The 70,551-nt window shown below is 55.7% G+C and overlaps 1 protein-coding gene across 1 annotated transcript; it reads left to right on the forward strand.

The window, feature by feature from the left end:
- Positions 1 to 34,703: 34,703 nt before the first annotated feature.
- Positions 34,704 to 36,496, forward strand: ADRA2C (adrenoceptor alpha 2C; the record flags this gene model as incomplete). Its single annotated transcript, XM_079712811.1, has 1 exon — positions 34,704 to 36,496. The coding sequence occupies one exon, from the start codon at positions 34,704 to 34,706 to the stop codon at positions 36,060 to 36,062; it is 1,359 nt and encodes a 452-aa protein (XP_079568937.1). The 3' UTR covers positions 36,063 to 36,496.
- Positions 36,497 to 70,551: the final 34,055 nt, after the last annotated feature.

Here is a 70,551-nt window from a genome sequence, read left to right on the forward strand (position 1 = left end):
TCAACCCAGAAGGAGGGTCTCTGGGGCGTGGACTATGCTCAGATCTGCAAGGGAGCCTTGTGCCAGGATGCCTGTGGCTTGTCCCCTGTGAGGTCACCTCTGCCTGCTCTCCAGACTCACCCAGTAAGGGACCCTGGGGCCCTGGCAGCAGGGTCAGCCACTGGTCCACGTGTTGGGCACATGGCCCTCCAGCCCCCTCAGGACAGCTGGAGGTGTCCCATCGTCCCCGAAGATGGTGGGGCGCCAAGCCACCGGAGACCCCCGAGGGAGCAGGCCATCTCTCGGCTGGTCTCAGGGACCTCACCTCTCCCGTATTTACACTTTTCGCCATGTAATTCAAGCCCAGACGTGGCTTTTCAGTCCACTCGTGGCCTGAGGACATTGACCGGGGGCAGGATGACCTGCAGGAGCCTCGTGCCCTCCTACCCAGCTCATGCCCCAGGAGAGACCCCGCCTCTTCCACGTCCACGGCCATAGCTGCACAGGTGGGTGGAGCGCAGGTGATTTTGATGTTCATTGCCTTTTCTTACGTTTTCCCAGATCTCTGCAGTGGGAACGGCTTGTTTTTGTAATTAGAAAAGGAACAAGCCAAGGGCTTCCCTGGTGGCGCAGTGGTTGAGAGTCCACCTGCCGATGCAGGGGACATGGGTTCGTGCCCTGGTCTGGGAGGATCCCACATGCTGTGGAGCGGCTGGGCCCGTGAGCCATGGCCCCTGGGCCTGCGCGTCCGGAGCCTGTGCTCCACAACGGGAGAGGCCACAACAGTGAGAGGCCCACGTACCGCAAAAAAAAAAAAAAAAAAAAGAAAAGGGACAAGTCAGATGTGGCATCCTGCTTGCCCCCAGCCCCGCAGAGGCTGACAGAGATCCATGCACGTTTCCTGCAGCCTGGAGCCGGTTACCAGTGGCCCAAGGCTCCTCTCGCTAGCCGTGGTCTCAGGGCCCAGCCCCTGTGTGGGGATGACCCCCAGCCCAGGCGGAGCAGCCTCTCCTCTCCTCCCACCCATGGGGGCCACCCCTCCCGGCCCAGCTCCAGCTCCCTGACAAGTCAGGGGGCAGGGGGCGGCCCTGCGGGCTACGTCCCCCACCTGCTGCAGCCAGAGTGCCGAGCTCTCCCCTTTCCTCCGACAGGTTTATGGTACAAGCCTGGTCGTCCTCCTAGTACCGCCGTGATGCCCGGGGTGCACACGGTGCGTGCTGGCCTTGCAATGCCGCCCCAAGCCTCGCTCTCCTCCTGGGGCCCTGCCTGCCCTGCGCAGTGGACCACAGCATCCTGCCTTTGAGTTAGCCCAGGTGTGGTGTTCAGCCTCTTGCAGGTGCTCCCTCGCTCCCTAGAGGAGGGCCCTGCAGCTCACGGGGGCCTCACAACAGTCAGACTTCAAGGCCAGCGTCAGCGGTGAACTTGGAAGTCGTTTCCCTCACTCTCCCTGCCTCTGCCCCAGCATTGGCACCTGGTTTGCGCCTCACCTGGTATTCCTGCCCCCAGGCAGAGAGTGGGAATTCATGAAAATATGGGAAAAGTTTTGTGATTCCCCCCAAAAGAACCCGTCTGGGCAGACTCCTCCCTCTACTGCTCGAGAATTTGGCTGGCTCCTCTGCCTTTCGTTTTGTGCGGGGCTTCCCCCGCTGGACTGAGCTTCTCGAGGGCAGGACCGTGCCTGTCTCTGGTCTGCGTAGACAGAGCCGAGGTGTTCTTGACCCTTGTCATCCCCCGGATGCCTGGGCCAGGGTAGGAGTCAGGACGTAGAACCGGGGCGTGCTTCTCCCCAGCAGGTCTTGGACCCCCGGAGATGATCCGGATGGTCGCATTGGCCCACCTGGAAGAGCTTTGGCATCACTGGCTCTTCAGTTCATGCCTCTGAGGCAGGCAAAGCAAGCATTATCACGCCAGCGATGGAGGTTAACAGGCTCGCTTCTTACACACCCACTCATTCATCCCTTCACTCGCGTGTGCTCACAGCCACTCACTAGCATTTACTGCCATTCCCCTGTGTCAGGGATTGATGAGTAAACATGGGTCCTGCTCTCTCCTAAGGCCATAGAACCATCTATGGTTCCCAGTTCTCTGACACCTCTCCCCCTTCTCCCTCAGTCAATTCCAGACAAAGCCTGTGGTTTGCTGGTTGACCCCATCTCTGGCATTTCAGTAGCTATGTAACCTTACCTAAAGCTTTGGCTTTGGTGAAATTGATTTCAAAAGAGAAGGAAATAATATTCCATTAAAGTCCCTGATTCATTGATCATCCAATTTCTGCGAGATCTCAGAGGTGAAGGTGCCAACGATGTTTTGGACTGAATTTCCGTCTTTGTTGCTCAAGTTTTAGTGTCCATCCCCAGCTAACAGCTGCTACGGGTCGCCACAGGACAGGAGGTCGGGGGGCATGGAGCAGGCCAGGGAATATTTGAAGCTTTGGGATCCCTGTGTGCACCGCCTTTCGTTCCCAACGTGGCTGAGCCAACACACCTCTTGCTGAATGCCTCCTTGTAAAGCAAAAAGCTCAGTCACTGATGCCCTGAAAGCACAGCTCACACTGGTCCCGGCCTCCTGGAAGCTGGGAGGGCCTCGGAGCGATCCAGGGGAGCGGCCTCGGGCCTCATCTCAGCCCCCAAGGCCACGCGCTTTCCCTCTCCTCCCACCTCCCACTTCCTTTCACGCTGCTACTCCTGCTAACATTGCAGTTCTTCCCCCACCTCCAAGTCAGGTGCTGTGACCCCACCCTCCCGCTGTTGTGGTCCCCAAAGACCAGCAGGCAGACAGGCGCTCCTCCCGCCAAGAAACAAATGCAGCTGGTCGGGGGTCCTGGTTCTTGTGGGTCTTGGGCCACTTCAGCTCCCTGGCTCTGGGGTGGTCCTGGGGGCTGGTCCCGGGGGCTGGTCCCACTCTCCTGCATTCCCGAGGGGGGTCTCACAGGACACGCTGCCCCCGTGCATCCTCAGCCCAGATCCTTCAGGGCGGCTAGGGCTTGAGGGCACCATGAAGAATCCGAGACCCCCCGTTGGTCCTCTGTCTCGGCTTCTTGGGGTTTGGGAGAAAGTCAGTCGATTTTCCATTTCTATCCGCACTGATGTGGAGACATAGGCCAGAGAATTTACAAAGCGTACCCCCTGGCGTGGATGCTGATCTTGGGGGAGGTAGTATATGGGAAATGTCTGTGCTCATTTTGCTGTGAGCCTAAAACTGCTCTAGGCAAAGATGTGTGTGCACATGCACCAGTGGGTGGCGTGCCCCAGCCTCAGCCCTGCGGCAGCTGGGTTTCCACCTCTGTCCCCTTCACCGTGGCATTTTCCTCCATAGCCACGCAGCAGAGAGGGTGTCACACGCTTTGGGCCACACCCACCTAAAGCAGAACCCCCGGGGCTGCCCCTGCCCCTGCCCACACCGAGGGCATCCACAGCGCAGCCTCTGGGGCAGGGGTGCCGGGCGGGGGGGAGTGGGGAGGGCTGAGGGTGCACAGTCGCTTCAGCTGGAAGAAAGTGAGCCTTGGGGGCAAGTGGCTGGCGGGGCGCCCATGGGCGTCTCAGGAGCAGGGTGGAGGCCGGCTCTCCCTGCACTGAGCCTTCCCAGGCGGCTGCACCGTGGTCCTGGTCCTCAGTGAGAAGCTGGAGCTCACGAGGTTGCCAGCACCATCTGGGGGGTCCCCGGGCTTTCTCCTCCCCCCTCCACTGTGCCCTGCCTTACAAGGTCTGATTAACTAGCCGGCTCACTCAGCCAGGTTTCGACCTTCCACTTTGGGGGAAAAAGGCAATTACAATTAAGAAATCAAATCCTCGTGCGGAACTGCTTTCATGGTGCCCGTCCAACCCCTGTGACCGCCCAGCCTTGACAAGGATGGGGACAGAGGCTCTCGGAGAAGCAGGGGGTCAGCAGAGCAACCCCCGCGAGAAGCAAGTTCTCTGCTAGGAGGGTGACCTAGCCGGGCGCCACCTCCCTTGCAGGCTCAGCCCTGCCGGGAGCCCAGCCTTGATTGTCTCAGGAGAACTCAGGCAGGGATAGCCACGGTCCCCAGCCCACGAGCTGACTCTGGTTCCTTCGGGCAGTCGGCAATGAGCCGTGACCTGGGGCTCACGTTCCCTCATCCCCTCTCTGTGATTCTCTGCTGGATGGTCATCTCTCTGCGAGAAACGGGCCCTGGATCCCGCCAGCACCCGTTCCCGGGATCCTGCGTAATTTTCTGGGGACAGTGCTCAGGATTAGTTTCTTGTTTTACAGAAAGAGGGGAGGCTGTGGGCTCCTGCAAACAGCCCTGTGTCCTGCTCCTTGCTGAGCTGTGACCAGCCTCATGCAGGGGCTCAAACCCAACACCTCATGCGCAGCCCCTGGGGTGGGCAGGCCTGGGCACCGGGATCCATGGAGGCCCCGATGGAGGCTGTGCGCCTCCAGGACGGGAGAAGAGCTGCTGTCATTTCCAAGGGAACTTGGCGGGCACTTCCCCAGACAGCACTGGCTGTTCACCATCGTGTCTCCTCCCTGGGCTCTCTGAGGACAGAGAGGCAGCAAAACGGAGAATCAAGAAGAGTGTGTTTCCAGACGCTGGCCTGCTCACCAGCTCAGCAAATCGGGTGCCGCGGTTTCAGGGCTGGGTGGGCTGTCTGCCTGGTGGGGAGCCACCCCTGGTCCAAGGGAACAGGGAGGTTCAGACACTGTGGGAGCCTGGGTCCCCTCCAAAGGGCACATGGCCTGGGCTGAGAGTGCAATTCCCAGTTTAGCCAGCACAGTCGAGACTGTGAGCCAGGAGGCAGACTGTGGGTAAAAGGTATAAAGGTCGGCTCTGCCACTTCCTCGCTGTGTGTCTCCAGGCAAGTTTCTGAACCTCTCTGGGCCTCTGCTCCTCATCTGTGAAATCGGGATGACCACAGTATCTACCCCAGAGGGCTGGTTTGAAGGCCAAATGAGTTAATGGATGTACACGACATCCCCTGGTTTAGAATAAATTCTCAATAGAGATTAACCTGGTGTTAAATGAGACAGTTACCGCCCCTGGGGAGGGTTAAACGTGGGGAGGCTTACAAAGAACCTCCCTGGTGCACGTGCACAGTAGGTGTTCCCCTGCCCTCCTGGCTGATACCTGCCCCCCTGGGAGGGTCTCTTGGCAGGATGTCTGGGCAGAGGTGGTTTTGAACCCTGGGGATGGCAGGATGGGCCTCCTGAGTAGTCTGGAATGGAGTTCAAGGGAGCAGGGCCCCACCTTGGGTGAGGACTTGTCTGAGCAGGGCTGGCCAGTGGGCCCTGTCCTGGGAAAGGAGAGGCTGAAGCCGGGGCCAGAGCAGCCTGACACCTGCAGCCCTCACCCACCTGCCAGGGGGCGGGGCTCTGGGTACGTATACAGCGTGCTCAGGACTGGCTCGGCACAGGAGAGGGACCACAGAGATCCTTCAGAAACCAGAGCCGGGCCAGGCCTGTCCTGGGGTTAGCAGTGGGGGCAGGTCAAGGGCCACCCAAACGCCCCTCCCGCCTCCTCCCCGTCTCCCGCCCCGTCCCCCAAATCTTGCTTCAGACTCAGCACTGACATGTGTCTCAGGACCTCTGGGTGGGCGCCTTTCCGCGGGGGAGCCCCCAGGCCCGAGAGAAGGGCTGCCGCATCCTCCCCAGACAGCCCTGCATCCCCAACTTCTTCACTAAAGAACGTAAAGGCATTCACATTTAAAAAAAGGAAGATGTTTGCTCCTTCTAAAAGGTCCAAAGGTATAACTCTGGGGAAGAAATTTGGCAGTTCAAGCATTTCATTTGCCTCTGGAGGGATCTGGCCAAGTAATGAACAGCAGTCAGGAGCCTGGAACAGAGGACTGTGGCTGGGACAGAAGCAGCAGGGCTGCAAGTGACCGGAGTGGTTCAAAAGCCATCGATCCGGACGCAGCTCTAACCAGAGCCAGCAGGGCCTTCAGGACACCTCACACGTCTCATCACCCAATATCCAGAGGAACATCAGTCCAGTTTGCGGCCTCGCAGGTGGATGTCAGAGACAAACCCACTGGTAGAGAGGCAGCTGGAGAAAAGCGATCTGGGTTCAAATCCGGCTGAGCCTGTAAGGCGAGTTCCTCACCTGCCGGAGGCCAAGGGGAGGGGCTGTGCCCATCCTGAGGGGCTTTAGGAATTAGATAAGATGAGGTGTTTCTGGCTTGGCCACAGAGCAGGCCCCCACGAGGTGACCGCCATCCTGGCCTGTGGCCACAGCCAAGATCTCTCGTGGGCAGTGCTGCAATTCCCCCGGTGCAGACTTTCGAGTGGCAGTGGGGGACCATGGGGTGACCACGCCCATCATTTATCCAGCGTGTGCCAGGCTTTGCTTGGCACCCACCACAGACAGGGACCCGAAGACCTGTATCATCACAGCTGGAGTGTAAGGGGCTCTTGTGAAGGGTGGGGATGAGGTGTGTTCCCCCCAGAGAGGGGTGTCCCCCAGCGCATACCCACCAGGACCTCTCGGCTACGAACTCTGAGGCCAAACACAGCCTGAGGTTTTACAGGCCCGTGTCACTGAGGATCTGGGGACAGGACAGACGCGGGCACAGCAGGACCCTCTCTGTCCCAATGCAGCTGCTGTCCACTTGGGTCACCCCAAGTGCTGGTCACCCCAGCTCAGCAGCACCGTGGCTCTGGAAAGATGCCCTGGGAAGATTCGGTTGACTGCACTCAACTCAGGGCAATCACCTTGCGGGGGCGGGGAGTAAAATGCAGGCCACGTGACCACCCAGAGACCTTGGGGCCGTGGGGATCAGCCGTCTCCAAAACTAGGAAAACAGAGGTTGATGACCAGAAAAGAGAGCAAAGACCACAAACAAGATGTCCATTCAAGGCTCCCCAGGTGGCAATGGGGGCCACTCCTGGAGGCACAGCCATGTTGGGGGATGCAAAACTTCACCCCGTTCTAGACTAGAGGTGTTGGGATTTCACCCAGTTGTTTTCATAAAACTTGGCTCAAAAACTGGGCCCCAATTCCCCCTCAATTAAGGCAAAGTGTAGGGCTTGGAAAGACGATTTCACCAGGTTCTCAGTGGACAAACCCAACTTACTAGAAACTAACGAGTTGGCCGATGGCTTTAGAGCACCGCTTGCTTGCCAGGCACTTCCCTGAGCTCTTAGAAGCCACGAGTCCGGTCTGGTGCCCTTGGGGAGGCCCCAGTCCCCCTAGAGGAGAAGGTCCAGCCATGGGCAGATGACAAAGGTGAGGCAGTTGGGAAGGGGATAAGGGGAGGCTCACGAGGGGAGGTGTGAGGTGCACCTGAAGCAGGGAGCCCAGCGGTGGGCTTTGGCCGGGGCTTGACTTGGCATCTGGCCTTGTGGTTGTGACCAGCTCCCCCCAGGTGACCCGGTGGCCGCTGTGCTTGTCCTGTCCTGTCACCCATGAATAGCGGCCAAGCACCCATCTGGCCCCAGACTCCGTATGAGGGCCCAGGAAAGAGGGAACCAGGGCTCCTCAGTGGGGCTTGTGTTCCAGTGGAGAGACAGACAGAAGCCCAAAGACAAGTGGACAAGATGAACAAAATCACTGTAAACTGGTGTCCCTGTTCCCTGTGCCCCTTCTGTCAGCAACACTATTTATTTTTATGTCGTCAAAGCGGTTGACATTCACACCCAACATGTGACCACACCTGACCCTAGGTTGGCTTGGAAATGTGAAAATCAGTGAAGAACATTTAGATTGTTCTGATGGTGTAAACACTCTTTGGAGCTGGCCTGGGCCAGTGCTGAGATGATGACACCTTTCCACAGGTCCCTTGTCACAGGCCTTGAATTTCCAAGACTTCCCGTGATCCCAGGGCAAATGCATTCTTTCTACTCATAATCCACAAGTGCTCAAGGTCACGTCTCTTAATCGTTCCCCAACCCTCTAGTACAGCTTTCTTGTTTTCCTGGAGTTTTCAATGGCATTTATTTTTAGGTATGTGCTTTATTATGTCATCATTTCCTCCCTCAAATTGGTTGCTTCTGCATTATAACAGCCATTCTGCAAGTCACCTTTTCCGGAGACTTCTGTCTCTGCTCCAGTGTGGACCAGAGGCTGGCCAGGCCTGTTCCCGGTGCTGCCCTGGGCCTTCCCTCACCTCCGCACAGAGCTGGGCTCGCTGATTCTCAGTTTCCACATCTTCCTCCATCTTGGTCTTACACCCTGCTTTCGCTGGATTACATCTTTGAGAAACTTCCTCACACCAGATGCATGAAAACTAAGCAGTGTGCTCTTGCAATTCTGAAAATGTTTTGGGCTCCTTCAATAGTCTGTTTCCCTGGGGTCAATTTTTCCTTTGTAGGCTGTTGGTCCACCTGCCTGTGGATCCTGGCAATGTCTTCCTGTTTAGGAGTGAGCACCGGAGTGGTTGGTGTCAGGTTCCTCTGCCGTTGTCTCAGTAGCTGTTTTTCCTCTGGGTCAGATGAGCCATGTCTTCTGGAGGCTTGGCTTTAGCAGAATGACAAGAAACCACTTTCAGGACCGGCGGTCCCAAGAGCTGGAGTGTGAAAGGCTTTTTGGGGGACCACTAGCGTCTACTGAAGGTTCGTTTTTGTTGTTAGGACATCTCCCCCAGGTAGTATTTTATCACCTGGGCGTGCAAGCAGCCTGCCCTCTAAGTGAGGAAATGGGTGCGGCTGGGGGCAGTGGTCCTCTCCCACCTCTCCCTGCCGTGGACTCTTGCGCCCAGGGCCGTCGTGCACTCCTGTTGGGCAGGTGGGCTTCCCCCTCCTCTGTGGCTCCTCCTGGAGATTTTAGGCTCTAGATGTCCCTTCTGTAGCATCCATCAACCTACTCGCATCCTTTTCATGGTCCAGATGTTTATTGAAACTTCCCATGGTTGGTGACCTGTGTCCTCCTAAGCTCTTTCCTCCTGAGGGCTTGTTATTGTCACTGTAGTTCTGTGGGGTCCCAGGGGGAGATAGGAGGCAAGCACAGGCCTTGGTCTGCCATCTGGAGCAGGACGTCTCCTGGGGTTTGACAAGCAGGGGAGGGCGTGATGAGGCTCGTATTTTAGGCCAGCAAAGTCCCTTGGAGGCCCCTCAGAGAATGGTCTGGATAAGGAGACACTCAGTGGGAGGAGGGCAGGGGGGCTACCCAAGTGTCCAGGGGCACGAGGGTGAAGCTGACCGTGGGCTTGAGAGGGGATCTCAACATGTCAGGTGCTAAGGATGGACCAAGGCTGAACATCCTCACTTTCCCCGTGTCTGGGGCGAGGCTGGGCATAGGCAGGCAAAGAAGTGAAGGACAAGGGAGTACGGGGTCCCCAGGTGGAGGCTCCAGGTGGACCCTCTGCAGAAAGGATGGTGAGAGCCAGGGTTAGGGTAGGGGGCCCACACCAGCAGGTGATGGGGAGGGTGAAGTCAAAGGAAACTAGCCGTGGACAGTGAGGCCCCTGGGGCTTGCAGCAGGGGAACCAGGATCACCCAGGCCTGAAGAGCCCAGGAAGGAGTGTGGCCAGACCCCAGAGGGAGGGCTGTGGCTGAGAGACAGGGCTGACCCGGAAAAGCTGCAGCCTTGGCTACCCGGCCTGGCAGGCAGTGAGCCAGGGAGTAAACCCCAGTCTCTCTCATCCCATCCTGTTCTCTCCGTGGGCTTCCTACTGGCCACACACAAAGAGAAGCTGGAGGCAAGGGGCCTCTTGAAGTGGCCACACCAGTCAGAGGGCAGGGACCGGAGGGGGAAGGGGTGGCCAGGCGGGGAGCAACCAGCTCGCATATGAAGCCCTGTTCCTTGGCCCACAGCAGTCAGCTCAACAAGAAATGTGCACAGCCCACGTGAAAGAAACCATAAAACACTCTTGTGAGACACGAAGAAGACCCAACATAGAAAGGTTAAGACATTCCAACATCATCAAGATGTCAGTTCTCCCTAATTTAGGGCATAAATTGAATGGGCTCCTAATAAAAATTCCAAGGAGCATTTTTTCACAAAGCTAGGGTTCATATTAACAATCGTCTGGAAAAATAAACAGGCAAGAATAGCTAAGAGGAGGGACTGAGGGGTGGGCGTGATGACACGCTGGGCGGCCCTCTCCTGAAGGCAGTGCGGTGCTGACACAGGCGCAGACCCACGAGCCACGGAGCCACGGAGGCAGACTGCGGCAGGGGAGTCTGGCATGTGATGAAGGATGTCTTTCAATTCCCCACAGCAATCATGATCCGTCAAGTAAAATGGTGCCAGGACAAGCAGATCCTTGTTTGGAAAAAGAGAACATTAGATCCATTTCTCACACCAGGCAGAAAAATAAACTCACAAGATCAGAGCTCTAGATGTACGAAGCTTCAATATACAAATACCAGAAGCAAACACAGGTGAATCCTCCTGTAAGCAAAGTGTAGAGAAAGGCTTTCTAGCTGTGAGTGAAAACCCAGCTCCAATAAAGAAACTAGTGATACATTTGTCTGCCAGAAAAACCACTTTTGCATGAAAAAATAAGCAAATTAAAAGACAAAGTAGGAGAAAACATCTGGAACTTCATAGATAAAAGGTGAATGGCTCTAATAAACAAAGAACTTTTAAAAGTTGAGAGACAGAAGCACAAAAATGCAGAAAAAAGAGCAAACTACAAGAAAAACAGTTCCCCAAAAAGGGATAAAAAAATGGCCCTTGGAAAAACAAAAAGGCATTCAACTTCTCCATATAAGAGAGATACAGACTGAAGCCAGGCCGAGGTGCCATTTCTCATCCATCCAGTTGGCAAGAACACAGAAGTTTGACAACGCGCCCTGCTGGTGAAGCTGCTGGGAAACAGGCAGGCTCAGACACTGTTGGTGACGACGCAAACTGGTGTCCCCTTTGTGGGTGGACAACATCTCACAAATCTACGTGTGCTTTTACTCTTTGACCCGGCAAACCCACTTCTAAGAGTTCACCCTGAAGCTGTGCCTCTGACAACACACAATACAGAGGCATGAGGTATTCATTACAGCATTATTTGTCACTGCAAAACAGTGAAAGCTACAGGTGCAAGGGGAGGACAGGGGACCAAGCGTCACACACTCATAGCGGGGTGGGGCTAGGACACCAGTGAAAGTGGTCTCCTCCAAGCACTTTGGAGTGATTTCTAGGATGTATTATTAAGTGAAAAACATCTAAGTGCAAAACTGCACAAAAGTGTGCTACCTTGTGTGTCATAAAGAAAGGGAACAGGATAAATGTATGCAGACTGCCTGTCTTTACAAGAAGACACTCAGGGAACATAAACAAGGCAACAATGAGATTTGTCCCCTTCCAGGGGAGTGGGTCAGGGATCACTCTTCGGACGACACCTTCTGTGCAGTTTGCCTTTGGAAGCAGGTTCATGTTTGACACATTCAACTCAATTCAGTTAACGAGGAGGAGAAAGGGGAAGATAAAACTGAAAGCAAACTGGTAAAAATCAAACTCCATTGTATTTCACATAAAGAACAGAGGCACACTGAAAACCAAAAAGAAAATAAAAACAAATCCAGGTGACTTTTGAACAGAGTGCTGGTCTAGATGCCCTGCGTCTTGGGTGAGTCTGGGGGCAGGGCAGGGAAAGCAGGAGCAAATCAGAACAGCCTTTTATGCAGCTGCTGAGAAGGGGACCAGGCAGCTCTGGGGATGCTGAGGGCACATCCCCCAGGGACACTGCTGTCAGAAGAAGAGACACAACCGTGGAATGGGGAGGGCGTGGTCCAGGTTATCAGTGTGAACTCACCATCTCTAATGGTGTCCATGGAGTGCATTTGCACGTGTGTGTGTGCCTACTTGTCTGCCGTGTACGTACACAGGTGCACCTGTGCACACGGTTCCTATGTCTGTCTTTTGACAGGTCTGAGTCTGTATCCGTGACCCCTGGCACCCAGACCTTGGTTTGTAAGACATCTTCCACTGAAAGGAAGTAAGCTTCTCAGAGAAATGACTGATTTTAGGGCTGGGGCAGGAAAACCACACAATGAGCCTGGAACCTCTTGTTCTGCAAGAAAGTAAGGAGGTGCTAAAAAAAAAAAAAGGTGGGATGTCACAGAGACCCAGGAGCTGGTTAGATGGGACGCTCAGTTGGCCAGAGTTTGGAGTGATTTGAGCATCAAAATAATGAAGGACCCCAATGAATTATAGATGTTCATACTGATAATAGATAGATACCTACGTACCTGCCTACATACGTGATATATAGATGGATAAATAGGTAGATGGTGAGAAAGATCCATCCATCCACACATACATACCTACAAACCTGCATACCTACATACATACATGATAGATAGATGATCTATAGATGGACAGACAGGTGGATAGCTGGATGGATGACAGATAGACGAGACAGAAGAGCTGTCGCTTTCCTAGGACGCTGGATGCCAACTCTTAAATGTGCAGGAAGTGCTGGGTCGGAAAATCGACATTTGCCAATCTAAGATTGGATGAGCAAGTCATTAATGGATGCTAAATCTGGGGGGAGGTTTTGATGAGAAGCAGATCACTTCCACGGTCTTAAAGTGTCTCCTTCCCAGACTGTGTATTAGTTGCAAGGAGATAAAGAGTATTTATACAGCAGGTAAATCAGACAATTCCTTGACCAGCTCATCAAAACACCACCGGTGAGAGGCAGGTGGATGTGCTCTAGTTTTGGAATCTGGGAAGACACATCATCTATGTGGTACTGCGGCGAGAATCTAATCATGAGGGAACATCAGACAAACCCTAAGGGGCACCGTTCTATTTAAAACAAAACTGGAGTCTTCAAAAATGTCAGTGACATAAAAGACAAAGAAAGATTATGGAAATGTACCAGATGAAAGGGAACTAAAGAGACAGACAAATAAATGCAATTCCTAATCCTGGAGTGATCCTGGGCTAGGGAGAGAGGGCGAGAAAGGACTTTATTGGGTCAATTGGCAAACTGGGAATTTGAGTAGCAGATTAGATAAAGGTATCAGAGCAGTGTTGATCATTTCACTGACCTTATACAAGAGAACATCTTCTCTCAAGGGTGAAGGGCTGTGATGCCTGCAGCTAGGTCTCCAACAGTTAGAGAAAAATCACACATTCTCATGGGGAGAGAGAAGGGGGTGGGGAGAAAAAAGGAGGAGGGAGAGGAGGAGGAAACAACAGATGAAATAAATGGGTAACACATTAGCAATAATGGAATCCAGGTCAATGGTAGGTGGGGTTCTGTGCTACTTTTATTCTCATAACTTTTCTGCAGTTTGAGATTATTTCCAAATGAAATTTTAAAAAAAGCAACAAACTGCTCTCTACCAGTATCTAAGTGAGGTGTCTAGATACTGCTTATGTGTAAATCTCTGCCGTTTGCAGCCAACCACGCTCCCACCCAGCAGCCCCTTCTAGGAACCCTTCAGATAAACGATGCCAGAACACCCCGCCATAATAATAGTACAACGTATCTAGTAAAAACAGTAATAATCTACTATAATAATAAACCCCTCTGTGCGTACAGCACTTAACAGTTTATAAAGCACTTACCAGACCCTATATGATCTTCACAGCAGTTCTGAGATACACTTACAATAGCTAAGATTTGTGTTATATAAATTATGCTTCAAAAAAGTTGTTGTAGAACAATTTTTAAAAGGGAGGGTTCATAACATTTCTTTTGCTGGGCTGTGGTAAAGATGAAGCGGAATCACAACTGTAAGCCTTGGGGATTCTAAAGCAGTTTCTCCAACTGTGGTCCCTCAGTCCACTTGCGATCAGCCAGGGAACTTGTGAAATGCAGATTCCTGGGTGCCATCCTTGGATCTCAGGACTGGGGACTGGGGTCTCCATGTTAGCAGGCTTCCCAGAGAAAGCTGGTTCAGAGCAGAGTTGTGGGAAAGACAGCGACCGGGTGCCCCTGCTTCCCCCAGCTGGAGCCTGACCAGTCCCCTGGTTGCCTGGGCTGGAGCTCGGAGCACAGCCCAGGAGCAGGGCTACACACCCTGCATTCCACTCCCGCGAGAGGCCGGGTGCTGCTTCCTTCTGTTATTACCAGATTTCTCCACTGAGAAGGTGCAGTCGGCCAGCTGGGGCCCCGCACACCTGTCTGCCAGCTCAGCAGGGCCCTGCTGCAGGGGCCACCCCCCAGAGTCTAGGACCCCTGGCAGCCCTGGTGGAGGCCGGTTGTCAGAGAGGACGTTCATGCCACTTCTCACCTGAGATGCAGGGGGCCTTTCCCTTGTATTTTACTTTTTATTTTTAATTGTGGTAAAATACACATAACATAAAATGGACCATTTAAGCCATTTTTAAGTGTATGGGTCACCTTGTTTTGCATCATCTCCAGGACTTTGCCCTCTTCCCAGTCTTTGGGGTTTAGTTTTGGCGGCCCCAGCAACTGACATAGTCTTCTAGGAAGCGGGGTCCCTCCACACAGACGAGGAGGCACGGGATCGCCAAACCATCGGTGTGGCTGAGGAGTGAGAGAGGCAAAGGACAAAGATGGGAGGCCAGTGGGAGGGAGGGTGTGATCACGCAGGGCTTGCGTGCCATCGAGGAGGTGGAGAAAGACCAGCCACACCAGAGAAATGGTGACTGTGAGATCTCGTGGCTGGGACAAAACAGGAACAAGAGTACAAAGTCATCGGTGTCTCATTAGAGAGAGCGGACCCAAACTTTTGGAGAGAAAACTCTTCCTTGGTCCTGAATTATGCGTCCTCCTTAGGCCAAAAGGATGGACCCGAACCGGTGGGCATGCGTGTCCAGTGTGTCCCCTGTCCCACTTCATCCTTCACCTCTTCTGTTCAGCATTGATGGAATTTTTTTTAAATCGAAGTACAGCTGATTTACCATGTTGCGTTAGTTTTAAGTGTACAGCTCGGGGATTCAGTTACATATCATGGCTGCAGTGCCTTCTCTCACCCCTCCGACAGCGTCTGTCTAACTTGGAAGGTCTATTCTGACTGTTCCATAGCTCCGTTCTCAGGGGGAGTTTGTTAGTTCTAGTTCATGACCTCGCCTTCCTTCAAAAGCCTCCTGATTCTTGGCCCTGCTGCCCTCTGCCTTGGCCGTTCTAATTCCCATGGTGACGTCTAGCTCTGTCTTCACTGCCTGCTCCACGGAGGGCTGAGAGCCGTACCCGTGGCTGCACATCTCAGAGTTTTGGTGAGACTGAGGGACAGACTGGGTATCCCGGTGTCCGGGGCTCCTAGGCAGAGGCTGGCCTTCTGAACGTGAGTGTTCCTTGTCTCTCCTCTGAGCCCCTCTTGGTCTCAGGCTCCGGACTCATCCCGCCCACCTGGAAGCACGACCTGCCCTCACAGCTGCGTGGCCCTGGCGAGGAGGAGGGGGGACAGCCGGTCGGGGTGCCTGGCTATTCCTGAAACGTCCCACGAGGCCAAGCACCTGGCTCCTGGCTTCCCACACCTGGCAGGACAAGGACTTCCTTTGTCCTTTGTGGCAAACCCCCCAGAAGTGCTGTGTGCTGGGGCTCCCTCTCCAATCCAATCCTGTCACCTTCCCCTCTCAGAGCACCTGGTCCTTGCTGCCAAGCATGGAATGTGTTCACTTGGCTGATACAGCTTTGCCATTATCTGTTGGAATTGGAGCAGGAGGTAGCGGGGTGTATGCAGCCTGCATCTCGAAACAGAAGGCCCTGGATGCCAAAGGGAGGGAGTCAGGGTAGAGGTACCTTTGTGTGGGTCATCCTGTTCCAGCCCTGGCTTTCTTAGTTTAAAAAACCCCACAGGGCTTCCCTGGTGGCGCAGTGGTTGAGAGTCCGCCTGCCGATGCAGGGGACACGGGTTCGTGCCCCGGTCCGGGAAGATCCCACATGCCCCGGAGCGGCTGGGCCTGTGAGCCATGGCCGCTGAGCCTGCGCGTCCGGAGCCTGTGCTCCGCAACAGGAGAGGCCACAACAGTGAGAGGCCCGCGTACCACAAAAAAACAAAAAACATACAAACAAAAACCCCCACAAAACAGATGTCCACACAGCAGTCCTTAGATGTCGTTATTTTTATTCCTACTTGGCCCACCATGACACTGAGCGGGGAGAGCCTGTTACCACAGGGAAGAGTCAGGATTTGAACCTGGGTCTCACAGCATGACAGGGGTGCCATCTGAGCCCCAATACATGGTCTAGTCTGCATGGCTTCGGGGAGCTGGTTTGGGGAGAGCCCTGGCCTGTCCCGTCCCTCTTCCCAGCCACCCCCCATGGACGTGACTTTATTTCTTCACTGCCCGATTCGATTCAGCTTTCTTCACCTTGACGAGCACGTCTCCTGTGCCCTTTTCTTGTGCCCCATCATTGAAGGCAGGTGAACACAGGCTGGACCTCACCGGGAGTGGCGCATTCACGGTTGGGTAGGGGATTGGGCTCCGTGCCCTGGCAGCTCCTCCCAGGCCAGAGGGATGGGCTGAAGGCAAGTGGACACGTGCCCGCCTCTGAGAAACGTTGGAGCCTCCGTATTTCTCTGCTTTCCCTTTGGGGTCACCCTGATTCTACCCTTTTATGACCTGATTTGTCTTTCCTCAAACTGGTGGTTTTTGAACCATCCCTCGAAAGGGCAGCTCAGAACTGGGGTGCACAGGCGGTGCATAGACCCCAGAGGCAGGGAGAGAAGGCCCTGGCTGTACACACAGGAGTGTTCGCACCCATCTCTCTAACTACGTGTCTGTCCCGGTGAGTTGCTTTTGTCCCAAGCAACAACGCCGGTGGTGAAAGAGCAGGAGGTGAATGAATAATGAGACACAAGTGATTTTGTTCCCAAGCTGAGCAGCCAGCCCTTCACGGAGGCTCAGAACAGCTGCTGCTGGGTGGGGACCTGGCCAGGTAGAAGGTTGGGGTCTAGCTAGGAGCCACCCGCCTCTGGTGCTGTGGGCATAGCTCCCCGGGCACCCAGAGAGATGCAAACCATGCGCACGCACACGCACACGCACACGGGAGGGACCCCTGCTCAGGCCTTTGTATGAAATGAGGTGCGCCTGCACTGTGCTGGGGGCGTCCGCACACCCCCGTACAGTGAGGACATCGGGGCTTTGGGCGGTGAAGCAGCAGAGCCAGGACTCAGACTCTGCCCTGTGACCCCAAATTCTGCTCCGAGGGCCGCCAAGACCGCCTTCAAATAAATGAAGGGAACATGCCCAGGACCTTGCACCTTCTACCGCCAAAGATGCCTTCCCACAAGAGACCCCCAATTCTGGAGGATTTTATGCACCAAACACCACTTGCCAGCTGGTAAGTAGCAACAGTTAAAACGAATGTATTTTCCTTTTACAAAATGTAACCTCGGACCAAGGTCCAGTGCAGAGAGCCCCTGGTCACTGGAAACGGGGCACAGCTGGAAAGGGGGCACCCCTCACCTGTCACACAAAGCGTACCTGGGGGGAACCAGAAACCAAACGACTGGTAGACGACCTGCTTCCTATGAAGCAGAGCAGCTCCCGCACCAGGGAGGGCGACTGAGAGCCAGCCCTCAGGGGGCACAGGTGCACACATACAGATATACACAGATGCACACACGCATGCACACCCATGTACAGTACACCCACAGACATACATACACGCACGCACACACATGCGTGCACGTGCACACGCACACTCCAGCAGCATCTGAACAGCACCTGGGAAGCAGCGAGTTCCCCTGGGAGCACAGCCTGGCACTGGGCACAGCTCAGGCCTCCAGGGGGCCTCGCAATCTGGTAAAAGATGGAATTTTCAGAGAAGTTTCTGATGACCGGTCCCAGCCCCTGACCCCCACCTGAGCCCCAGGCTGGGATCCCACAGGACATTCCGTTCAAAAATGCAGCCACAAATGCAGAATTGCACGCGGGCATAAAGTCCGGAAAGTGCGGACGGGGTGACATGCGCCCCTGGCCTTCATGTGCCACTGGGAGAAGCATGTCCCGGGGCTGCAGCAGGGCTCCCCTGGGTCCTCATCTAGCACCGGCAGAACTCCTTCCCTGTGCCAGGCTGTGCCAGGCCCTGGACATGCTCCGCCCCATTGCCCCCGCCACCAGCAGCTTGAGGAGGTCCGGCCATGGTCTTAATGCTTGTCCCCCAGAATTCACAGGTTGAAATCCTAGCCCCCAGTGTGATGGTATTTGTGGCAGGGCCTGGGAGGTGCTCTAACTCACTACTTGTGGATGGGATTAGTGTCCTTGTAGAAGAGGCCCACAAAGCCCCCTCACTCCTTCCATCTCTTGAGCACTCAGTGAGAAGACGCCGGCTATGACCCAGGAAGAGGGTCCTCACCAGGACGTGACCTCATATGCTGACACCTGGTCCCGGGCTTCCAGCCTCCAGAACTGTGAGCAATAAATGTCTGTGGTTCATAAGCCACCGGGTCTGTGGGATTTTGTTGCAGCTGCCTGGACAGACCAAGACAGGTACTGTGAATAGGCCCAATGAAGGATGACCCACAGGCCATGGGCAGGTCACTCGACTGTTCAAGGCCACTCGGCCATCGTGTCCAGGCTGTGGGAGTGGGTTTCCCTGCCCCCCATGGGATCATCTGGGGTTCACGTTCAGCCTCTGGGCTTGTGGAGGAGGCCCCACTCCCCTGAACCTTCGTTTGCTCCATACAATGGGGGTGACGGTGACTAGATCGTGTGGTTGAAAGGTCCAGGCCTAGATGTGTCCTCCCCAAATTGACTCAGTCCCCCAGGAGCCCCCAGGCTGGTCATGGCAGGAAGCCAAGGTCTCCCTAGCACCCCGCACCCTGCTAATTGAATAAATATTCATCTGTGTCGAGTACCCAAGTACAGTGGTTTCCATGGAGACCTGATCCTAATGGCTTAATTAGACAAGGGCACTGGTTTTTCAAGGCCTGCACGAACTCCAGTGCTGATGCGAGCATCCCCATCCCACGGGGCGGTCCCTGCCGACTTCTGTCTAGAAACGTCAGAGAGGGGAGGGGGGGAGTCTGCGAGTCCTGGAGCGGAGATGAAACACAGAGAAATCGGTCCCCACCATATGTCGCCTTGGTAATGTTTCCGTTGGACCGGACCCCAGCACCCTGAGTCACTGGGACCCAGCACCTGTGCCTTCCTGGACGCTACCTGTCCTGCCTCCCTTCCCCCTGCAGTTGGTTTCCACCATGAGCCCAGCATGTCACATGCTGGGAGCGGGGGACCCAGAACCCAGGCCTCCTGCTGCCACTGCCCCAGCCGCCCCCAGAGCCATGGTGTTTGGGCGGGGTGGGTAGGACCTGCCCCCTCCAGGCCTCTGGGCAGTATCTGAGGGGTCATCGCCCCACACTGTCCAGTCCTGTTCTGACCTGCGTCCTTGGCCCACCCTGGCTTCTCATGCTGGCCAGTCTTGGATTCTCTCTGTCTGTCTCCCAGCTGACACCAGAACAAGCAGCGTGAATTTGATGGTCAGTGTCAGGGGCTGCAGGAAAGCCCAGGTGCTGGCCGCCGCTGGCATCACCAGGGAGGTGGAACCAAGGACCTGTCCGGTCCAAACAAACCTGAGAGCCTGCCCGCCTCTGCCCAGGGAGCAGAGCTGAGCCACGCCCCCACCCTCCAGACCTCATCTGAGTACTTGCCCTCGGCAGGAGCCGATCAGAGACCAGCTGGGAAGGGTGTACGTCTGGGGAGTGGAGGGGAGAGAAGAAAGAATTTTGTGCTGAGGTGCCCACGGACCTTCTCACCCTTGACCCAGGACTGCCCTGGACCTCCGTTTGCCCCTCAGGAAATGAGGGGTGGGAGATCGAGGGTCCTGCCAGCGTGGACGGCCCCTGGGCCAAGTGGGTCTCTTTGTCTGTCTGGAGCAGGTGGGTTGCACTGGCCAGGAGCCTAGCTCAGCTGCCGGTGAGGCCTGCGTGCAGCTAGCAGGCCGGGCAGGTGCCACTGAGTCGGCGAGTGCAGGTGCGGGGAGATGGCACCCCAATCCTTGACCTCTCCCCACAGGCCGGCCCCTGGCAGCGCTGGCTTCCTCATACACATTCAAGTGCATTTACTGTTTTCACTTAAACAGCGTGGGGCTCAAGCCAGGATGGCCGGTGAGCAGGCCAGTCATCCGGAAAGCGTCCGCCACCAGGGAAGCTTCCGCAGCAGAATTTATGTTAAACTAAAGAGACAATGGAGAGAGGTTGGTGCAGCCTCCGAATCCGAGCAGGACATTCAGGCGGCCGGGGATCTACCTCGTGGACCTTGTCTTATCCTCACAGGAGCCTGCAAAACAGGCATCAGAGACTCAAGTTCACAGGTCAAGTGCAAGCCCCACGGGCCTGGGAACCGGTGCCCTTGTGTCTCCAGAAAGCCTGGAAGGCCCTATCGGCCACATCATACATGTTAGGGGTGGATTTAGCTAAATGGGCATTCTTAGCCCAGGCTAGCATGGGTCAGCAAGCAGACAGGACACTCGGGGGCGGAGGGGGGGAGGTGTGGTCACAGGGAGAGGGCGATTGTGCAGAGGGAGGGTCAGCGATGGTGGGGCGGCACCCAGCCTGGGCTGGGAGGGCCGGATCTGGAGACACACACGTGGGTGGGTTTTTCCTGTGTTCCTCACTAGCTCGCTCACTCACGTATCCATGCAACAGTCGTTCTGAAGGATTCCACCCTGTAACGGACCCGGGATGCTGCAGGTGAAGCGCCCGGGTTCCTGCCCCCAAGAGCCCTGAGTGTACGAAGGGGCACCCAGGAGAGTGAGATAACGAGCTCTCATGATGGGACCTTGGCAGCCCTCGGGTGTCCTGAGGAGCCCTGGGAGGGCTTCCTGGAGGAGGTGGCTGAGCTAATTTTGATGGATGAGGAAGAGAGAGCTGTGAAGGCCATGTTGGGAAGGTTTCTCTGGGCAGGGGGTGGTCCCACTCATGAAGGTGTGGAGGTGGGGAAGCACGGGGGCCTTCAGGGAAGAGCAGAGCAGTCGGCATTCCTGGAGCAAAGTGTGTGAGGCCAGGACGGATGATGGAGGCGCCAGGGCCCAACCACGCTGCCAGGTGAGTTCTGGGTACCAGCTCGGACTTCCTCCTGCCCTCGAGGCAGCAGGGAGGGTGTGCTCAGAGTTCCATCTGGAAGGCTCCCTCTGGGGCAGCGGGGAAGCTGGAGGCCAGCCTGCAAATCTGGTCTGGGCTCAGGGCAGCTCCCATGGACGGTTGATGGAGGGTAGGGTGAGAATCGATGGCCAGGCCATCACTGGGGGCTGAGGATGACAACCCAGTCTAAGGCTTGAGACCCACTAATTCTCCTTCTGTCCCCCCAAAGCTCCAAGCGCTGGGACAGGTCCGGAGGGGCAGGGCCTTGAATGTCGCCCCCTCCTGGACACCAGCCTGCCTTGCAACCACACCAAGTGATGATGCTTTCAATGTCCAAAATGCACCTGATTTCCTTATCTCCTCCAAAGCAAAGGGCCGGAGCCACCGAACCCCCAGGGCCACACGCCGGGCTTCCTTTATTGTGCGGCTGTTCTACCTCAGGAAGGGTGCCTTCTCAGGAATGAAAAGGAGGTATTTGCTTCCTCCAGGGATTCGTATATTTTTTTCTGCTGTAATTGAAACAATATCTGGAATGAGGCATCTAATTACTCCTCTTTCCTCGAAGTTGAACGATAACGTGTCCTGTAGATACAAAACTTTTGTGAAAGTCACACACGGTTTCCCAGGGCAATTCCGGTGAACACTGCAGTAAAAAGTATTTGGGTTTTAAATAATTTCTCTAGGTTTAATACCAGAGCCTGACGCTATCTACTTCATCTTTTGTTCTGCTCCATTTTTAAAAGTATCTTTGTACTCATATGTTCCTGCATAGCAATAGCTCACAATTAGAGCCTGGAGAGGATCCTGCCTAATTAGAATTTTTAGAGCTGGGAGGGCCTTGAGGAAATCAGAGCTTAGCCACTCATTCAGAAGGGTAAAGTGAGCTGCAGGGTGTGGTGAGACACCAAAAGTTACAGAGCATTCGATCAAGGTAAGACCCGGGCGCTCAGTGGTCGGACCAAGGGAGCTGTGGAGAGACACAGGCTGGTTTCTGTGAGCCGGGGAAGCCACAGCGATGGGCCTGGGTTCAAATCCCAGCTACGCCTGCCTTAACCCCACCTCAGCCCACGCCATCCCTGACCCCCACCTGAACCGAATCCTACTCTTGATCCAAACCGCAGCTTAAATACTGGATCTAACCTCAAAATTAACCCGAACCCACCCCAACACAAATTCGATTTATAAACTTAACCCCAACCGAATCCCAGCTAAACTCCAATCTAAATGCTTAACTTTATACTCACTTTAAACCCTAACTAAATCTTAGCTCCAGCCATAATTCCAACCCTAACCCTAGCCCTGACCCCAGCCCAACCACCTTCAAAGCAGAGAAAGCTCACCATCACTGCAGAGCTTTGCACTTTTTCGAGTACTCTCAGGTCCTTCATAGTTTTCTGTGTCCCCTGGTCCCAGATGGGGCCAGACACACCGTGATCCCTGAATTGGTATTTGCCAGTCACCCGAGTGAACCAGCATGGCATCAACGGCCACTAGATGCGCACACCCACTCAGCAGCACCCATGCGGGCAGGCCTTGTTCTATCCCCAGGAAAACTGATTCTCCCCTTTTGCTAGATGAGGAAACTGAGGATCTGAGAAGACCCAGCAGCACTGCACATAGGCTGCAGCAAAGCAGGAGGGAACTCCGACTATATGTTCTCAACACCAGTCCTGCTCCCGGCCAGGATCTGGGGGGTGACAGGCTTGGACTGTGGTGGTTTGTGACTGGACTCGTCTGTCTGGCCTGTCTCGCTGTCTCAGTGACCCCAGGTGCAAGGGTCTGACAGCTTTGCATCCACTTTGTGCAGCTGGGATCAAATGACACGCTGACGTCAGACCCACAGACCAGCCCATCAGGCTGGGGGTGTGGGCAGGGGGCTCTAGGAAGCCCTCCAGCCCAGAGATGCAGACAGGCGTTGGCCCACTGTATTAGGTCCCCGCAGCTGCAGCACAAAGTACCACAAGCTGGACGGCTCAAAGCAAGAGAAATTTAGTCTTGCAGTTCTGGAGGCTGGAGGTCAGATCAAGGTGTTGGCAGGGCTGCCTCCCTCTGGAGGCTTTAGGGGAAGGTCCTTCCAGCCTCTTCCAGCTTTTGGGGCCTCCAGGCATTCCTTGACTTGTGGCCTCATCACCCCAATCTCTGCCTCTGTCTTAGGTGGCCTCTTCATGTGTCTCTTCTTGTAAGGACACCAGCCCTGTCGAATCAGGGCCCATCCTGGTCCAGTACGATGTCATTGAACTTGATTGCCTCTTCAAAGACCCTATCTCCAAATAAGATCACCTTCATAGGTTCCAGGAGTTAGGATTTGAACATGTCTTTTTTTTGGGCGGGGACATAATTCAATTCATAATGACCATACAGCTTCTTTCATTTTTTAATTAGGTGTCATCAGTAAGCAATTAGGATATTTCACATGAAAAACTGGACTTTTCCAGCATGACACTGGCAGAGTGGAACCCAGAGGTAGCTGTCCCCTCCTGATGGGGCTCTCCCCAGCCCAACCCAGCCCTCCTCCTGCCTGCGTGCTGTGAACACTAGAGACTGGAACCCTTGATCTGTCCCAGTGGTTCTCAACTAGGAGTGATTTTGCCCCTGGGGACATCTGACAATGTCTGAGGACATTTTTGGTTGTTGCAACTGGGGGATGCTACTGCCATTGGTGGGTAGAGGCCAGGGATGCTGCTAAACATCCTGCAATTCACAGGACAGCCCCCATGACAAAGAAGTACCCAGCCCCAAATGTCAGTGATGCCCAGGTTGGAAAACCCTCAATACGTTCATCTTGGCTCATGGCTGCCCTGTTAAAGACTACATTTCCTAGCCTCCCTTGCTGTAGGTAAGGCCATGTGACCACATTCTAAACAATGGGATGTCAGCGTAAGTGTTACGTGCAAAATCCAGTTGAGGATGCCTTGTGATTGGCAGACCATGTGCCCTCCCACCCCACTGACCGAACCGTGGATGTGATGGCAATGGCTGGAGCTAGAGTAGCCAAATGAGAACTCAAGGTGGGAGCTGCCTGCTTGGGATGGCCAAGGAAAGGTGTAAGGCACCAAGATCCTGGACCCCATCAGGCTGCCTGCTGGCCCTGCCCAGACCTCTGTGTGGAGAGAAACCAACCCCTCTCTTGTTCAAGGCACTGTGTTTTGGGGTCACCTTGTTACAGCAGCATCACCTGTACCCTGACTTACTCACAATCCTAAATCACAGGCCAGTTCCGTTCCCTCCCGTGACAAACTTCTGGTTTCAATCAGAGCCTTTCTGGGAAGGAAAAACTTGAGAAGAAAACATAGCTGATCTTGTTGAGTTTGAGCCCGCAGTCCAGGCTCCAGCACAAACATTCCAGTACTCCGGGCAGTGGTAAGGATTGCCGGGTCTGCCCCCTCCTTCTAGAAATACTTGGGAGTCAGGGTCAACACAGGAGGCTGGAGCAGCTTCACAGGGTCAGGGTGGATGTGAGCATTTCTTAGCTTATTTTCCCAAACATGTCAAGGGTTCTTCTACAGTTTCCTATCTGAGAAAAATCAAAGCCAAACAAAACGAAAAACTCTCCGAACCCCCTCCAGCTCTGGGGCATGTATCCATGGTCAGATTCACAAATCGTGGGCATGGGATTGCTTTCATTTGTCTAATCTTTCCCGCCAGGCATGTTCCCCAGATTCTAAGAGGGGGCACTGCAGTAGGAGGTCTCAGGCCTCAGGATGGTGAGGACAGCCCCTTAGTGAACACAGGGATGCTGGACACGGTACCCGGATGCTCCTGGGCAGCCCAGCCTGCGCTTTCCCCTCACGCAGGAGAGCGGGCAGCATCCCAGGTTCCCGTCACCTCTGGTTACCGTTAAGGACAGGATTTGTGTCATTCTCTCTCCCCCTCTGAGCCCAGCATGTTTTTGGTGCTTGGCAAACGGGAAGCAGCAAAGCAGAGGGGAAAGGACGTGGCTTTAATTGAGAAGTGAGGCTCGCAGTCTCTGGGCCTGGAGCGTCTCAACCATGAAGCAGGAACAAAAGAGCCTTCCTTGAACAGGGGTCTACGGAAGTCCCATTCATTCATTCATTCATTCATTCATCACCGTTCCAGGTGCTGGGATTAAGGGTTGTTTAGCACCGGGGTGCCGGTCCTAAACAGGCAACAGGGAGACAGCAGCCTCCAGCAGTGGGACAGAAGTGGTTAACTGGGAGTCCCCAGAAAGGCTACTTTGGGGAGAGAAGCCCCCCAATGGAGCCAGACCCCCAGGGGGTCTCTATTGGAGTGGGTGGTCACCACGGAGGCGTCCACAGTGGGCAGTGAGGCCGGATGGCGTAGGGGCCTGAGGCCGAGCCCCAGTCCTCCAGGACGCTCCTTGGGGACCTGGGTTGCCACGTCTGCCCCCAGAAGCCTCCGTTTTCTCATCTATCTGCAAAGTGGGGGTGTTGATGGCCCCCAACTCTTAGAGGTCCCATGGAGAGTAAGATAAAATGTGAGGCTTTAAATCTACTGAATATCCTGACATCTCCTTGGAGGCCTCCAGAGAAGAGAGCCCTGGATGGGGGGACCTGGTGGTGGCCTGGCCACTGCAGGAGACCCAGTGCCAACTCTGGGGTCATGCTGGGAGCTGGGAGCATCCTGGCTGAGGTGGGGCAGTGGGGAGAGCTGCGCGGAAGCAATCTGCTTGTTGGAGGAAGTCTCCCCTCTCCTGTCAAGGGCAGGTGCAGATGCCCCCTCTTCAGGGAGCCCCCTCCACTGCTCAGCCCCTCCAGTGAACAAGCACCTCCCTCAACAGCAGGCACAAGGCTGATTTCCCTGCATCCCCAAGGCCAGCATGGAGGGGCACCGGGACCACGTGCTCAACGTTGAAAATAATCAGAGCTACCCTAGGATGAACTGGGCTGTTCAGTAGTGAGTTCCCTGTTGTCGGGGTGTGCAAGCAGAGGCTGGGGGCGGGCCTGAAGGGACATCGCAAAGCGGACTCATTCAGCTGAGATACAAGATAAGAGTGATCATCATGATGATTACATCAATTATAATGTACTGAGAGCTTGCTAAGCGCCAGCAACGGGAAGATCTTCGTTCTCTTTTGTTAGATTTTTTTTATTTGCCAAAGTAACTCAAGCTCTCAGAACAAGTTAAACAATACAGAGATATATAAAGAAAAATCTAACATCAGCCCTCCTCCGAGGCCTCCTTCCCTCCCACAAGCCAGGTACCCCAGGCTGACAGGCGAAGGTGTTATCTTTCTAGGCACCCAACATAGAGAATCCCATTTAATTCTTCAGATGCTTTTAGGAGGCTCAGAGAGAGGAAGCCATTTGCCCAAAGCCCCCCAGCTGCTTAGAGGTTGCAGACCAAGCAGGTTTAAGTTGCATCTCCAAGCTCTCCTAGGCGCCCTGAGGTCCCCAGCTCAGCCTGGCTCTGCTCTCCTCTCCTCTCCTCTCCTGGTGGCACCTGCCGGCCTGCAGGAGACACAGACCCGCCCCCCAAGATGCCCTGAGACTCCTGGACCAGCCCAGCCAAGCCACAGCTGACCAACCCATGTGCCCACAGACCAGCCCCCACCTTCCAACTTGGCTTTGGCAGGGCTGGCATTTTGATCTCCTTCTATTGGACTCCCTGGTTCCAAAAGGGCCCTCCGAGATTCAGGGTGCCTGCAAGGGCCCAATGAGACCACTGAGTCCTGTCCCTCAACTCACAGGCAGGGCAACTGAGGCTCAGGAAGGGCAGGGGACTTCTAACATCACATGAGGACTCGATGGTTGAGACAGGGCTGAGGTGATGGCAATCCCTTTTGTTTAACTGGATAATTTACGAAGTTCCATTGTATCTACTGCACTCATACACTCATTCATTCATTCATTCATTCATCCCCAAACACCCATGGGGTCTGTATTCATTTCCCGTTGTTGCTCTAACAAAGGATCACAAACTTAAGAGCTTATAACAACAAATTTATTATCTTACAGTTCTGGAGTCCACAAGGGTAAAATGGCCTGGCAGGGCTGGTTCCCTTTGGAGTCTCTGGGGAGAATCTGTTTCCTTGTCTTTTCCAGCTTCTAGAGGCGCCCGCATTTCTGAGCTTGTGGCCCCTTCTCACATCACTCTGCTCTCTGCTTCTGTTATCACCTATCCTCTAACTTTGACCGCCTTGCCTCTCTCTTTCACTTAGAAGGACCCTCGTGATTATGTGATTACATGTAGGGTTCACTCAGATAATCTAGGGTAATCCCCCATCTCAAAGTCCTTAGCTTAATCTCATCAGCAAAATCCCTTCTGCCATGTAAGGTCACTTAGCCACAGGTCCTGGAGATTAGGGTGTGGATGTCTTTGGGTGTGTTATCTTACCTACTGCAGACTTACACGGTGATTCTCAAAGGAGGCAGGATAGGGCTGTGGACAGCAAATCGGCTAGGATGTGTTCAGTTGCAAGTTATAGAATCCTCCTCCCAAAGGGCCTTAAACAGTGAGGCCACTTAGTGTCTCCCTTGGCAGGAAATCTGGCCAAAGGCTGGCTCCATGGTGGATTCATTTGGAGGCTCAAGAACAACAGCATTAGGGACAGACTCTTTGCTACTGTTACTGTCATCTTCATCATCAGCTCCTCCTGGTCCCAAGAGAGCTGCTGCAGCTCCGGGCGTCATATCCTCACGCTTGCATGACAGAACAGGAAGGAAGGCAGTGAGTCTTCTTGTACATTTCTCACTTGTCATCAGGGAGGTCTTATTGGCTGAGACTGGGTCATGTGACCTCTCTCCTCCAGCCACAGGGGAAATGGAAATGGGTCTGTCGAAACAGGCTTAGTGGTCTCACCATTTCCCCCCAGAATGGGGAAGGGGGGTCCCCCTTTCCTGGGCACATCACTGTTCCTCCACCAGAACAAACTAGGTATGCAGGTGTATTAGTTATCTAGGCTGTGAAACAAAGTACAACAAATTTACCAGCTTAAAACAACACATTTATTACCTCAGTTTCCATGGGCCAGGAGTCCTGGTGTAGGATAGCTGACTCTCCTGCTCATGGTCTGGAAGCTGAAATTAAGGTGTCAGCTAAGGCCATGTTCTCAGCTGAGGCCCAGGGACCCCCCTCCAAGCTCACACGGCTGTTGGGAGAATTCAGTTCCCTGAGGTTGAGTGGCTGGGGTGCGTTTTCTTGCTGTTTGCCAGGGACCACTTGACCCCTAAAGGCCATATTCATGTCCTCGCCCCGGGGCTGCCTCTCACATCATTGCTTCATCTTTGTGGCCAGCAGGAGAGCACCTTTCCTGCTTCATCACCTTGTAAAGGCTTCACCTGATCAGGTCAGGCCCAGCCAGGAGAATCTGCTTTGATTAACTCAAAGTCAACCGGCTAGGGGCTTAGTCAGGGCAGTGATGTCCTCCCAGGACCTCACAGGCCTGGGTCCCTGGGGGCCATCTGAGAAGCCTGCGCACCTCAGGGGAGAGGAGGGAGTGACTGCTCCTTCCAGAAAGTCCTCCCTGATCCCCCCGGCAGCCCCCCTCGGGCCCCACCAGGTGTTTCTTGGTCTCCCGGCACCTCCCTGGAGGTCGGGGTCTGCGCCTCGTGCCTTCGGCTGGGCCTGAGGGGTGCCGTACTCTCCACAGACAATGGGCACTGGCCACACCTGACACAGAGCGGGTGCTCAGTAGATGCCCGCTGGATGAACGTGGAGTCTTCACGTTGCTGGGAGAACCCTGAAGCTTGGAAACGATGGGGGTCAGGCCTAGAATTCTGGGTCCAGGAGGGCAGAGAAGGTCCTCCAGAGGGGTGGACGGGGCCATCAGGCCCTCCAACGCTCCCCCTTTGGGCCTCTGCTTAACGGTCACTCCCAAGAGCCCTTCCAAGGCCCCCCACTGACTGAAGCCAGAGGCTGGGGAGACGGGAGGCAAAGGCGAGAGGATGGCAGGCAGCGTGGCAACAGTGGGATGGGGACCACACTGCCCCAGGCTCATTCCCACACATGATCTCGAGCAACCTGGGCCTCCACCCTCATCTGCAGAATAGGATGGCCACACAGCACACACCCTGAAGGGACGCCAAGAGGGTGAGGTGGGCCCACCTCCCACGGACTGCTCAGGACGGGACACGGCCTAAGGGTGGCTCCCATGAGCACTGCTGATGGGCAGGGGCCAAGGGACAGGAGGGCTTCAATCCGGAGTGGAAGCTGCATCGTGACGCTTCCCGGGGAAGTGACTTCAGGAGATGCTAAGGGCTCCCGTGGCTGCTGAAGACCGTGGAACCCTGTGGGGGCATTCCTAGGAGGAGCCCGGTGCCAAGGGGCATGGAGCTGTGTCTCCCACCTGCTCAGGTGGGTGGCAGGCAGAGGCAGGAGCAGGTTTTTTAGGCCCAGAGGTGGGAGAATGCCTGGGCACACAGGGCTGCAAGCTCTGCGCACAGCATTCCGGAGAACCTGCACATCTGCCGTACGGGAGGGGCTCTGTCATCCCCATTCACGGGCTCGGATAGGGAAGGTCATGTAGGGACACCTGATTGGTCTGAGCCCAGAGTCCAGGGTTGAGGCCAGGCTTAGGAGGGCCTCGAATGCCAGGCTCAGGCAACTGGGCAGTAGCAAGGCCCCGGAGGGAGGACAGGTCCGGCTTGGAACGGCCGGCAGAGGGGAGCCCTGAGGAGGCCACATGGCAGCCAGGACGGGTGATGGGTGGGTGCAAGCTTGAACCCCAACCGGCTCCGGGCTGAGCGAGGTACACAGCTGGTGCTCAGAAAGACAGGCTGACCCGCTGCTTCAATCCATTACGCCCATTGCAAGCCAAAGACGGTCCCCAAAGCAATTCTTTCCCCAGAGTTCCTCCGGCTCGGGAAGAACTCAGCAGTGCCAAGTCCATCAGCGTGATCAATATTGCAGTGGAATTAGTACACGGAGAGCCAGGCTCCACGGGCGGATCCCAGCCATCTTCTGACAAGACCAAGCGGTTCTGGAATTCTTCAGGGAGGGACAGGGAGAGAAGCAAGCCTCCTTTTTTCCTGCCTCAGCTTTAAAAATGAAATTTCAAATAAAGTGGGGAAAAAATATCCTCAGCCCAGTTGAGAAAACAAGTCCCTGGGTCTGAGACTGGGCGCCAGTTCTCCTCTGTTCCACACCAGCCAGATGAGTGCAAGGCTCTTCCCCTTCCCCGCAGGTACCCACCGAGGGCAAAGACAGCAGGCAGACACATCGCCAGCCCCAGGAGCTCGAAGCCAAGTGGGGGCGGAGCCGGCACCAACCTTAGAACCATCCAGTAAATCTCCCCACATTATGGATGGGAAAACTGAGGCCCCTGGAGGCAGGAGGCTCTCAGGCTGCCTGACAGAAGGTAAGGGGGTAAGTGGGAGCTTAAGTCCAGAACCTCCACAGAACGGATGCAGAAAGGGCCTGGTGGGGGAATGCCGGGTCTGGCTCTGGGCGAGGTACCACTGTGCTCTGCCGGGCCCCACCTGTACTGGCTACAGCGCAGGCATCCAGTGTGGCTGGGGAGGATGGAGGATACCAGGCCCTTCGTACCACCCATCCCTCCCCCACACTTTCACTGAGCTCCTACTGTGAGCCGTGAGCTGGTCCCTGCACCAGACTGGGGGACAGAGATGTGGCCTGTCCGCAAGAGCCCACAGCAGAGACGTGGTCTGATGATGGCTCGCCCTCGAGGGGCACACAGGAGGCCAGTGAAGGGGGCTCTACCCCAGGCTGGGAGAGCAGGGAGGCCTCCCAGGGAGGAATCTCCTGCCACATGTTTTCAAGGAAGAGGAGAGCCCTAGGGATGGACAGGGCAGAGTTGCCAGCCTGGAGAACATCATGTGCCTGGCCCGGAGTCCATGGCAGGCAGTGACAAATGGGCTCCCAGCCTGTAGGGAGCAGGCCGAGGCGAAGCAGAACCCAGCCTGAAATCTGGGAAGAGCTGCTCGCATTGGGGTAGCAGAAATACACCCTCCCTGCAGCCTGAGAGGGTGAGCAAGGCCACAGGCACGCGTGCATGTGTGGGTGTGCGCACGTGTGCTGGCACATGGGTGGGTGTGTGCAGCAATGTGTGTGCACATGTGGACATGCACGCTTGTGTGCTGGATGCTTGTATATGCACAAATGAGGTGTGCACACAAACTCATGCATGCATGCACATAGCATGTGTATGTGAATTTGTGTGTGGATATGCGTGTGCCTGGACACATGCACGAGCATAGTGTGACGTGTGTGCACATGTGGGTGGGTGTGCATGCAGGCTGCTTACAGGTTCACGTACACGTGAGTGCGTGCATCATGTGTACATGTGGATACTAGTGTTAACGGTCACGCATACGGCTCTGCGTCTCGTGGTACGTATTCCTGGTTGCGTGTGAGGATGTGAGCATAGGTGTGCACGGGTATGTGTGCATGCATGTGTGGCTACGTGTGCATGTGTGTGTGCGCACACATAACTGTGCACACAGGGAGGTGGCTCAAGGAGACAAGCCCCTCTCTACCTGAGCTGAGGCCACTCGTGGAGCACAGGGCACTGCACCTAGCAGCTGTGCATCCAAATTCCTCCTCTCAGCGGTGGGCCCAGGACCCAGTGTCCCAAGGCTGTGGGTCACGGGTGGGATGAAGGCGAGTACACCCTGGTAGCCCTAGGATGCTCCGCTTCCATATGATTTCCTTCCGAGATGGCCCACACGCCCTCCGCAACGACCCCATCCCCTACTAGTGCAGCCTGATTCACCATAGCGCCCTCCCATCATCCCTCCTGGTCCCGCCAAGCCCAGGCCTGGCTGGCAGCGACTCCTCAGCACGGGCAGTCTTCCCGGGCACGTGCTGTTTTGTCTGTTCCAGGGCAGTTGGGAGCAGTTTGTCAAGCCTAATCTCCAGCATCGGGATAAGAGTTCTCTCTGGCTCCTCTGTGAACAGCTTGGTCCCTGGGGCCTCTGGTGCATGCAAGCAGGCCTGCATGTGGTGCTGCCCTGAAGCCCGGGCAAGGGCTCTCTACCCAAGGACTCCTCAGGGGCCCAGCCCTCTGCAGCCCCTCAGCTCTGGGCCCTGGACCCACAGGAGAGGCGCTTCTTTCTGCTTCCTCCTGGGCAAGGCCAGCTGGGGCAGGTGTCCCCAGGGGCCTGGGTCACTTGGCTGGCCAGGCACTCCAAATGTCCCCAGCCTGGCCTGGCCAGAGAGTCACTGCCTGGGCAGTGGGACGTCCTGTCTGCTTTGGGTCCCCTGGAGCTCTGGGTCCTTTTCCTTCAAATCCCTCATGCTAGACTGGCCTGGCTTGTGAACTTGTGAGGCATCAGCACCCTTGAATGCATCTCCCAAAGTGCTTTTCGAAAGTTAACCCCCCAAGGTCAGGAGGAGGCCCACATGGCTGTCCAGCTGCTGGGAGAAGGACAGATCTCTCCAAAACCTACATCTGACCATGGCCATGTCCCTTGCTTGGACATGCCCAGCAGGACAAAGCCCCCCCCCCCCCAGGGAGCACAACCAACAGGGGCGTCTCACTTCCTAATAACTCCTCTCACTCTCCAAACACAGCCCAGAGGCCACCTCCTCCAGGAAGCCTTCCTTGATAACCCCACTCCCAGGCTGGAAGAAGAGCCCCAGGGCATTGACGGCACTTACTGCACCCATCTCAGTGTGTGGCACCATCCACCCCAGACGGTGAGCACTCAAGGCAGAAGGCCTGATACAGACAGGACCGGTGCGTGCCAACGATGGAGGATCAGGTGTGTAGGGGTCTTCCCTGCAAAATGCACCCCTAAGTACCCTGACTGGTGGCACCTTTTACGCCTCCAGGACCAGAGGACCCTTCACAAGTCTGGTGCCTCTACCTTCCCTGGGTTACACGCGGTCATGGCTTTGCTCCCAAAATGGCAAAAATGCCAAGGACTGGCCCTTGTTGGGCAGGTCTGCCATCTGGAGTGTTTGATTTCCAGCCTGGTCCTGGCCTCCTCCTTGGTGTAACGTTGTTAACAAGGATGTCAGAGCTCCACACGGGCATCTCTGCTAAGAGAGCATGCATGCTCTCGTGGTAAGGCCTCTGAGCCTTTCCAGAGCTCAGAGGAGAAGCGGCCCCCAAGCCACGCACATTTCTAGGCATCACTGGGGGTGTGTGGCTCCAATGCCTCCCTGAGTCACCCTCTTAGTACCCAGAGGCAGCCCACAACCACAGCTCCCCCCCCCCCACACACACACCTGAGGATGCAGGGAGAGCTGCGGGCCAGCCTGGGTACGGTTCTGCTTTGCTGGGAGGAAAGGTCCTCCGGCTGGTCTTAGTGAGAAATGCTAGGCCTAGGAACTCCAACCTCCTCCTCAGGGTCTGTCTCCCACAGAACTCAGGGTGTCTGGAGGCGGGGACCAGCACCTGACACGGCTGGGAGCAACAGTGCACGTCCACGGAACGAATGCACTGGGACGTGGGACAGGGGTAAGCAGGCGTTACCCCAATAGCTTGCCCCTAAGCAGGAATGAGGCTCCCACGCCAAACCGCCCCTCATCCGGCAATTCAGTTTGGGGCGTTTGTCAGAGGCCGTGATGCTGAACTTCCCCCAGCCTTTAAAAGCAGGGCCACAGAGCATAAGAATTAAACTTCAATAATTGTCAACATGGGTGCAGAGCCTGGGAGCCTGCCCAGGGCTTCCACAGGCACTGCCGTCATGATTCACGCTCCAGCAGCGCTTGGAACTGAGGCCGGGGGTGGGGTGGTGGTTCTGCACCGGAGCATCCACCAGAGATGGGAGCCGGAGCCGGACCCGCCCTCGGCAGCCCCGCTGCGCACCCAAGCAGCGACGCGTTCTCCGCCAGGCTGCGAGTGGCTGGCTCTCCAATCAGGCCGCGGACCCCGAGCCGCCCGTCCGGCACGCGAGTGTGCGCGCCCGCGTGTTCGTGTGTCCGGGGGAGGTGAGGAGGCTCGCGTCTTAGAAAGAGCAGGCTTCTGGAACTCACCGCCCAGGCCAGCTGGCACTCGGTCCAGTCGCGCAGGCTGCGGACGGCCCTGGAGGGGGCGCCCTCGCCAAGCGCGCGCGCCCCACGCCACCGCCCGGGGCTCCTCCCCAGCGCCGCGCGGGCAGGTTCGCCGAGGCGGCCGCGGGCTCCGGCTCCCGGGCCCGCTCCCCCCGGGCCGGCGGCGCTGGCCTGCCCGCCAGGCCGCCCCCGCCCGTCCGCGCCCCGCCCCGCTGCGCAACTCTACCCAAGTTGGAAGCCGAGCCCGAGCGGCGACACTCGCGCCGAGCGCACGGCGGCGGCGCAGCTCCGGCGAGCCGAGGCAGGCGAGGCGGCGCCCGCACGGCCGAGCGCGGACCGCGGGGGGCGCCCGCGCCGGGAGCAGCGGGAGGAGGAGCCGGAGGAGGACGCACGGCGGCGCCGGCGCCCTGCCCGGGAAAGTAAAGTTGGAGCCGGAGGCGGCGCGCGGGCGCGGGGGCCCCAAGGAGCGGCGGCCCGCGCCCCGGCGCGCCGAGCCCTAGCCGGCCGGATGGGAGGCGGAGCGCCCGGGCCGCCGCTGCCGGTGTCTGCAGCCTGCGCCCCGGCCGCGCGCTGGGGCCGCCGGGCCGCCCGGGCACGCCCGCTCGGGCGCCGAGTCGCCGTGGGCTCGCGGCCGGGGCGCTCCCCGTGAGCGGGGCCAAGGGCGGGGCCGCGCGAGTACCCCGGGACCTGTCCCTTCCCCCCCCCCCCCCGCCGCCGCCGCCGCCGCCGCCGCCGCCGCCGCGTCGCCGCTCTCTACGGGCGCCTCCTGCTCTGCACTTACGCGTGCGGCAGCGGCGGGGAGCCCGGCAGCCACGCTCTCGGGCGCGCCGCTCGCCCGCTGAGCCGCCACGGCCGAGGGCCGGCTGCGGGGTGCCGCGGTCCCCGGCGGGCGCGCCCGAGGAGCAGGCGGCGATGTGGGCGCCGACCCGGGTTGGGGGGCGCCCGAGCTGGCGCGGCTGCGCCCCGGCTCCAGGCGGGACCGCGTAGCTTGCGGGAGGACCATGGCGTCCCCGGCGCTGGCGGCGGCTCTGGCGGCGGCGGCGGGCCCCAACGTGAGCGGCGTCGGCGAGGGGGGCAGCGGCGGGGCCGCCAACGCCTCGGGGGCTGCCTGGGGGCCGCCCCCGGGCCAGTACTCGGCGGGCGCCGTGGCGGGGCTAGCGGCTGTGGTGGGCTTCCTCATCGTCTTCACCGTGGTGGGCAACGTGCTGGTGGTGATCGCTGTGCTGACCAGCCGCGCGCTGCGTGCGCCGCAGAACCTCTTCCTGGTGTCACTGGCCTCGGCTGACATCCTGGTGGCCACGCTGGTCATGCCCTTCTCGCTGGCCAACGAGCTCATGGCCTACTGGTACTTCGGGCAGGTGTGGTGCGGCGTGTACCTGGCGCTCGACGTGCTCTTCTGCACCTCGTCCATTGTGCACCTGTGCGCCATCAGCCTGGACCGCTACTGGTCCGTGACGCAGGCTGTCGAGTACAACCTGAAGCGCACACCGCGCCGCGTCAAGGCCACCATCGTAGCCGTGTGGCTCATCTCGGCCGTCATCTCCTTCCCGCCGCTCGTCTCCCTCTACCGCCAGCCCGACGGCGCCGCCTACCCGCAGTGTGGCCTCAATGACGAGACCTGGTACATCTTGTCCTCCTGCATCGGCTCCTTCTTCGCGCCCTGCCTCATCATGGGCCTGGTCTACGCGCGCATCTACCGGGTGGCCAAGCTGCGCACGCGCACGCTTAGCGAGAAGCGCGAGCCCGCGGGCCCCGACGGCGCGTCCCCGACCACGGAGAACGGGCTTGGCGCGGGCGAGAACGGGCACTGCGCGACCTCGCGCCGCCCGCGCGCCGATGTGGAGCCGGAGGACAGCAGCGTGGCGTCCGAGAGGAGGCGGCGCCGAGGCGCGCTGCGGCTGGGCGGGCGGAGGCGCGCGAGCGGCGAGGGGGCGGGGCCCGGGACGGGGACGGCCGAGCCGGGCGCGATGGCCGCTGCGAGGTCCCCGGCCCCTAGCTGGCGCCTGTCGCGCGCCAGCTCGCGTTCCGTCGAGTTCTTCCTGTCGCGCCGGCGCCGGGCGCGCAGCAGCGTGTGCCGCCGCAAGGTGGCCCAGGCGCGCGAGAAGCGCTTCACCTTCGTGCTGGCGGTGGTCATGGGCGTGTTTGTGCTCTGCTGGTTCCCTTTCTTCTTCAGCTACAGCCTGTATGGCATCTGCCGCGAGGCCTGCCAGGTGCCCGGCCCGCTCTTCAAGTTCTTCTTCTGGATCGGCTACTGCAACAGCTCGCTCAACCCGGTCATCTACACCGTCTTCAATCAGGACTTCCGGCGCTCTTTCAAGCACATCCTCTTCCGACGGAGGAGAAAGGGCTTCAGGCAGTGACCCGCGCACCCTACCCGGCGGCGCAGAGACCCTGGACAGCTCCCAGCGGAGGGGGCGGGCAGGCGTGGCCTCCCAGGAGAAAGTGGGAGCAACTTTCCCAGGGACCCAGGGATGGATAGGCCTTCAGGGCGCAGGGGAGGGTGCCGCTTGTCCGGAGGGAGGGCTGAGAGACTGCAGGGCCCCCGGGGAGGGGGAAGGAGAGAGGGGAGAGCCCTCTGCCTTCCCGTCTCAGCAAGGGGCTGCTTCTGGGGCTGCAGGCCCGGGTCCAACTCCGGGGGCCGCGCCAAGGTGTGTCTGTGAGGTAGCACACGCATCCTCCCAAGTTGGTGAGGAAAGAGCCTGTCCTGCCCCCACCACAGGTCACCACCCCATCCCCCTTTGAGCAAGGGCTGACTTCCCAAGACCTCGCGGGGTGGCTTTTCTGGGGGAGGAAGGAGGGCACTGACCATCTTTGGTTACTGAAAGTATTTAAATGTTTGCCAAAAATGACTGACAGCCAAAACAACCAAACTCTTTTCTAAATAAACCTTTGTAATCTAAGTGGTGGGTGCAATAGTCAGTCCTTCAGACCCTCACCCTGCCCGACCTCCCGCCAAAGGTGGCAGGAGGGCACTCGAGGTCGCCAGATTCCATCCTCCCCTCTTGCATGAGAAGGAGGGGGTCTTTGCTTAAGGGTGACTGTTTTACAGACTTACAAAATATATACTCAGAATTCTTGTGCTGTAGCTGGCCGAGAGACCAAGGAAATCAAAAGGCTCTAAATTAACTCCAAATTTAGATGCTGGAGGGCTGTCCTCCCTTCATAACCCCCCCGCCCCCGATCTGAGTCTAGGCTTCCCCCAGTGCAGCCCAGCCTTGCCCCCTTGCTCAGCCCTCACCACCCCCAGGGAGTCCATGCTCACCCCGCACTAAGGCTTGAGGAGAGAAGGAGGGAGGGTCAAGTATCAGAGAGGGTCCCTCCCTGGCTCTTCCAGTCCTCATCACAGAGCCCAGAAGCTCCTAGGATAGCTGGGGGGAGGGGTAGGAACAGGACCCCTGAGACACACACATACATACACAAGCTTAGTGGGCTGGAGGGGCTTATGCCAGGGATCCCTGCTGTGACCGTCCAACCCTCCTGTCCCTCTCTGTGCCCCTCTTGGCCTTCCTGTATGTAACCCCTGCCTGCCAGCCCAGCTCTCTCCTGGATCACCACCCACCTGTCTTTGGCCTGGGGTGGCCATGGGTCTCTCTCTCGAGGAGAGGTCAGCTCTGGCTCCTGCATTTCAAGCCCCCGTGCCCTGAATCAGCAGGCCCCTCTCCTGGTCTGACTTGTCAGGGCTGTCCCTTGGAGAAGTCCTCCCTTGCAGCTGCCTGGCCTTACAACCCAAGTTATGGGTCCTCAGGACACCCCAACTGAGAAGAGGTCTCCCAGACTCGGGCAATGGTGGGGAAAGCAGTGGAGGAAACGGCCGGCCAAGGCCGATGGGAACATCCCTGACCTCCCACCAATGGGCAGGGGCCGGGACACGGTGTCCGTGTCATAGGCCCGGCTCTGTTGCAGGATTACTGAGCTAGCTCAGATAAACCCCTGCCCTCTTGGGGCCTCAGCACCCTTCCGGTGAAGTGGGGCAGGGGCTGAAACCTCAGGCCCTGCCTGGCCTGTAGTCTGTGATCCAACTTGCCAGCTGAAAGGAGGTGAGCAAAGAGGGGGAAATTTCCTTCAGGGAGAGCCTGGGTAACACTGGTATTGCCCCCCTGGTGCAATGGGGTAATGCCATACCCTCCCCCCGGCTCTTGGGGGATGAACCCTGGGACTCCAGCAGGATCACATAGCCTGGAACACAGCCCACGGAAGAATGTCAGCAAACCTCCTTTCCCTTTCCTAATCCCGAGAATTGCACCTTCCAGGGCTGTGGCTGGGACTGCAGACACCCGGTGCATTCAGCCAACAGATGTTCACCACTTCATCGTAATTGCTGCCTGGAGAGACTGTCTTTTCAGCTGGATAAACAGAGACAGAACCTGGCTTCTCACCCCGCCTGTGGGAAACGGGCCAGTAGCCTCGCTCTGAGTCTCTGGCTCCATCGACGAAGCGGGGGCGCTGACGCCCCCGAGGGTGCCCGTGGGCGCTGACTGCTCCCAGCGCGGTCCGGGAGCCGTCGTGCAGGGGGATTTCTCTGGGGTACAGAGGAGAGGCCCGGACCTCTGCCCATCCTCGTTCAGCGGGTCTGTCCACTGCGCACCGTCACTTGCGCAGGGCTCTCCTCTCTTAGGCGCGTCTTCGTGTCTCCTCCACGGTGCCATCACTGTCAACCCCCGTCTGTGGCTGAGGAAACGGAGGCCCAGAGCTGACCACCTGGGCCAGGACCCACAGGCGTGAAGGGGCAGAGCCAGCCACGAGCCCAGAAACGCCCAGGTCAGGAGAGCTGTGCCCCGAGCACCCCGGCTCCAGCCCTATGAGCACCGGCGATCTCTGGACCTCGCTGATGGAGAAGCGTTGTACACAGCCGCCTTCCTGCCTCAGGCTTCCCCTTGGCTCTCGGGAGATTTCCAGCAAAATAAAAAAAACACCCATGACGAGATTAAGGAGGGCAGGGCCCCAAGCAGGGGGTCAGCGCTGCCCCCGGCTGGCCGGAGCCGACCGCTGATGTAGCTTCCACAGACACGTGTAGATATACATTCTTATAAATTAATTCCTGTATTTTTAAAATTCAGTTGCTGAGTTTGTAGAAAAGGGGGAAAAGAATAATCCAAATATTCTGTTACAGCTCAGTATGGAATTCAAAAAAAAAAAAAGAAAAACACGTGGAGCAGGCAGAATAGAATTGTTAACACTTTAGAAGGGCAGCTCCAGTCTTTGAATCCTGCCCCCAGCTCTGGGGGTGGGGGCTGAGGGATGGGAGAAAACTCGTTGCCGAGGCACTTGCTGGCGAGGAAGCGGTCCTTCCCGGCTGTGCTGGCAGCCGGCTATATTTTTATATCGCATCCGTCGGCAGGGCTCAGATATTCCAGCGCAGCCTCAGATCAAAACACTTGGCGCCTGCGGGCCCATCTTGAGTCTGGTTGGGCAGCTGCGGTGCTTTGCTGAGCCGAACCCCGGCCTCCAGTCCCCTGCAGCCCCCCACAGCCCTCCTCACGCAAGGGGGGGGCAGAAGGCAGCCCGGCTGAAGATGCCCTGCACCCTGCCAGGCAGGGGGGTACGAGTTCTGCGTTAGTAGAAGCCCCGCTCATTGGAGCTGGGGAGTAGAGGAGAATTGCGAGACCCTCACCGGGGACCCGAGTCCCTGCTCTGCGTCTGCCACGAGCACGGCCAGGGGACCTCAGTATGCGCCCCGCCCCACATACCAAACAGAAGGTCAGCCTCCCATTTGACCAGCTGGACTGTTGAGATCATCAAATGCAGCTGGGTTGAGGGTGAGGGTTAGGGGTTTGGATGGTAGAAACATCCAGTTTGCCTGAGAGGGACCCGGCAGGCACCCTGGGTCTGCCCTCTGCATGACCCCCACCCCATCTCCCACCACCTGGAAACAGGGTGTACATCCTCTCCTGGCTGGGTGGGGGCACGCATGTGAGAGGGTCCGTGACCTCCAGGAGGGGCGCAGTGCCTCTGAAATCTGCCCGGGGAGCAGGGTCAACTGCTAACCGCAAGCCGAAGGAAAGCCCTGGGGACCAAATGCATTTCTTCCTGCCAGAAGGATTTATGGCTGCCCCCAGTAAAAGCCTTGGGCACAATGGGATCGTTATGTCAGGATAAGGGATTGCCATGTAGGGCGGAGAGGGAGCGCTGGCCCAGAAAGCCCCGTTTAAGGGTATCTGCTCTCCTGGCTGAGCACAGAATGTGCCCTGAGCTGCCTGGCAGTGACAGAGAGGAAGGAAACAGGATGCACACCTGCTGTCTGCTGCCAGGTTGATAGGAGAAGCGGGGACCAGTGGGCCAGCCTCCGGAAGACCACCTGTAAGACTGCCTGTGCCGGGTGCCATCCTGTAGGCCACTGTGCTTGGGGGTGTGTGCCTGTAAGGGTGGGGACTTTGGGGACCACGCAGAACCCTAGGGGGGCATTCACACCATAGTCCCTGTTGGGGTGGGGGAATGGCCAGTTCCCAGCCCCCTGGATCCAGCCTCCATCACCAGATGCACCAGACAAGGCCACTTCCTATTCATCCCACCAACCCCGAGCCTGCGCCTCCCTGGACCCGGCCCTGGCTCAGAGCTGCAAGGGCTGAGGGTCAGGGCAGTCATGGGGGAGGGGCCTGCCTGGGGTCCGGGACTGTGGCCTTCTCACCCCAGTGGCAGAGTGAGCCTTCGGGACCACAAAGCCGACCTGGTACAAGTCCCCCATCCAATCAGGCCCACGCTCTACCGGCTTTCAGGCTGGCGCTCACCCATCCCAGGCCCCCGCTTTGTTTATTCTCTGCTTTTGCCAGGAGTGCCTTTCCCATCTTTTCCTGAGCTCCTCTCATAGGCCCTGTGAGACTCAGATCAGGCTTCATCCCCAGAAAACCTTTGGGAGCTTCCTCCAACACCCCACCCTCCCCAGCTGCAGGTCCTCAAGCCTGGCTGGGCATGGCCCCTCCCCTTAGGGCAGGGAGCTCGGCATGGGTTGGGGGTGGGATGGAGGCAGAGAGACTCTGAACGCGGGGACAGTGTGTCATTCTGGCCAGGGGAACGGCCAAGCAGGCCTCCCTTGGGGATGCAGGGCTGTCCTTCCTCTCCCACGACGAAGCCCCCAAGGATCATCCCTGGACGCCAAACTGGAGAGCCGCCCAGGGCATGTCCACCATGCCAGGACACTGTGTCCCAGGCCGTGCAGGGGGCGCTGAAGTGGACACCCTACGTCCGCTCTCGGGCCGTTGGGGAGAAATTTCGAGCAGCAAAGGCAGGAGAACTGGCGGCAGCTCGGGCCCCAGCTCACAGGCTGGGCTTTGGGGCTGCGGGGGACCTTCTGCTGCATGTGCAGGCCCGACTGCTGCAGCCGTCTGTTCAAATATTGGTGGGCGGGTTTTCCCCCCCATTCAGTTAGCTCTTAACTGACTGTGCAGCAGCTTTGAAAACAGAAGAATCTTCATGCAGCCTTTGGGGGTGGGGCTGGGCTCCTCGGAGAGCTCTGGGTAGAAGTTACCCGACGGGTGTTCCGGTTCAGTAGCCCCCTCCCCATTTTACAGAGGGGCCCAGAGAGGGGAGTTGTTACAGAGAACGATTGTGAACCTGGCAGCCAGTGTTTGCTATGTGCCTTCTGCTTGCCAGCTTTGGGCCGGGGCTCTGAGTGTTTGCTTTTCAGGATTCTGCCAGGTGGGCGTGGATGGTCCCATTTTACAGACTAGAAAACTGAGCTCTGGAGAGGGTATGCCGTGATGAGACGCTGCCTTGAAGCCAGACGCTGGGCTGTTCACGTTACTCCCCCCACCTTGTTGAAGCCCCCCCAAGCCCTCCAAGTAGATGTTAATTAGCCTCATTTCACAGAAGAGAAAACCAAGTCTTTGGTGTTCTGTGCACAGAATCGGCCTTTGAGTTATTTTTCCATCCTTTTCCACTGGGAACAACCCTTAGGTTAAATGTTACACCGATAAGACCTGACAGGGCCCAGGAATTACACATCTCTGGTGGCTTCCTTATTTTTGATGTAATCCACTCTCTGAAACCTCAGCTACTACATAAAAACCACCACGTCCCTATCCCTTCATGATGTGAATAAGGGGCTGGCTTTGTTTTTATTCTGTCGGCTTAGAAATGATTCTGAATAATGAACCTGCTTTTCAAGATCACCCCACCCAGGATATAAAATGCCAAAATGTTTGTGGTGAAAAATAATTTAGTTACCCGTTTCCTAGAGTGTGCAGCCATCGCAAATCGAATTGAAAGCAAAATCAGTCCTCTTTTAATTGGTTCAAATGAAACTGTTATTCAAACTTGGATTGTTGTTGTTCCTTTCCGCAAGGATTCAAGTAGAAGCAAAACAATGGAGTGATTCTCTCACTTTGGGCATTGCTCTGTAATCGACAGGGCCCAGCAGCCTCGAGTCCAGGCCCTCGCAGCCGGGGTGGGATTTGCCCATCACGGCCCTGGGTCACTGCAAACATGCCTGGAGTCTGGTCTCGTGCCTGGCGCGGGGTAGGAGTCCCCGGGTGGCTAAGGCTGGGCGTGCAGTGTGATGCCAGGCTTCCTGAGACCCCCGTTGGGCTTGGGACCCAACTGAGCTGTGTGATCCCTGAGCCTCAGTTTCCTCCTCTGGAAAGTGGGCACAACCCACAGTGTCCCCCCTTCTGTGGAGAGCCAGTGAGGACCTGGAGACCCCGGTGACAACTGAACCGCGCAGGGGTCGAGAGCCTGCTCGGCCGGGCATTTCCCTTGGGCAGATCTTGCCCGGATTTAGCCCCACAAGCTTTTCCCACTGGGTTCTGGGGGCTGGCCATCGGAGGAGGTGAGTGGCTTCCGAAGCCCTGGGCACGGGGTGGGGGGTGGCAGGTTCACGGGCCCTCCTCTCCAGTGTTGGGACTAGCCCATCAGTGGCGGGGAGAGGTCCTTGGATGGCAGGGGCTCTGGCCCTTTCACAGGACAGAAGGGGGTGTTCAGGCCGGGCCACTGACCTCCTCCAGGGCTTGTGGGCATTTGGAGCTCAAAGCACTCAGAGACCACCTAGACTCATTTTACTGATGGGGAAACTGAGGCTCGGAGAGGATCAAGCACTGGTCTAAGGCCACTCGTCCACTCAGGGGCAGAGTCCAGGCCATGGGGTCGTCCTCCTCCCAGCTCCCCCTCTTGGCTCCCTAAATAATCACAAAGCCACAGAGGGGAGGACAGCAGGGGCTTGGAGGGACAACCTGCCTGACCTCACCCTGTCCCCTTTGTGTTTGGGGCCATGAGGCCACAGCAGGAAGACGTGGGTGGAACAGCACAGGCTTTGGGATGGAGGACACCCATAGGTCCCACCTCCCTGCCCCCAGACGGTCTCCTCACCCTGGGGTTGCTCATCCCCTCCCTCCTACATACCTCCACTGATGGAGAGCTCACTACTTTCCCAAGACAATCCAGTCCTTATAAGCACTGCCCTGACCTTTTCGAGTTTTCCATTTCAGGAAGGGGGAAACTTCCACCCTGAACTTTCAACCCTAGACCTTAGGATAAAATTCCAAGGAAATCTGGGGGTCACAAGAACTCCAGCCAACCTTGCATATATGTCTTTCCCCCTCTCCCCTGTTTTCTTTAAACCTGTTTTTGTGCCCGTGCTGTGGCCAGAGCAGGCCTGGGAGGTAGGAAGACAGCTCACTGGGCTATCCCCCACTAAGCCACCAGGGAGTGCAGCCTGCGGGACACCAGGGGTCGGGACCCTGGGGAGGAGCTGGCTTGCCTGTCAGTGGGCTCAATGCCAGACAGCTGAGCAGCCGGGGTGGACAGGGGGCCGGGAGGCCTGAGGAAGACCTGAGCGGGGGTCATCTGGGTGTCACAGGTGGGTTCCCCTGGGCATCAGGGATGGGGTCCCCTGGGTGTCAGAGATGGATTTACTGGAGGCAGCGCCAATTACATACTTTGTGGGCTTGGCGTAAGAAGCCAATGTGGGGTCCCAACTGGGGGATGGGGAGGCCACCCCTTAAGGAATTATGACCTCAAAGCTTGGTATGCTCAGTACCCTTATGGGGGCGGGCAGGGGCCCTCACCAAGGCACCTTTGCCAGCCGGGACAGGGTGACCTCTCCCTGCCTGCCCTGAGATGCTGCAGGACACCCACCAGCCACCGCCCTCCCACTGCCCTCACCCAGAGCCCCTCCAGGGGTGGAGGGTGACAGGATGGGAGAGGGCAGTGGGCAGCAGGAACCCATCCTGGGGAGACGGAGGGAGGGGGGCACACACAGGCACGGAGCCCCCGTCATCCCAGAGGACCTCACACAAATGCAACTTCAAAGACAGTTAAGACGGCGACCACAGAGCATTGACCCCCCAGCTGGGCCCTTTGGGGCCCTCCAAGCTCAGGCCCAGTGGGACATGCTGGTCACACGGCAGGAGCATAACAGGGCTTTTCTCTGAAGGCGGCAGAAAATCCAGATCTGACGCTAATTCCAGCAGGACTTTGTCTCAAATGACCCAGATCTGTGAGGCACCCGCAGTCACTCTGCCTCTGGAGCTCTGGCTGAGGTCACTGGAGGTGGAGGGGCATTCATTCATTCATTCATTTGTGGGTCCATCCAGTCGCCCATTTCACTCATTCAAGAAGCATTTATGCGACTCCAGCTGCACGTGGGCATGTGGGGGAAACGCCAGTGAGATCCTATAAGAACTCAATGCCCTCCTGTAACGATGATTGCCATGATGGCAAAAACAATGCACACTGATCATCATTCCTTTAAAAAATATCTGCTGTGGGCTTCCCTGGTGGTGCAGTGGTTGAGAGTCCTCCTGCCGATGCAGGGGACATGGGTTCGTGCCCTGGTCCGGGAAGATCCCACATGCCGCAGAGCGGCTGGGCCCGTGAGCCATGGCCGCTGAGCCTGCGCATCCGGAGCCTGTGCTCTGCAACGGGAGAGGCCACAATAGTGAGAGGCCCGCATACCGCAAAAAAAAAAAAAAAGCATCTGCTGAGAGCCCACAGCCCACCTGGAACCAGGTTAGCAAAATAAAGATACCACCCCTGCCGCCATGGAGTTTGCAGTCTTTGGGAGGACCGTCAGTGGCCACAGAACCACTCAAGCAAATATAACATTACAAAGTGTGTTGTGCGGTGTGCCGGTGACCTGACACTGGGGTGAGCGGTGGGGCTAGGGGACCAGCTGAGGGTGAGCAGCCTTCTCCTGGCATGTCTGTTTGGGACACAGTCCTACTTGTAGATGGAACAGCTGGAGCACGTGCTCTGGAGTTGGGCCTGTATCAGTGTCCTGGGGCTGCCATAACTCGGCACCCCAGACGGGGGCTTAAACAGAAGAAATGTATTTCCTCACAGTCCTGGAGGCTGGGAGTCTGGGATCAAGGTGTCCGCATGATGGATTCCTCCCGAGGCCTCTCTCCTTGGCGTGTAGACGGCTGTCTTCTCCCTGTGTCCTCACGTGGTCACCCCTTTGTGTCCTAATCTCCTCTTCTTATAAGGGCACCAGTCAAATTGCATCAGGGCTCACCCTAAAGTCCTCATTTTCCCTTCATTAGCTCTGTAAAGGCCTTCTCTCCACATACAGTCACATTCTGAGGTTCTGGGGGCTCGGGCTTCAACAAATGAATTCGAGGAGACACAGCTCCTGAGTCCATTTCTGGACTGCACACGTGGCATGTGACGTGGGCAAGTTCCCATGCTCTCCTGCCTTGGTTTCCCCTCCTGTAGCCCAAGGACTGTTTACCCCCGTCCCATGGGGGTCCCAGAAAGCACTGGAAGAGTGCCGGGGGCTTGGCCTGCCCTCAGGGGAGGTCAGGCTCCCAGGGCGGTTGCTCTCAGTCTGCACACCAACCCTGAATGGGTGGGGTCCTTGGAGCGCTTCAGGCAACCCCCCAAGGACTCGCAGCCTGATCGAGGCAGGGCCGGGAAATCCCATGTTCACATTCCTGGGTTGGTAGGAAACCGGTGGGCCTCGGAAATGGCCACCAAGCCAAAGAGGCCCATTGTGTGTGGAGCTGTGCTCTGCAGCCACCACCTCTGTGACCCCCAGGAGGTTAAAAAAAATGTTTATAGCAGCTTTATTCATAATAGCCCCAAACCGGAAACTATTCCAAAATCCATCCTCTGGTAAGTGGATAAATAAACTGTGATGCATCCAAGCAGTGGAAAACTATTCAGCAGTACAAAGGGACAAGCTCCGGACGTGTGCAAAACAAGGTGGCTCTCTAACGCCTTATGTAAGAGAAGGAAGGCAGACTCAAAAGGCCAGACTCTAGGGTTCCATTCACACGATTTTTTAAAATAGACTTTATATTCTAGAGCAGTTTTAGGTTCATAACGTGATTGAGCAGAAAGCACAGCGAGATCCCAGACGCCCCTTGAGCACCGGCTAACTTCTCCAAGGTAGGTTCTCCATCTGTAAAAGGAGAGACAGACGTGGATCCAGCAGCGAGAGTGGGAATTCCACCAGGTAGTCTTTGGAAACTTACAAGTGCCACGCCCAGGGCCAGGGTAGTTCTCAGAGGCTCGATAAGCACTTAGTGGAGGTGGCTGGCTGGCCGGGCCCCAGGGCTTATAGATGGTGGAAGAGGCAGGCTCCCGAGGGTTCTGGAAAGGTGCCCCAAGCCAGGTTGGTCAGAGCCGAGGAGGATGGATCCTTCAGCCCTACTTGGCCTCCTGCTGAGCTTATCATTTGTTATAATGATGGAAAACTACCAGCTTGTCCTCGAGGCTCCAGCAGGAGCCAGGCTCTTATATCCCATCAGCAACCGGCGAGGCCAGGAGAGCTGGCTAGAAGATGGGGCCCTTTCTGCTCCTGGAGTGCCAGGGCAGCGTTGCAGCACATGACCCCTGGCAGCTGCCACTATCCGTAAAGGCTAGACTCTTGCCAGGTCCCCACCCAGCTGGGCTGCAGGCAGATGCCAGGAGCCTGGAGCATGGGATGGCCTGTCCTCAGGGATGGGGCTCAAGTCCTGGCTGTCACCTCCCCGCTGTGTGACGTTGGTACCTTCCTTCACCTCTCCGAATGAAGCTCTCCAACTAGGGTGTTTCTTCAGCACCTACCACCTGCCAGTGGCACAGAGACCAACAACTCCCCCAGGTGCCAGGGAGGCTGAGACTTGAGCAAATGAGGGGCCCACCCTGGGCTGCTCGACTCTGAAGCTGGGGTTTGAACCCCGATCCCAGGGCCTGTGCTCCTGTGTGAGGTGCACCAGGAGCCCTGCCGCTCCGGATGATCTACTCGAGAAGCAGGAGACGCCCCTTCCCCTGGCTCCCTCAGTCTCCCAGCTCCCAGCGGAGCTACTGGCTTTGGGGGGCCCCAGGAGGAGGCCGCAGGAATTTCTGTCCCACAGATCCGCATCCCTGAGTCGCAAGCCACCTGCGGCTCAGAGTTGGGGCCTCAGCAATGGGGTGTCTCAGAGCAAAGGGATGAAGAGCTGGGGACACAGTTCCTTCCGGGGACACATAGTTCCGGTGCTTTGGGCCTGCACTGGGGCCCGGTGAACACGTGGCCGACCGCCAGCTGGGAAACACATTTCAGTGTGAGCCACGGCTCAGCAAACGTTTTCTCAGGCCTCTGCTGTGCATCAGGCTTGGGGAGGGAAGAGCATTGGAGGGTGACTGGTGGGGGGATCCGAGGACACTACCAGACAAAACAGCCCCCGCCCCCGCCAGCAGCCAGAGTGAAACCCATTCACATCAGCTTAAGAAGAGAAAGCTCGAGCGGAGGGGTGTACCCGCATCAGGTGTGGATGTCACCAGGTCTGTCCCTTCCCATCTCCCTCTCTGCTTGCCTGCCTTCTCCTGAGAGCCCCCCTGGGTGACGGGATGTCCTCCCAGCTCAGCAGGGAGGATCAGGTCCCATGCCTAGCCCAGAAGTCCGGAAGGGGATCAGCTCCACTTGACCACCTGGACTCAAGGTGGGAATGGAGATAATTTTGCCCAAAAAAGTCAGGTGTTCTGGCCGGGAGGGCAACGGGCAGTGTGTGGATGTAAGGCAGCCCCACGAGGGCCCCTGCTTTGCCACTTTCTCCCTGAAGACCCTCTGGCCTCTGGGCAGCAGTAGGCTGGTCACTGGCTGGGCCTTAGATGTCCTTGTCCTGCAGAGAGCTCCCTTCCTTCTCCCCCAGCTGGTGCACCCCTCAAGGGCAGGCATCTGTGCCCCTGGGAGTATTGAGCTGTTTCTGCTGTGATGAAAGGTAAACCAGCCTCTGGTCCACTTTGCGTCTTTACCTGGAGAAAGTCCTTCCTTAGACCACACTGGTGGGTCCCTGGTGGCAGGGCTGTCCTCTGCCCAAGACACCCCCTGAGGCCCCTCCTGGAGTGACCCCTCCCCAGGGCTGGGCCCGCACCTCAGCCCCACTCTGATCTCTCTCCGCACGGGGGCCGAGGCTTTGCTTGGCCCTGGGACGGGACTGAAGCTGCTGGAGGCTGGGCTCCCAGCCACAAAGCCTGTCGGAGGCCCACTCTGTCCCCAGTCCCCAGTCCCCAGTCTGGGAAAATCCAGACCACCCTGAATGAGCCCCCACTGGGCTGCTAACCCCAGGTCCCCGGACGATGCGCGGCTCTGAGCAGCGGCATCCTGGTGGGGCCACAACCACTGCCCAACGGTTCGTGTTCGTCCGTAATGAACAGCTTTCATTTAAACTCTGAGAAGGCGCCAGAGTTGATGCTCTGCTGCCCCCCATGCGGAGCATCCATGTTCCCTGGAACCCTGTGCGCCCAGCAGAGCACTTTTTCAACTATTTTTGTTAAGTGTGGTAAAATACACATAACATAAACTTTACCGTCTTCAGCATTTTTTTTAAAGATTTTTTTTGACACGGACCATTTTTAAAGTCTTTATTGAAGGTGTTACAATATTGCTTCTGGGGTTTTTTTGGGGTTTTTTTTATGCGTTGGTTTTTTGGCCACGAGGAGTATGGGATCTTAGCTCCCCGACCAGGGATTGAACCCACACCCCCTGCATTGGAAGGCGAAGTCTTAACCACTGGACCACCAGGGATGTCCTGTCCTTATCATTTTTAAGTGATAGTTCAGTGGCATTAAGTGCATTCACATCGTTGTATGGCCATCACCACCATCCGTCCCCAGAACTCTTTTCATCTTGTAAAACTGAAACTCTGCCCCCCTCCAACTCTGACTCCCCCGCCCGCCATCCCTGGCAACCACCTGATAACTTCTGTCTTTATGATTCTGACTAGTCTAAGCAAGGCTAAGGTTTTGTTGTTGTTGTTTTGAGCCAAGGAGGAGAGTTCCAAGAAGCCAAAATTTGTGCTGATCCATATGTGACAGCTGTTCTTGCAATGTCCCCACCAGAAGGTTTCCAGGTGCTCTTGCATACCTCTAATGACAGGGTGCTCACTCCATCCTGGCACGGCCCATCGCTGAGACTAAAGGAGAGGGAACGGCAAGGGTCAAGACGACGGGCTCCCCTCCTTCTCTTCACGGATCCAACAAGCGTTTGCTGAGCTCCTATGACGTGCCAGGCCCTGCGCCAGGGCTGGGACACATGAGCTCAAGGCAACTGCTTTCGGGGAGGGGTCTGGCCCTCAGCAGTGAGTGAGCAGCACCCACTCAGGGGCCCGGGCTGCTGGGCTCTGACTTGCCCACTGTGGGCACCATTCCACGGCCCACTTGTCGATTCTGGTCATTTCTCAGGAGTGCTGGGTCACTTCTGGTCCTCCGAGAAGCACATGGGAAGGGGCATTCCATGTGTGCGACTGAGGGAATCGCTGATGGAGGGGAGGGAGCAGCTAATGGGTGGCTTGAGCAAAGACTGCAGGCAGGAGACACGCACTGGGCAGGCTGGCTCTGGAACCACCAGCACGACACCCAGATTGGGATCAGTGCTTCAGATGCGGTGGCTCAAAGGAATCAGGATCTCAGGGACCCGGGGGAACCCTGCACGAGAGCGGGACCAAAGTCCCCGCTTTACAGAAGAGTGGGAATCAGGAGGCAGGTCCTGCTCCAGCTGGGACACAGACACGGGGGTGGGAACCTCCCTCAACACCATGCACGTCCACGGCAGCACAGAGCGCTGGGCCCACTGAGCGTGCACATCCTGCGCCCTGTCAGGACCACCCAGCTCTGAGTTTAATGAGAAAAGGCCCCATTAAACAAACATGAGGAGCATATATGGCTCTGGTGCAGCAACTCGGCACCTCCCTGCCTGGCTCCCGGAAGGACGGGGCCCGAGCAACCGACCTGATGGACCAGAGGCTCAAAGAGGGCTGCCCTGGTCAGATGGTTCTCAGGGTGCACAGGGCCAGCCCAGGGCTGGAGGCGGATGGGAGTTCCGTGCGGCCGGGGATAGACCAGGTAAACATGTGAAAGAATGAGTGAGTGAGCGAATGAATGAGTGACTGGGGGACACTTCGGGGCCTGTGGTTAGAGATGTGCCGGCCTCCGGCTGAGCCCCCTGCCTGCCCTCCCTCTGCCCCCTTCCCTCATTTCTACCTCTTCCCAGGGGCCTGGGGTGTCCTGAGCCCCCCTCACTGCAGGGAGATGCGGCCCAAGGGAGCGTGGAGAGGCAAGCCGGGTTCTGTCTGGCTTGCTGTGCACTTGCCCAGGCAGGAGATGGGCAGAGAGCGTGCGCAGCCCCGCTGGGTAAAGCCTGGGGGGGCCTGTCTTAGGCTCATGGACACAGCGGGGAGCAGGCACGTGGGGACACAGGCCTCACGGGACAGCGTGTTGGGAGGAGGAGGGAGAGCCTGGGGCAGGCGGCCCCTCGGGGCAGCACTGGCCCCATGTTGGTCCGCAGCCCCTGGGGTGGGCCCGGGGGCGCAGCACCGCACTCTCAGCTCCCCTGATGCAGCTCAGAAGTGAACAATAAAAGCCTTTTTGTTGCCTTTCCAGCCCAGGCAGAATCAATACATTCTGGAAACATGAGAACAGCTGACCTCTGAGATTTCTAGCACAACTTCAAAGTTTGGTCTGGGCTCTGGCTCAGGGCTGGGGGTCAAGTCTGGAAGTGCTGGGAAGCCCCCCGTGCACCGGGCCCCACTCCGGGCTTCAGCAGGGGCAAGGGGTCGAGAGGAGACCCACTTGGGCTTCCCGAGGGCCAGGCCTGCTGAGGGCGGATCCAAGCAGGCTGTGTAGATGGGCCGCTCCCTGTGGGCTGTGCTATGGCCTTGAGGCTTTGGAGAATCCTCAGCCCCCTCCCTGCCCCCAAGGGTCGGTGGGCGGGGCTGGGCCCCCAAGACCCAGGCGCTGGGAGGGGCCGGGCCCGATGCCCTCGGCTCCACTCTGCTTCTTGCTCGGCTCCCCTGCTGGCACTCGGGTCACCGTGGCCCCGCCGCGCCAGGGAGCTCTCGGAGGCCGCAGGAAGCAGACACACCAACAGGTGCCAGAGCTGGTGGCGGGCAGCCCCGCTGTGGCCAAAACCACCCATCTCTAGGCCTGCGGGGCCTACCCCTGGACCGCACAGCCACCGTGGAGGCCCGGGGGGCCTGAGATTTGTCAGGGGGGTCTGCTGAGCCTTCCTAGAAACGGTGCCATTTGGCCTGAGTTTTGCAAAATGTGTGAACGTCTCTGGAAAGCCCAAGTCTGCAGGCTGCTGGGTCTCCCGGGAAGGACGTCTGGGGAGTCCCAGAGGACACGCCATTCAGCACCCTGCAGCCTCCGTGGCGGACACGCCCATGGTGGACGTGCTGGGCCAGACAGGCTGGGTCCGTCCTGGGAGCAGGGAGGCGGCGGAGACAGCACAGCACTGACCCTGCTCTCCTCGCAGGCTGGGCTCCGGCCCTCCCCAGTGGTGTCTGACGCAGCCCCCTGCCCCCAGTGCTGGCTCTCCCATGGTGGGTCCTGCCCCTCTGAGAGCCTCCCTACACCGGGGGCCCCGCCCCCTCCCCGCCCCCGCCTTCTGGGCACCCCTCCTGGGTGTCAAGATGGCCCCCCGACGAGATAGGCCCTAGACGGAGCTCTTGGTCCCCCCCACCCCCAGCAGCTGCTGCCCCAGCACACGGCGTGTCCCCTTCTCCTCACAACCCTCGTGTCCAGTCCCCGGTTCTAACAGCGATGTAGGGGGACAGCGCAGGGCTTTGCCGACGGGTCGGTCGTGGGTCTGAGGGCAGTGTGGAGGGGTCTCGCGGAGGGCAGGCTCAGCAGTGGGACGCGGGCAGACTCGTGTGGCATGCCAGGGAGAAGGTGGCCGCCAGGCGTGCGAGGTTAATGCGAGGAAGGGGTGGGCTGCCCGCGCACCTGTGTGAGCCGCAGGCACGGCGGGCAGCGGGGGTCCCGGCAGCTGGGTCCCTGCGGCAGACAGGGCAGCACAGGCGCCGCATCTCGGGGCTCAGCCAGACGGCGACCTGGAGGGTCCATACGTCCGTGACCACACGAGCCTGTGAGGCCAGCACTGTTGACCAGTGTGGACACTGAGGCCGGGAGATGGGACGTGCTTGCTCATGGTCACCGAGGGAGGGGTCCCAGACCCCGGAACTTCCCATCGTCCTTTACAGGAGCTGCCTGTGCACGGAGGGGACCCCAAACATGTGGACCAATTAACTAGGATGAAAGGAGAAGCCCCCCAAAAACAGGTGTGAGGGGGCAGCAGGGCGGCTGGGCTATCCACCACAGCCGAGTCGCCGGCCCCTCTTGACCTCAAGGTCTCAGAACAAGCCTTTCTGAAGAGCACCTGATCCTGCCTTCATCCAGCCGGGGTCAGGCCTCGATGGTGGTTTTGGGGGGCGGCTCTTTCTCGGACATCCCACCTCTCCAATTTCAACAGGAAATGAGACTGTTACAGGACATACAGGATGGTAGCTGTGGGTTTCAGCTCAGATGAGGCCTGAATGCATGTGCACACGTGTGTTGGAGAACCTGTGCAGGCATGCGGGCCTCTCACGTGCGTGTGCATGGTATCCCGGTGGGCGTGCATGTGGGTGCAGACATGCCTTTTGATACGTTCATATAAATGAAGCGTTTCCTTAGGTTATGTATCCAGAGGTAAGATGCAGGCAGCATTTTAAGTTTCTCTTTTCTCAAAATGACCAAAACAAACACTTCTGTCCTCTGCCAACCAACTGCAGAGTGCTTGCATCGCCCAAACGGAGCCCGATCGTGAGGGGGACCTCACTAACTTCCCAGCGCAGTAGACCCAACTGCCCTCTGCCGGCGAATGTGTGCTCTCCCAATTTTTCGGATTTTTCCCAAGTGTCTGGCATCTGCGTCCACAGGCATCCCGTGGTACTCTCCATTCTCGCCTCCCACCCTCCTCATCCCTCTCCTTTCCCTGTATATGGATGAATTCTTTGTTTCTTTGGTTTACAGAGAAGCAGTGTCAGATCAACCCCTCTCCTGAGACCAGCTGGGCCAGCGCCACCTCTGCAGGGTGAGAAGATCCAGAGAAAACCGTTCCCTTTGTCCCTGACTTTTCATGGCCGTACAATCAGTTTAAAAATAACGTCACGGGGACTTCCCTGGTGGTCCAGTGGTTGAGTCCACGCTTCCAATGCAGGGGGCGCACCTTTGATCCCTGGTCGGGGAACTAAGATCCCACGTGCCGTGCGGCGTGGCCAAGAGTAAAAATAATAACAGTAATGTCACGGGCCGCTGTGATGGAAGAGGAGTTAGGCCGGGTTGTTCAGTAGGTTTCCAATTCCACGCCTAGGAATCTGAGGCTGCATCTGGGGTCTGTGGGGGAACGTGATCGTAATCAACTAGTGATGTCTGCCGAGGGCAGGGGTAGGAAGTGGAGGCAGAGGTGCTATGTGCTGAGCAAGACTGAGTTGGGCATTATGGGTGTGGCTATGAGGAGTGAGGGCAGCCCTGGTTCCTGGTGACATCCCAGTCCTCTAGAGTATTACTAGAGCACTGCCAGCATCCTGTGCCTCAGTGCCTTTGCACTTGCTGCTCCCTCCACCTGGAGCGCTGTCCCTCACCCTGTGACCTCATCCATCCTTCACTGTGCAGCTCAAGTGGGTCCTTCCACCTGCCACCGCCTCAACCATCCCGTCCCCAGAAGACACCAGGCCCCTGGACCCTCACTGCTCTGTCTCCACTGTGTGTGCCCTACACCTCTGCTGGACAGGGGCCCTATTGGTACGTCTTGGTGCTCAGTGTCCTCCAAGGAGTCTGGCACCAACCAGGGGTGCCCGCCTTCTGCGGCTGGCCCTGACTTCCAGCTCTGGCTCCAGGCAGGCAGCCTTTCTTCGCTCCCCAGAGCCCCTGACGTGCCTCAGATGAACCGCATCTCACTCTGGGGTCTCTATTAAATTGATCAATCATTTCTGGATATTTGAGAATCACTTCAACTAGGTTGTAAGTTTTTAAAAGAAAGCTCTGGGCAGGCAGGTGCATGACTGATTTTGCAATTCACAGGGGTGCGTTGAACCCGTGGGCAAACTCCTCTGGCCTTGCGAGGCCGTGGTCACGCCCCTGGACTTTGAGATGCAGGAGGATTCCTCACTGCAGTGTGGAAGACCTGCTGGGCAGGGACAGCGAAAGTGGGGAGGGGGCCAGGGGACAATCAGGGACCACCAGTGGCCTGAGTGCAGTGGAGAGTCTGGGCAGAGTTCAAGTAGGAAGTATCTTCCACAGGGGGACTGAGCAGCGCTGCACGGAAGGGGCAATGTTGACACTGACTGGAAAGGGGGCTTGTGATTCAGCAGGTTGCAGGGGTGTAGTCTAAGAGGAGGAGGTGTGTAAATGGAACACGTGGCCAAGCCCCACAGAGGGAATGGCATGGCCAAGGCTGGCGCCCTCCCTGAGACAAAGAGGCAAGGGTTACTCACCAGGGTCGTCCAACTTTGGGGAAGAGCAGCATCCTTCACCCAAGAGCCACGTAGCATGGTGGAGCCGGGCGACCATGCTCACATCCCCACGTGGCTATTATTGTTCAAATGCTCACTCTCCGGTCGTCCCTCGCACTCAGGAGTGCAGCACAGCTTCCTGTGGCCTATGAAAGGTGGATGAATTTGACGCATCCCACTTGGAGCAGAAGCTTGAATTTCTCTCTTTCCCTCAGCAACACCCGCCATGTGTCTGCCCAGCAGCCTGAGAGCTTGAACAGAGGGGACAGAGGTGCAGCCAGAGCAAGAGATAGACTTTTATTGCTCCAGGCCACCGGGAGTGGGGGACTGTTTGTCACTGCAGCTTGACTCAGCCTTTGTTGCCTGAGACACGAGGCTTCACAGTTACATAAGCAGTCTGGCCTCAGCTTTCCCAACTGTAAAATGGGGTAATGACAGACCCACCTCCGGGGGTGAGCGTGAGGATGAACGACTTCTTATATGTAAAGCGCTTAGGGTGGTGCCCCGCGTGAAGCAAACGCTCTTAGCAGAAATAAGAGCAAGAAAATTTCTCTTTTCTGTCAAGAGCTCAGCCTCAATTTGGGTCACCTCAGTCCAGAGACCCATCCCCACAATAACTTTCCAAACTGTGGAGCACCATAGAATACTCTTCTTTAGGATGTTAATAGATATGCCATGAAAAATGTATCTGTGTTCAATAATTTGCAAAATTTTGAGTTAAGCCAAATTAAATTGTTGATTTTAATTGCCAGGCTTCTTGGAGCCTTTAATATGCTAATGCACCTTTGAATTTCCAAGAGACTATTTCCTCAATATGTGATCATGAATGTGTGAAAATACGTGTGGGCGTGTGTGTGCTTGTGTACACATGTGTGTGCATGCATGTGTGTATGTGTGTGCACGTGTGCACGCACATACGTGCGTCACATTGATTAACTTCGCCCAGGACTCTGTTCCCTGGAGTGAGTTTGGGAAAGGTGGACTTTCTGGCACTGCCTCGTGGGGGTCCTTTAGTCAGCTCAGGGGGCTGTCCAAGGATGCCAGGACACTGGGGGAGGAGCCAGCGTTAGAGAAGCTCAGAAGGGTCTGTACAGAACAGTGGTTGCAGCTCTAAGTTAACATGGACTTTGAAGGGGGAGAAATGCCACAGGAAGAGGCGCCAGGTGAGAGCCCCGCCGCTGAACCCTCCTCAAGTTCAGGGCCAGGCAGGGGCTGCGGCAACCTTGGAGGGAGGGAGAGAGGGGTCGTGGAAGCCAGGCAAGGAGGGAGTGGTGTCTGAGAACACCGGACTCAGGGGTGGTGCCTCAGTGCCTTTGCACTTGCTGCTCCCTCCACCTGGAGAGCTGTCCCTCACCCTGTGACCTCACTCATCCTTCACTGTGCAGCTCAAGTGGGTCCTTCCACCTGCCACCGCCTCAACCATCCCGTCCCCAGAAGACACCAGGCCCCTGGACCCTCACTGCTCTGTCTCCACTGTGTCTGCCCTACACCCCTGCTGGACAGGGGCCCTATTAGTATGTCTTGGTGCCCAGTGTCCTCCAAGGAGTCTGGCACCAACCAGGGGTGCCCGGGGCTGGGGGTGTGGGCAAGCCCTCGGGGGTGGGAGGGAGCCTCAAATTCTGACCCAAGGGAGGAAAGAGGGAGGAGGAGACAGAGGTGGGGGGGAGGAGGGAGGAAGAGGATGCTTGAGGGAGTGGCAGGGAGTAGCTGAGCAGAGAATGCTCCAGGGCTGGGAAACCTGAGCCTTTGTCTTTAAAGAAGGAGGGGACGATTGAGGGCAGCCAGGAGTGCCAAGGTACGGCTTGGGGGGCACCTTGGGCACCGGGTGGGCGTGTGTCTGGAAGAGAGGATGGCATGGGGGCTTGGGGTTTGGACCTGCCCCATGCTCACCAGGCCAGGCGGCTGCAGGGGGTCGTGCAGGGCTGGTTCCCGCCTCTGGGTGGTGGTCCAGCTCCTGCTTCCCAGAGCCTGAGGCCGTGGACACGCAAAGTCTGGCTTCTTCCCTTGCTCTTGGCAAGTGGCTCAGGCAGTAGATAATTGGATCTGTGAATTTGGTGCAGCTGTTTACAGAAAGCTTTTAGTCCCCAGAACAGGGTGGAAATTGGATTTCAGGCTCCTGGCTTAAAGATGCTCTCTGATTCCGGACTCCTATCCTGCCTGCGTGCGGGGGGCTCGGGCAGCGGCCTCCGTCCGGGGCAGATGATAAATTATGCATCCATTTAATACCCAGTTCAGGCCAGGTCGATGCCAGGGGCTCGGGCTGTCCAGCATCTCTCATCTCTAAACAAATCCATTTTGTTTACATGAGCCACTGGGCTCCAGGCTGGTCCAAATCTGGCGGTCATCAGACAATTATCCCCCATATGAATTTTCCCCAATATGAACACTAGACCTGGGTTGTACGTATGGGTCTGGGAGACCCCATGGGGCAGACCTCTGTGGACTGAGCTGCCAGATGAGACCCTTGGAGGAAGGATGGTTTCTTCACAGAAACACATAAAGGTCCCTGGGCAGTTAGTCTTGGCAAAGACGCTTTAAATGTGCCAGCTGAAGTTTTGGAGACCATTTGAACTCCATGTGAGACTCTTGGACTGTGATCGTGTGCCTGCCCTGTTCTTTCCCATTTCAAGCTGAGAGGCCGCCTCCTTCAGGAAGCTCTCCATGAGTTTTCTCTCTTCTCTGACCTGTCCTCATTGGGACCACTCACTGACTCAGACGCAGGCTGCCCCAGGGATGCCTTTCTCATCTCAAGTATGAGAGTCTCCCGAGGGTCATTGGGACCCTCTTCCCTGGTGGAGACCCCTCTATCTCTCTGGAAACCCTCCTTGAGCCAACAGAGGCAGAGAGGGGTTCTCCAGGGAGAATAGGGGCTTGAATGGATGGGGAAAAGAAAGAGAAGGGGAAGAGCAGGACTCCATTGCCTGCCTGGAAGACCAGGCCTGGCCACACTCTCCCAGCTTCCGTGAGAAAGTTCCAGCAAGGTATGTTCTATGACTCCGTTTGGAAAGAGGGGAAACTGAGGCCCAGGAAGGAGGAGGTTTGGCCAAGGCCATGGGCCAGCAGGACGAGCTCCCTGCCCCAGGGGCCTCCCCGATGCCCCGCCCCCAGCCGGCTATGCTCCCACGGGGCCTGCTCCTGCTCCGTCCACAAGGCACCTTCGTGCAGAGGGCCCTGCAGCCCCACCTCCCAGGTGCAAACACTGAGTGGACAGTGACGTGGCTCAGGGGACAGGGTCATGGCGGGGACCAGACCCCAAGGCCTGCCCAGGCTCATCCCCGGGACACGCTCAGATGCAGCCGTTTATACACACATGCACAGTGCAAGGGCATTGTGTGCCAGCCGGAATTATGCAAATGTGCAAAGACTCTATGAATATGATTAGCTTTACTTTGTGGGCAGAGCCTCAAATAATCGAATCTGGGAACAAGTCACTTTACCTCCCTGACTTCTCCGCAGACCAAGCTTCAGAGCGTTCCCCACAGGGCTGGCGACAGCAACAAGCATCTGAGAAAAGACATAGGAAACCAGACAGGCCAGGAACATGAAGGGCGGGCCTTTGCGTGTCCCCATCAAGGTTGCCATCTGCTAAGCACCTACTGTTTGCCGAGGGCTCGGCCGGAAGCCAGGAGCAGAGGGCGTCCCTGGCAGCTCAAGGGTTTCCTGTTGTTACAGGGGATGAAGTTTGGGGCATCGGAGAATGTGCCTGCTTAACTGCCAGGCTCAGGTTCAGCTGCGAGGAGAGAGGAATGCAGATGAGGTGCAGGATCGGTGGGAACGGCCACTTTTCAATGTGCCCGCAGTTTCTCCCCTACTTGTTGTGTCGGCAAGACAGTTTCTGTGGAGAAAATGGCTTTATTTTTATTTATTTATTTATTTTTAACATCTTTTTTGGAGTATAAATGCTTTACAATGGTGTGTTGGTTTCTGCTTTATAACAAAGTGAATCAGCTATACATATAACTATATCCCCATATCTCTTCCCTCTTGCGTCTCCCTCCCACCCTCCCTATCCCACCCCTCTAGGTCGTCACAAAGCACCCAGCTGATCTCCCTGGGCTATGCGGCTGCTTCCTACTAGCTATCTATTTTACATTTGGTAGTGTATATATGCCCATGCCACTCTCTCACTTCGTACCAGCTTACCTTTCCCCCTCCCCGTGTCCTCAAGTCCATTCTCTACGTCTGCATCTTTATTCCTGTCCTGCCCCTAGGTTCTTCAGAACCATTTTTTTTTGATTCCATATATATATGTCTTAGCATACGGTATTTGTTTTTCTCTTTCTGACTTACTTCACTCTTTATGACAGACTCTAGGTCCATCTACCTCACTACAAATAACTCAATTTCATTTCTTTTTATGGCTGAGTAACATTCCTTTGTATATATGTGCCACATCTTCTTTGTCCATTCATCTGTCGATGGACACTTAGGTTGCTTCCATGTCCTGGCTATTGTAAATAGACCTGCAATGAACATTGTGGTACATGACTGTTTTTGAATTATGGTTTTCTCAGGGTATATGCCCAGTAATGGGATTGCTGGGTCGTATGGTAGTTCTATTTTTAGTTTTTTTAAGGAACCTCCATACTGTTCTCCATAGTGGCTGTATCAATTTACATTCTCACCAACAGTGCAAGAGGGTTCACTTTTCTCCACACCCTCTCCAGCATTTATTGTTTGTAGATTGTTTGATGATGGCCATTCTGGCTGGTGTGAGGTGATACCTCATTGTAGGTTTGATTTGCATTTCTCTAATGATTAGTGATGTTGAGCATCCTTTCATGTGTTTGTTGGCAATCTGTATATCTTCTTTGGAGAAATCGATTTAGGTCTTCTGCCCGTTTTTGGATTGGGTTGTTTGTTTTTTTGATGTTGAGCTGCATGAGCTGCTTATAAATTTTGGAGATTAATCCTCTGTCATTTGCTTGATTTGCAAATATTTTCTCTCATTCTGAGGGTTGTCTTTTTATCTTGTTTATGGTTTCCTTTGCTTTGCAAAAGCTTTTAAGTTTCATTAGGTTCCATTTGTTTATTTATTTTTATTTTTATTTTTTTTTGTGGTACGCGGGCCTCTCACTGTTGTGGCCTCTTCCGTTGCGGAGCACAGGCTCCGGATGCGCAGGCTCAGCGACCATGGCTCACGGGCCCAGCCACTCCACGGCATGTGGGATCTTCCTGGACCGGGACACGAACCCACGTCCCCTGCATCGGCAGGCGGACTCTCAACCACTGCACCATCAGGGAAGCCCTCCATTTGTTTATTTTTGTTTTTATTTCCATTTCTCTAGGAGTTAGGTCAAAAAGGGTCTTGCTGTGATTTATGTCATAGAGTGTTCTGCCTATGTTTTCCTCTAAGAGTTTTATAGTGTCTGGCCTTACATTTAGGTCTTTAATCCATTTTGAGTTTATTTTTGCATATGGTGTTAGGGAGTGTTCTAATTTCATTCTTTTACATGTAGCTGTCCAGTTTTCCCAGCACCACTTATTGAAGAGGCTGTCTTTTCTCCATTGTATATTCTTGCCTACTTTATCAAAGATAAGGTGACCATATGTGTGTGGGTTTTTCTCTGGGCTTTCTATCCTGTTCTATTGATCTATATTTCTGTTTTTTGTGCCAGTACCATACTGTCTTGATTACTGTAGCTTTGTGGTATAGTCTGAAGTCCAGGAGCCTGATTCCTCCTGCTCTGTTTTTCTTTCTCAAGATTGCTTTGGCTATTCAGGGTCTTTTGTGTTTCCATACAAATTGTGAAATTTTTTGTTCTAGTTCTGTGAAAAATGCCATTGGTAGCAAATTTGATAGGGATTGCATTGAATCTGTAGATTGCTTTGGGTAGTAGAGTCATTTTCACAATGTTGATTCTTCCAATTCAAGAACATGGTATATCTCTCCATCTGTTTGTATCATCTTTAATTTCTTTCATTAGTGTCTAACAGTTTACTGCATACAGTTCTTCTGTCTCCTTAGGTAGGTTTATTCCTAGGTATTTTATTATTTTTGTTGCCATGGTAAGTGGGAGAGTTTTCTTAATTTCCCTTTCAGATCTTTCATCATTAGTGTATAGGAATGCAAGAGATTTCTGTGCATTAATTTTGCATCCTGCTACTTTACCAATTTCATTGATTCGTTCTAGTAGTTTTCTGGTAACATCTTTAGGATTCTGTGTGTATAGTATCATGTCATCTGCAAACAGTGACAAATTTACTTCTTCTTTTCCGTTTTGGATTCCTTTTATTTCTTTTTCTTCTCTGATTGCTGTGGCTAAAAATTCCAAAACTCTGTTGAATAATAGTGGTGAGGAGAGTGGGCAACCTTGTCTTGTTCCTGATCTTAGTGGAAATGGTTTCAGTTTTTCAACATTGAGAACGATGTTGACTGTGGGCTTGTCATATATGGCCTTTATTATGTTGAAGTAAATTCCCTCTATGCCTACTTTCTGGAGGGTTTTTATCATAAGTGGGTAGTGAATTTTGTTGAAAGCTTTTTCTGCATCTATTGAGATGATTACATGGTTTTTCTCCTTCAATTTGTTAGTATGGTTTTTCACATTGATTGATTTGAGTATATTGAAGAATCCTTTCACCAACGGACAGATCATCCAAAATGAAAATAAATAAGGAAACACAAGCTTTAAATGATACATTAAAAAAGATGGACTTAGTTGATATTTATAGGACATTCCATCCAAAAACAACAGAATACGCTTTCTTCTCAAGTGCTCATGGAACATTCTCCAGTCTAGATCATATCTTGGGTCACAAATCAAGCCTTGGCAAATTTAAGAAAACTGAAATCGTATCAAGTATCTTTTCCAACCACAACGCTATGAGACTAGATATCAATTACAGGAAAAAATCTGTAAAAAATACAAACACACGGAGCCTAAACAATACACTACTTAATAACCAAGAGATCATTGAAGAAATCAAAGAGGAGATAAAAAAATACCTAGAAACAAATGAAAATGAAAACGCGACGACCCAACACCTATGGGATGCAGCAAAAGCAGTTCTAAGAGGGAGACAATAGCAATACAATCCTACCTCAAGAAACATCTCAAATAAACAATCTAACCTTACACCTAAAGCAGTTAGAGAAAGAAGAACAAACCCCCACCCCCCAAAGTTAGCAGAAGGAAAGAAATCATAAAGATTAGGTCAGAAATAAATGAAAAAGAAATGAAAGAAACAAGAGTAAAAATCAATAAAGCTAAAAGCTGGTTCTTTGAGAAGATAAACAAAATTGATAAACCATTAGCCAGACTCATCAAGAAAAAAAGGGAGAAGACTCAAATCAATAGAATTAGAAATGAAAAAGGAGAAGTAACAACTGACACTGCAGAAATACAAAGGATCATGAGAGATTACCACAAGCAACTATATGCCAATAAAAGGGACAACCTGGAAGAAATGGACAAATTCTTAGAAAAGCACAACCTTCCCAGACTGAACCAGGAAAAAATAGAAAATATAAACAAACCAATCACAAGCACTGAAATTGAGACTGTGATTAAAAATCTTCCAACAAACAAAAGCCCAGGGCCAGATGGCTTCACAGGCGAATTCTATCAAACATTTAGAGAAGAGCTAACACCCATCCTTCTCAAACTCTTCCAAAATATAGCAGAGGGAGGAACACTCCCAAACTCATTCTACGAGGCCATCTTCACCCTGATACCAAAACCAGACGAAGATGTCACAAAGAAAGAAAACTACAGGCCAGTATGACTGATGAACATAGACGCAAAAATCCTCAACAAAATACTAGCAAACAGAATCCAACAGCACATTAAAAGGATCATACACCATGATCAAGCGGGGCTTATCCCAGGAATGAGAGAATGGCTTTAGATCACTTGCTCATTCATTCCTTTGTTCCGGCCATGCTGCCTCTGCTGAGCGCAAAGCCTGGTCCTCACCCACAGGAGCTCCTGGTCCCCTCGGCTCCAGCAGGGCAGCTTAGGAAGTGACAGGGCTGCCATGCAGAGGAATCGGGGTGTCAGTAACCACAACCACGGAGAAGCACCTGAAGACGATCAATCAGAAAAATGGAATTTGAGTCGATAAAAGGAGAAACTCATAGAAATGCATATGGCACACAGCAAAGACTAGAAAGTGATGTTTCTAAAAGCCGAGCTGGGGTGGTGAGACCACAGGCACCTTCTTTCTCACCTCCTCCCCAACCCCACCATTTTCTCCCGCCAACGAGGGACACAGCAGCGGGGTGGGGGTGTGTGTGTTTCCACAGAAGGGACGGGAAGCATCATTGCAGAGCTGTCTGAGCTGAGCTGCAGGCTCAGGAGCTGAGGGGGTTCCTCCTGGGGGACAACTGCCCCTGGGCTGGGAAGACCCGGCCCATCAGGGGCTGCGAGGGTGCAGGTGGGAACGGCAGAGACAGGAGAGGCAGGGAGTTACTCTCACAGGGAAAAACCAGGAATGAGTCGCCAGAAGAGGAACCAATTAAAAAAAAATGATCAGGAGTGAAAGCTGCTTGCCACCTGGAACCGGGCATGAATGATGCATAATAAATGTCATTCTTTTTCTGGAGGTGACAATTCAAAACTGTGACTTAGTAATTACCCACATGTCTGTATTTCGTCCTTAGAAGGGTCCCACAGATAGCTCACATCATCATGCCGGATTTTCAGAGGGACAAGGAAAAGTCGAGACCAGGGTGGGAAGGGCCACCTGAGTGGCCCTCAGATGTGTCAGGTGCCAAGTGCTGGGTCTCACCAACCATCCTTGCATCACTGCTCATGCCAACAGTGCTCCTTTTTAGAGATGAGGAAACTGGGGTCCAGAGAAGTTGAGTCACCTGCCCAAAGACCCACAGCAAAAATGGCCAACCCAGGATGCAACCCTAAGACTTTGTCACCCCCAAACCTGCGCTCAGCCTTTGAATTTAGTCCAAACAAGAGAAGGGGTTCCAGGACAACACTACCTCCCTGCTGCCCACCAGATGGAGACCCTGCTCAGCACTGGTGCCCTGGGAACCAGAGATTGAGCCTGCCGATACCCTGAGTTTCCAGCAGGACAATGGAATAAGCCAGATTTACCAGATGAAGATATAGGACACCCGGTCAAATTCCAATTTCAAATGAACAATGACTAAATCTTAAGTATATTCCATGCAATATTAAGAAATACACTAAAAACGTCTTCCTTGTTTATCTGAAATTAAAATTTAACTGGGAGTCCCTTTTTATCTGGCGGCCCTTTTAGGAGAGAGGCCAGAGTGAGCATATATGCAGGGGCTGCTTTCAGGGTGGCACGAAATTCTCCGGGCAGCTGGAGGGCTGCAAGTAAGGCATGCTTTGTCCCCGCGGTGCTGTGTCGGGCTCCGTGCTGCTGGTCCCACCCTGTCTACAGGATGGGGATGGGATGAAGAGCCCCTCCCTCCTGGAGTGCCTGCCACTGATCTGCCATGGAATGTCCTTGTTTCCACGTCACCTCTTTTAGCCCAGGATGACCCGGGGAGGACAGTTTTTATTGTCACTGTTATTCGCATCCTCCTTTTTTACAGACAGGACGCAGGAGCTCAGCGGTGGAGGATGTGGCTCACCCGACACCCCACAGCAGGGAGGGGATGCCCAGCTGTGGCCCCCCAAGCTCAGGCCTTGGGGATGGGCACCTTGGCCGGGGAGGGTTGGGGGGCTAGGTTGGCGGCACATTCGCGGAGCCATCGTCTTCTGGGGTCCCCACCCTCCCCACGTGCTGACTGGGTGGGGGGGTGTGGTGGAGTTGGGGAGCTCCTGGAGGCACCCCCGGGGCTGCTCTGTGTTCCACAATGAAACCCGGCTCTGACGGGGGAAGATTGCAGACTCCACAGCCAGAGAGAGAGGCGGGCAAACAGAGCAGCAAGGGAGGCTTTCCAGCACTTAATTCTACAAAACAGACGCCCACGGGCAGTAATGGAAGAATAGCGGCTCCCCTCCGCCGCAGCCCTCCTCGTGCACGGACTGGGGAGGAAGGCAGGGGCCCTCCCGCTGAGCTGCAGCCTAGCCCTTCTGCCAGCTCTATGGCACCTCCCCCTCGACTGACACGCCTCAGCTCCACCCACACCCCGGGGTCCTGAGCCGCTTGGTGCACTCGGACAGCACCCGCTGTCCCTCTCAAGAGCCAGCTGCTCTGTGTCCTGGTTGGAGGGTGGCCCTCAGGCTGCTGAGGCCTTCTTGGTCTGTGCAGTGCCCGGGAGGGCCGCAAGCTCCCCCAGCCCACCCACCAGGTGGCCGACATCCAGGCCTGGTGGGTGCAGAATAAGTCCTCCAGCTTCTCTGCTTTGGACGCCCTGGGGGAAAGCTCCGGGCGACGGTGCAGTCCCCAAGCTCGTAGGGCCCACGCTTGGGGCTCTGCGCTCTGCGGTCCTAACAGTTTTATCTTTTTCTAATATATAATTTTTATTGGGGTATAGTTGACTTACAATGTTGTGTACAGCAAAGTGAATCTGTTATACGTATACATATATTCACTCTTTTTTAGATTCTTTTCCCATATAGGCCATTACAGAGTACTGTGGTTTTGTGAATGAAGTCCCCTGGCACCTGGAGCATGTGTGGGGCCAGTTCACGGGGGTCCTGTCTGCCATCACCCCTGGATTGGGACTCACAGGGATGGGTTCTGGAGGCCCTCCCTCTGCCCCGCCCAGTGACCCCTCCCCATCCCCCATCCCCCGTCCCCCATCCACCCTGGGCAGGGCCTGGTTGTCCCCAGTATTGGGGTGGGGCTCTGGGGTCCGCACGCACCCCTCAGAGGCCCCTGCCCCAGGGGTCATGTTGAGCAGTGCATAGGAAACATCTAGACAGGTCAAGAGAGAGTCAGGGAAAGGAGACGGGTTTTTTCCTGCCTATTTCTTTTTTAATTGAAGTAACACTGATTTATAACATTCTATGTTCATGTGTACATCATTATATTTCTACTTCTGTATACACGACAAGAGTGCTCACCACCAAAAATAGTTTCCATCCATCACCATGTGTAGAGCTGACCCCCGTACCCATTTCACCCTCCCCTGAGCCCTGCCCTCTGGCAACCACTACTCTGTTCTCGATCTATGTGTTTGTGTCTTGTTTGGTTTGGTTTGTTCACTTATTTTGTTTTCGTTGATTTGATTGTTTATTATTTTAGCTTCCATATGTGAGTGAAATCCTACAGTGTTTGTCTTTCTCCATCTGACTTACTACATTCCACTTAGTGTGATGCCCTCGAGGCCCCCCATCTTCCTGCCTTGTGAGAGAAGGACCTGTACTTTCACTTACGCTGGGCCCAACAGTTTGTGCTGTTGAAGCTGCTGGTCCGGTGTTTTGTTGTGTGGCCCACAGGCTGGCACAGTTGGCAGTTGGGCCTGGGGTCTGGGGGAGGACTCCTCCGGGCTTCCCCTTGGGGAGCGTCGTTGCGAAAGCTGGCGTTGGCATGTGCACGCCACTGTCCCATCTCAGCGTCCCCCTCCCTTCCATCTAAGCCCACCCTGTGGTATGAGGTGGTGGTGACTTCCTGGGACCCCCAAGCCAGGTCATAAGAAGCTGTGCACCTCCCACCCGATGTCTTGGAGCACGTGCTCTCAGAACCCAGGCGCCATCCAAGGGAAGCCCAAGCCACGGGGAGAGGCCACGTGGAGGCTCTGTGGTCAGCAGCCCTGGCACCACCTGCCAGCCACGCAAGGGACTAACCTGTGCGTCCAGAGCAGCCAAGGCTTCAGACACCGCCACCCAGCCAACCTCCCACAGTACCATGAAGGAGAGCCTCGTAGCCGACCCCACTCAGCCTACAGAACACTGGGAGATAGGGGTAAATTGGTGTTCTGAGGTTTTTTAAAAATAAATTTATTTATTTATTTTTGGCTGCGCTGGGTCTCCATTGCTGCATGCAGGCTTCCTCTAGTTGCGGCGAGGGTGGGGGCTACTCTTCGTTGCAGCGTGCAGGCTTCTCACTTTGGTGGCTTCTCGTTGCGGAGCATGGGCTCTAGGTGCACGGGCTTCAGTAGTTGTGGCTCAAGGGCTTAGTTGCTCTGTAGCATGTGGGATCTTCCCAGACCAGGGCTCGAACCCGTGTCCCCAGCATTGGCAGGCGGATTCTTAACCACTGCACCACCAAGGAAGTCCCTAAATTGGTGTTTTAAGCCAATGATTTTTGGGGTGGTTGGTATGCAGCAGTAGATAACCAAAGTACCCCCAAGTGGTCCTGGCTCCGCCTTTGGGGCCACACAAAACCAATCTCTGTGGCCCTGACAGCCCTTCAGAAATCACAGACTGGCCAGGTCCCCAGAGCCCTGGTGAAACAGCCCTGATTCCTGGATGCCTTCCTTCAAGGACCCAGCCTCAGGTCCCCTTTCCAACCTGCTCAACCTGCCAAGGCCCAGATTACCCAAAGGGACCCACAACCAACTACAATACTGCCAAGAATGTATGAGCAACCCAGGATGCAACAGAATGATTATCTCCTTTATTCCAGACACTCTGGTCCTATTATTATAACCGAAGATTAAAATTTCTTTCTAATCAACCCCACCTTATCACCTGCTTAAATGAACCTTGTGTCATTTATACCCTCTGGATCCTTTTTAACGAAGCAGACTCCAGGCAGTTTCCACACTTTTCCCAGGAGCACCAGGAGGACAGCTGACCCCTCACATAGAAGTCACAAACAAAGAGTTCCAGGAGCCCAAGGTAAGCGGGTCCCTGGATGATCCAGGGCAGAAGAGTTCCCTCTGCCAGCAGGGAGGCACTAAAGAGTGAGTAGGAAGACACGGGATTTATGCTTCCAAAAATCCCCCCAAATAAAACCTGACGCAACCAGAGACAAAGCAGTTTGTCACACAGAGTGATGTACATTTAAAAAAATTAATTAATTAATTTACTTTTGGCTGCGTTGGGTCTTCGTTGCTCCGCGCGGGCTTTCTCTAGTTGCGGCGGGCGGGGGCTACTCTTCGTTGCTGTGTGCGGGCTTCTCACTGCGGTGGCCTCTCTTGTTGTGGAGCATGGGCTCTAGGCACGCGGGCTTCAGTAGCTGTGGCACGTGGGATCAGTAGTTGTGGCTCGCGGGCTCTAGAGCGCAGGCTCAGTAGTTGTGGTGCACGGGCTTAGTTGCTCCGTGGCATGTGGGATCTTCCCGGACCAGGGCTCGAACCCGTGTCCCCTACATTGTCAGGTGGATTCCTAACCACCACGCCACTAGGGAAGCCCTCGAGTGATGTACATTTTTAAAACAATTTCAGTTTTTAAAAAAATTCACTGATTTTCTGTCACCCATCTTAGAAATACCAGAGAAAAAGGAAGAATATACAGATTCCATCATTTAAAAATCAAACTACTTTCTCTTCCAGGGTTTGAATCACCACTCCCCAACTCAAATGTGGGTTTTCTGAGAATGTCTCATTCATTTAACTGTTTTTCATCCTGGAGGAAGAAATTGTCAGTCACATGCTATTTCAAGAACAGAAGCTCCTATGGAAGATGCTGAGGAAGCTCTGAGCGCTGTCGCCAGGGACAGAACCTCGCCCTGTGGAAACAGCACAGCCGCGGGCTTGTGGGAGTTCCCCTGCGCACAGAGACTACCCGACTAATTGGATTGACCTCTGGGGACCCCGTGTCCCCAGCCCTGTGGAGCCCGAGTCTTCACAAGTTTGAGAGAAATGAAAGAAGGATGTTTATCTAAAGATCTAGGCTCACCACCTCCTGTGACGGCTTCATTTTGGAATTGCAAAACCTCCAGCCGCTTAGTAAGACAGAGAAAGGACATGTTTTTAAGGGCAAAAGCATGCCGATTTAATCTCAGAGCTTTAAGAGAGGAAGCGCAGAGCCCAGAGCGGATTTAAGTGGTTTTAGCATATGCCGCTATCCGTTTGAGAAATGTGAATGTGACCGCACAGGCGGATTTTCTGGGCGTTTTAATGCATTATATAAGCATGTTTATATAAATGTTTTCCTGGGTTGGATAAATAGTGCTTTTCTATTTAAATTTAATCTGGGTCCTTGAGAATGAATTTTACTGATCTTTTTGTAACCCTGGAGATTTATCCTTGATGCAGATTTCAAACGTGAAATGAATTGTCACTAAGTTCATGAGTCTCTAGCAAGACCCTCGGGAAGCATTCAAGAGAAGGATGGACGGGAGGATTCGTGCCACAGATGTGTTTTGAGCAGGCACTATGTCTGTACGTCCTGTACAGCAGGAAGCAAAGGGCCATATACCTGCACCTTGGAGCTTCCATTCCAGCTGGAGAGAGGAATGGAAGAGAGGCTGACCATAAGCCTGCAAAGCGTGTGCCAGGAGGAGCTGTGTGCTAAGGGAGTAACCAGCGCCGGGCAAAGTGGGGTCAGGGGCAGTCCCTTCTCTGTGGAGGGTCACTCGAGCAGAGAATTAAAGGAAGTGATGGTGAACTATGGTGACATCACAGGAGAGGTCCAGACAGAGGGAAGAGCAGGTGCAAAGGCCCTGGGGCAGAAGCTGTGCGGTCAAGAAATAGCAGGCGTGAACAGGGGAGGAGAGAAAGGAGCAGGGTCATGTCCTGCGGGACCTCGGGGCCGTGGTAGGGACTTTGGACCTGGCTCTGAGTGGGATGGGAGCTCACCGGGAGGTTCTGAGCAGAGGAGTGGCGCGTTTCTGCTTTCTGTCTCCCTGTGGTGCAGCATGGAGAAGAGCTGATCAGGGCACAGATGAGGAGACCACGGGGGCATGACGGAGGTGGCTTGGACCTGGCTGGGGGAAGCAGAGACGGTCGACCCTAGATGTGTATTGAAGGCAGAGCCAGTTGGATTTACCGGCAGCTTGAAAGTGGGGTGAGAGAGAGAGGAATCAAGGATGGCTTCAAGACATAGAAGAACAGAGATGACACAGGCTCAGATGAGGTAGACTGGGTCAGGTTTGAGTTGGGAATTAAAAAGTTTGACTATTTTAAGTGATGCTTCTTAGACCACCAAGGGGAGATAGCCAGATATGCAGGCCTGGTGTTTGTGGGTGAGGTCCAGGCTGGAGGGGCAATTCAGGGTGGATGGAATGCATACACCCAGGAGCCTGACCAAGGGCAGCTGGGTGGGTGGGAGACGAGCCCATGTAGACAAGCCAGGATGGAGTGAAGGGGTTAAGAGCTCAGATGCTGGAATCAGTGAGCCTGGGTTTGCCTGAGTTTTGCCACCTCCTACTTGGGAAGTTCAAAGGCCCTGGGGCAGAAGCTGGTGCAGCTAAGGAAAAATAGAGGCCTGGGACTCAGCCTCTCTCAGCCTCTGCTTCCCCAGCTTGAAATGGGGTACAGTGGGGTAGCATGTGCCTCACTGTGCATGAGGGCGAGGGGGCATAGCGAACTGCACACAGGGGGCGCTCTTTGTCATCCCTGGCTGGCGCATTCCAGTTCTCCCTGCTGGGAGGGTCTGGAAACTTCGTGGAAGTGGGCAGGGGTCTCATAAGCAGCTTGGAAGGAAGGGAAGGCACAAGGCACCCTGGAGTCAGAGCACGTCCGGGGCCAGTGAGGCAAATCAGAGGGTCTGAGGGCAGAGGCCCAGGGTGTGATGGGGGCCAGCAGGACTGGGCAGAGGCCAAGTTGACTGCCAGACCGTGCCTCTGGGGCTTAGGGGTCCAGTGCGGGAGTGACAAGGCCAGCTGGATCTCGCTCTTCAAACCTGGCATGTGCTGAGTGCCCAGTGCCTGCTGCCAACTTGATGGCTGAGTCAGGGTAATGGGTTCATCACTCTGATGGCCCTTGAGCCTTGATTCTGCCCACCCCATCCCAGTCTTAGCCATCATCTCTCATGTGGTTCTTTTGTGACCATTCACGAGGGATTTGGGGGCATTATCATCTCATGTGACCCTCACATTGAGGGTTGCAAAGCAGAGATGGGATATTGAACAGATCTGAACAGATCTTGGAATAGAGGCTCAGAGAGGTTAAGTAACTTTCCCAAGGTCACACAGTGAACAAATATAGCAACAGCATATGAACGCAGGTCAGCATCTCCCAGGATGGAACCCAGGGCCTGTGAGGAGCCCACCCTGGAAAGTCCCGGGCCATTAAGCACCTACTGTGTGCCCAGCCTGGTGAGAGTCACAGACAGATGACTTCACACGTCATTCTGCCTGTGGGCACGCTTACTCCCAATCATAGGCAAGGAAACAGAGTCTGGGGGTGGGGCCTGTCCAGGTACCCTGGGACCCAGGGCCCCTGGGACCTACCATGCTCCTGCTGCATCTGGGA

Source organism: Hyperoodon ampullatus (assembly GCF_949752795.1).
Source record: "Hyperoodon ampullatus genome assembly, chromosome: 1".
Lineage (NCBI taxonomy): Eukaryota > Metazoa > Chordata > Mammalia > Artiodactyla > Ziphiidae > Hyperoodon > Hyperoodon ampullatus.